This window comes from Phoca vitulina, unplaced genomic scaffold, assembly GCF_004348235.1.
Source record: "Phoca vitulina isolate PV1807 unplaced genomic scaffold, GSC_HSeal_1.0 scaffold21, whole genome shotgun sequence".
NCBI classification, from domain to species: Eukaryota; Metazoa; Chordata; class Mammalia; order Carnivora; family Phocidae; genus Phoca; species Phoca vitulina.
Genome location: NW_022589724.1, coordinates 31,642,848 through 31,711,047, shown reverse-complemented (window position 1 = coordinate 31,711,047; position 68,200 = coordinate 31,642,848). Strand labels below are relative to the sequence as shown.

Genomic DNA, 68,200 nt, shown 5'->3' with positions numbered 1-68,200 from the left:
TTCCTAGGGGCGCTTTTCTCTGTGCTGCTTCTGCCAGAGGGTTCTGGGATCCTAGAATCGACCAATTCACATCTTTTGCCAAATCTGGGATTTGTTTTTCCATCCATTATTTCTTTAAATGTGTCCCCCACGTCCTTCCCTTCTCTGCCTTGGAACTCCAGTGAAATATCAGGCCTTCAACATCGTCACACAGATTGCTGATGTGCTGCTTATCCCCCCCCCCATCTTTCTCCTCTGGTTTTTAGATTGGACAGTTCCCACAGCTCTGTCTTCCAGTTCACCGACTTCTCATGTCTCCGTGCAACCGTCCAGGGAGTTTCTAATCTGATGTGTGTACAGTGAGTTCTGGGATTTCTGTTTGTTTCCTCTTAGAGCTGTTACATCTCTCTGAGCTGAGCCTTGTTTTCATTCCTTAGGAGCGTATTTTTCCTTTATGTCCTTGGATCTTTGCCACAGTTGCTTAAATGTCTGGTCTCGTTACTCCAGCACCTGCTTTCTGAGCATGGGCTTGCCCTTCGTGTATTTGCTGCTTTGGGATTGTATCCAGGACGCCATGAATGGTGTGATTTAGATTCTGGATCCTATCTTGTTCCTCTCGAGAGTTTTCAGCCGTCAGTGTCCTTGGCTGGATTCAGACTTTGAGCACAGTGTGTTTGCTGTGACAGAAACGTCCCTTCCTTCCTCCCAGGCCTGCTGGCTGCGGTCTGTCCCGGGCACGCAGAGAGGTGCCCGGGGCGCAAGTGTGGGTTCAGAGCTCACCCTCCTTCCCGTGACGCCCCTGTCCGTGCTCGTGGCTCGGGCTGCCTCTAACGGTGTTCCCGGGTTCTTCAAGCCAGGAAGATTGGGAGTTTGTGTCCGCGTGTGGGCCACCCCGCCTCAGCTGAGTGGGGCCTGTGCTCACACAGAAAGCTGTTAAAAAAAAAAAAAAAAGAAAAGTAGAGAAGGAAAAGAGCTACATGGCACCTCATCCCGTACTATCTCTCCTTGCAATGTGGTCACTGTCCCGTGCCTTTAGATGGTTATTGGTGTCTTACCCAGACTAGTTATTACCTCTGTGTGTGGTGGGGCTGGTCCCGTTGCCGCCGCCCCACGTTACTGGAAGCAGGACACAGACTCCCATCTTAACAGGGACGCTGTAGCCGGTGGGCGGAGAGGACACACGGAGTGACCAGCCGGGATGGCGGGGGTCTGTGAGAATCCAGGCGCGAGGAGGGGCTGGCTGGCACGGGGGAGCCTCGGAGCAGGTGGTGAGAGGTGGGGTTCTGTTTTGAGGAGTCAGAGGCCTGCTGGGGGGTTGGCAGAGGGGTATGGGAGCAGGAGGCCGGAGGATGATGCTGAGCTGCCGTCCTGAGCAACTGGACGGTTGGGGTTTGGGGGAACCTGGGAGTTCCGTTCCAGATGCCTCGAGCAGAAGGGGCCTGTTGGCATCGGTGCGCGTTTGGGGCTGGCAGGTGCTCGGCACTGCTGGGTCCGTCGGCCTGGCCCCGGGTCCCAGCATCACGTCCCATGAGAGACGAGCCTCCCGTGTGGCCACTTCCTAGCAGGGAGGCCCGGGCAAGCCCCGCATGGGGCTCTGACTTTCCAAGCACCACGTCCATCTCATGGGGCTTCTGGAGAAAGAATGGAATGGACTAAAGACCAGGACAGCGCAGGGGAAAGCCAGGCCCCTGTCCCTCCCCACAGCTCGGGGGGCCCCTGACGTGGGGCTGTGGTGGCTGGAATCTACTGCTGGCCCGCGAACACCCGAGCCTGCCCCCCTCCCTCCTCCCGCCAGGAGGTGGATGCCCCCAGGTTCAGTCCATCTGGGGACAGTCATGAGGGACAGCCTCGTGTCAGGCCAAGGGGTCTGAGCAGTACAGCCGGGAGCCGGTCCTCTGAGAGGCCCTCTTCCCCCAGCATTCCCGGCAACATCTGAGCACCTGCTGGGGACAGCCACCCATCGTGGCCTCGGTGACGCTGCTCGGAAGGAGCCCGTAGCCATTTGAAAGATGCTCACGTGTCATGGGGCCTGGCTGCCAGGGGCAGAAGCCCCCTGAGAGGACCAGGGACCAGCTTGTCTGAGGACAGAAGGGAGCGGGGTGAGGTGGCAGCACTGTCCGAGTCCCCAGGCCTGTGTGGCCTGTTGTGTGGCTGCTCACGGGACCCCAAGCTCCGTTTCCTGCACCCAGGCTGGAGGCAAGGGCGCTGAGGGCAGCTCTACGCTCGTGTGTGTGTCCTGGGCCCGAGTCTGCTGGGGGGAGGGGGTGCGGACGGGGTGGGTGTGGGAGCGTCCGGCCGACCCATCCCTTGCCGGGCCCCTCGCCATGGTCTTCCCTGCCCAAGGCCATGCAGGACCGACCACAAACCGTATTTCAGTGTGGGCGCGGCCGGCCACTGGGGCGTCCTGTGGTGTGCTGAGTCTGGTGGTCCTGTCCTAGGGGCCTGAGCTCGGCCCTCCCTCCTGTCCTTCACCTCCACACGCCGTTGGTGGTCCCGACCCTGAGGGACCCTCCCACACGGTGTCCCACGACCATCGTCTGTCTTTCTCTTCTGGGCCCAGCTCTGGCTGCACCCGTCAGCCGGGCCTCAGCCTGGAAACCTCGAGGTGGCCCTCCAAGCCGGGGGTGGGGGGCCGTGATGCCACGTGCGAGACCACCCACCCGCTTTCACCAAACCCCTTGCATTAGCTTCCGGGGCCTGTGATGGGCTTGGGGCTGGGGAAATGGAGGGCAAGGAGGCCATATTCGTGCCTCTGGGACTTAGGTCTGTGGGTGAGGTAGATGGGCCGGGGTTGATGCATCTGCCCACCCTTTTCCCTGTGTCACGACCTTGATCCCTGGCCCTGCCATGCAGGGTCACTACCCCAGGACTCTTCCCACTAGCCTGGAGCTGCCTGACACCAGCTCCCTGCATGCCACGTTCATTCTGGAACGCTGAGCTCCATGCACCTTACAAAACTGAATTCAGTGGTTGCAGGTCGAGCTCAAGGAGCTAGAGACGCAGAGGCCTAGGGTGGGCCTGGGTCTCAGGGGCCGAGGGTCCTGCAAGCTGGTCTGACAGGGATCCTGACAACGTGGCCTTCCCTGCCTCCCAGAGGCTGCCCTTCTCCGCAGGCCTGGCCAAGGTCGCCCTTCGGCCCTCTGTCCAAACCCGGCCCTGTTAGGTGCTTCTGGCACTAACAGCGCGCTGGGTTCGAAGTGTCAGTCTTTAAGAACAACATGAAGGGGCCAGCTCCTGGTAGGCAGCCTCAACTCTGCCTATCCCGGATTCGGAGCATCAGCCCCCGGCCGTCCCCTGACCTTGAGGGAGGGCGGACCAGGGGATTCGCTCCTGGCTCAGAGCAGAGACTCTGCAATCGATTGTTTAGTGGGGGCATTTGTGTGCCCGCCTCCTGGCAGGTGCTGAGAATGCCGTGATGGCCAGGGAGACATGGCCTGCGGAGCTCCCGGGCCGCCCCCCTGCACCCCGACAGCCGCAGGAACCACCAGCCGCTCGAGTCGCTGGTGTGATCCTGGTCACAGTGACCTTATGGTGCAGGGGTCCTCATCCAGTTTGCAGCTGTGGAAACAGGCACGGAGAGGCCAAGGGCCGTGCCCGCGGTCACACAGCTGGGAGGTGGCGGAGTCTGGTCCAGCGTCCTGTACCTGTGGGCTGCCAGGCTGCCTGCCCTAAGTGCCAGGGGGGAAGGGAGGTGGAAGCGGCACCGAGTGCACAAGCTTCGTGGACAAGGGGAGGCAGATGGAGGAGAGGTGGTGACAAGATGAAATCAGCACGGTAAGAGGCGGGTCACAGACCAGGGGGGACCTGCTGCCCAGGGGAGCAAAGTCGGATCCGTGTGCAAAATAGAGAATTAAGAATCAGCAGGGAGAAAACCCACAGACTGAGAAAGGGGCAAGGAGTCTGAATGGGGAGCCCCCAGAGGAGGAAGAGAACCCACAGCTGCACCTTCCACCTGCTGGGCGTGAGGGAGAATGCAGACAACGAGCTCTGGTTTCTCACCCGCGGGACTGGGCCTGAGCGACCCGGGGGGTGGGGGAGGCGGTGCCTGGGCGTGCAGGGCAGAGCCGCTCAGAGTCATCTGGACATTGCAGGCTGTGTGGGGCTGCCGCACCCTTGGGGCCGGCAGTGGACGGTTTACCCTGGTGCAGCGGGGGCACCCCAAACCATCGCCACCGGAAAGACAGATGCATCCAGTGTGGCGTATTTTTTAGAGATTTATTTATTTATTAGAGAGAGTGTGCAGGGGGCGGGGCAGAGGGAGACAAGCAGACCCCCTGCTTAGCGTGCGGGGCTCGATCTCACGACCCTGAGATCACGACCTGAGCCCAAATCAGGAGTCGGTCGCTCAACCGAGGGAGCCCCCCAGGCGCCCCCAGTGTGGCGAATTAAAGCTGAAACAAGGCAAACCGCAGAGCGACGCGGAGTGAGCCAGAGCCGCGTGCACCAGCACGGACGTTCCCACGGCAGGTGCCGGGCACAGAGCACTGGCCGTGCGCGGGCCAGCAGCGGAGGAGTGGCGGCCGCGCACCAGGAGCACAGACACCTCCCTGAGGCTTGCGAACGCGGCAGGGGGTCCAGCTGTAAATGTAACGCAACGGGAGGTGGAGACCAATGTCTGCATGAGCCCCTGGGGGCCGCCGGGGGTCGGTGACGTGGTGTTCCGCCCGTTGGAGAGGCCTCCTGATCTAATACCGAGGGTAAGGAGGAAGAAAAAGCGGCACAGAGCCCCCCACGATTCGGGGTTGAGCGCCGCTGGTGAACCAGAATCACAGAACTGCCTGGGATGCGCACGGGGGCCTCGGAGAGCCTCAGGGTGACTAGGGTACCGCGTTCACCCCCAGACGAGGGATCCGGTCCGCTGTGGCCTCACCCTCCCGCTTCTGTGCTGTGTCCCCCAGGACTGTCCTGTCCCCACTTTTGGATTTCGTCCTGGCGGACGCGCTGGCTGGGCTGGGAATACGGGGGGCCGGACTCTAGTCAGCTCCTCTGAGCTTTCTCTCAGCGAGGCCTCAACCTTGGCCTCTGAAGACATGGGCAAGCACGGAGAAGCCCGCATTTCTGGGATGACCCTAGCCCCACCGAGCGCCGGCCAGCACCCGAGGCGGGCCCCGTCTGCCAGCAGCCCAGGATGGCCTGGTCACACGCACTGCGACCTCCCACCTTCAGTAAATCTCCAACTCCCTGACTCTGCCGGAGCCCCCTTGTCCCTCTCCCTGGCCTCACTCCCACCTAGGAGGCCCAGTCGCCTCTGGACGGGGAGTTCAGCCATGGTGCGCCCCCCTGGCTACTGCCTGGGAAATCTGTCCTCGCTGCTTCAGCCAGACCCTGGCTCTGGTCCACGGCCTCCCCGGGTAGAGGGGCAGAGCAGGGGGGTGGTGGTGTTAGGAGTCAATTGGGTGCTGAGGGAGTTAGGGTCAGCGTCCCCAACAAGAAAACAGGAAGCCGGGACAGCTAAGACGAAACTGCACCAGCATCCTGTTTGACAGCTTAGACGAGACCACAAGAGCATCCTGTCTAGCAGCCTCTGCGGGAGTGACTTCTGCAAAACATCCCGAAACAAAACAACGAACCATCAAACATTGTTCACTGTCACAAGTTGAGGCAGTTGAACAATAACCCGCTAGTAGCCAGGGGCGCGATCAAAGCCCTGATGGGCATACCTTAGCGGCCAGTCCCCACGGGGCCACTCTCAGACTGCTTAAGATGGTTTCTGGAAAGAGCTTCTGAAAACCCCCGAATGTGAGAACGGCAACCCTCTTGGGTCCCCTCCCTCTCCAGGAGCTTTCAGCGCTCAATAAACCTCGCCCTGCTGCCCGCCACCCTTCGTCCGGTCTACCTCTTCCTGCCTCGGAGCGGCGCGACCCAGAACTGCGGGCGCTAACGGAACAAGATCCTGTAACAGTGGCAGAGATTTGAGCACGGATGACTTTGGGAATGGTAGGGCTCCTACCCTGTACCCTCCCAGGCCACTCTCTGTAGACGGGGGACCCCCACAACCCCTGTGAGCCCCAGTGTCCTGGGCGAGGTGGCAGAGACCTCTCCCAAGGAATGAGTGAGAGGGAGGGCGAGGCAGCGGGCCGGGTGCGTGCTATCCTAGCCCAGGTCCCCACGGCCCAGCGTTTGCTCCAGCATCCGTTCCTGTCCCTGCCCGCCATGCTCAGCCGTGCCCCGTTCTTTCCGGATTGCCAAGCATCGTGCCCATAGCTCGCTGGTGGAGGATGTGATTCCAGGCTCACTTCTTGGGGATAATTGAAAAATTCCAGGTTCCGGAGGGCTTTACAAAGCACACGAGGCAGGCACAGGGCAGATGAGTGCGCACAAGGCGAAGGTCACAGACTGGTGTTCTCGCTGCGGTGGCGGCTTGGGGAGGCCTGGCCTGAGCTGCAGGTCCCCACGGGGTCTGGACGTGCACTCGCGCCATCCTGGCCCTACAGGCAGGGGAGGGTCTGCCTGCACGGTGCAGGGATGGTGGCAGGCCTGGGGTGACCCTGGTCGATGCAGGATGGGGACCTTTGTTTGGGTGAGCTGTCCCTGCCCAGCCCTCCCCCGTCCCCCAGATGGGCACCCAGTGCCACCTGCCTGATTCAGTTAACAGAACTGGCTGCTTCTTTGCCCAGCACGTGGGGTCAGGGACCTTGCCCACCTCTTGCCTTGGTGTCACTTTTTCCGAAACCTACTTTTTCCCGGACATACGTGTCTTGACCTGTGAAGTCTGAGGCCAGGCCCTTCCTCCTTGGCCCTCTTCCTCGCAGCCAGCACCTGCTGGAGAGTGTCCCACATTCAGACATAGCAGCGGTGGGGGGAGTCAATGGCAGACGGTGTGCTGGCCTCCGTTTCCAGGTTCCTGCTTCAGGGCACCATGGAGTCCCCCCCCCCCCCCAAGGGGCTTGGTGTCTGGGAAGGCAAGGACTGAGTGTTGGGTGGGCAGCCGGCCTGGCTTGGCATCTCCTCTGCGCTCAGACTCACCCAAGCTGGGAGCGGGTCCCTCTGCCAGGGGCCCCATGCCTTCCCGGCCTCTGGGGAAGTAGGAACTGAAGCAGCGGGTCCTCATTATGCATGTCAGTGATCTGGATAAAACCCACACGGGGACCGTCTTCTTTCTTCTCTCGTCTAAGGCCAAGAGAGAGGGACACGGTCTTCCGGAAAGCCAGTGAAGGGTGGGGGGCAATGAGAGATGAAAGAAGAGTGCTACGTACCTGGGAGCCTCTGTCCACCCTGTGCCCCTGAGGGCGGGGAGGGGGCAGCAGCCCTTCCTGTCCCCCCCGCCGCCAGGGCCATGCAGGAGGACCCCTCTGTTCTTAGAGAGCAGGACTCCAGAGCTGGGCCTGACCTGGGGCTTCCCACGCTCACACTGGGCCGCGGTCGGGTCCAGCGGGGATTCATGCCGCTGTGGGCCGGGGCGGGAGGGGCATGTCCTGGGGCATTGGCGCCCTGCCCCGGCTCCCTGGCCTCTCTCCCCCGGGGCCGAGGGCACGGCAGCCGGTCCCCTAGAGATGTGACAGGGGCCCCGTGGGGTGGGGGGCAGGGCTTGTCAGGGGTTAACCGATGCCCCTTCTGCTGGAAGTAAGAGCATTTCGGACCACAGCAAACATTGAGAAGTACTTTCCCACTGGGATCATACTGGCGTTTGAGGGGCGACCTTTTCTGTTTACTCTCCTGCAACAAGCTTGCTTAATTTTGATCAGGCCAGACTCACCGCTTACGTCCTAATCACTCACCCTCGCGAGGGTGGACCTCGGCTGCCCCAACACCAGCAGTGATGATGGTCTCTTGGCGGTTCCCTGGCGCCCCACCGAGCCCTGCCCCCTGCCCTGACCCCGAGTACTGCCCCCTGCTTCCCTGACTTTGCTTCTGCCGCCTCGTCCACCTGGGGGTCTCTGCGGTTGGGTGGGCTGCAGGAGCATGCTGAGGACCAGAGCCCGGCTCAGACGGCGGGGGGCCTGGGGTCTCTGCTGTCTGCCACATTCTGACCATCCCTCCTGGGAAGCCCCCGTTCTGATCCCCAAACGCCGACCTGCCGTACCCGTGGGCCCCGCTGAGGGGGCAGCTTCCCACATGTCCCTTGCCACGGCCCAGCAGGCTGGACTGAGGTTCCGGACCAGGAGCTGGAGGCCGGGCGGGCCGCGGGGGTGCGGGGTGCGGCCCAGCTCCCTGCCCGTCCTGACACGCTCTGTCCGGCGTCTGGCGCCTTTGGAAGGGGCACGAAGCTCTCCCTCTCCGGCCCGGAGCACCTCGAGCCCTGGTCCTACAGCAGCCTGACTCAGCTGTTACGAGCAGACACTGTTCCCCACAGCACCCTGGGAGTAGGGGCTGTGGGGTGGACCCCTTGAGATCTGCGGCTGGCTTTCAGTCCTGTGCTGCTGACCCCAGCCAGGGCCGTCCAGCCCATACGTCCGTCCTGGAGATTTCTGGGACGGGAGGGGTGCGCTGTGGGGAGATCTCCGGTCATGCTCCCCTGTGGAGGGAGGGCAGGGTCAGCTGGTCCTCAGACTGGGGGTGCCGAGGGGCCCAGGAGAGCCCCCTCCTCGCCCTGCCCGGCTGCCCACCCCGGAGCTGCCCAGCAGCCGGCGAAGCGTTTACCAAGCACGCCTGGGGGGCTTGGTCCCTGTTCTCGGGGGCCGTGGGGGAGGCGGAGGCAAGCCCAGGCGGGAAGCGAGGGGGCAGCGATGGTGGCGGGCCTGGGGCTGAGCCTGGGGAGGGGGAGACGGTGCGGGGTGCTGCTAGCATTTTCTGGGCTGACTTGGAAAGAAGGACACACACTCTCTTTTTAACTCTTTACTTTGAGGTAACTGTAGACTCACACGCAGCTGTGAACGAGTCAAGAGACCCCTGGTGCCCTTCACCTGTCCTCCTGATGCCACCGTCCTGCCCGCCGTCCCCCCGATGCGGGCCCTGGCGCCTCCCCCACCCCTGCCACCTAGCTCGCCTGCACTGTGGGGTGTGTGTGAGTGTGCGTCGACAGGTGTGCGCAGGCTCCCACACCCTCCACCATAGGCCAGATTCGTGGGGACCCCCCTTCAGGCCGCACCCCCTCCCCACCCCTAAGCCCTGGAAGTCACAGGTTCTCTGTTTCTGTGGTTTTCGAGACTGTTGGGCCAAGGCAATCCTAAAGTGTCGCCTTCTGGGGTTGGCAGCTATCACTCGGCACCGCCGCCTTGAGACCATCAGGCTCCTTCCTGTCCACGCCGAGCTGCGTCCCGAGGCGCGGGGACCGCTGCGTTCAGCCGTTCCCCCGCGGGGCGCGTGGGGCCGTCTCCGGGCCGGACACCGTGAGCACGGCTGCTGTGGGTGTTTGCCTATAGGTGTTCGTGGGCTCGTTTCCATATTTCTGGGATGAATATCCAAGGGGCAAGCACTTCTCACCCACGAATGGATGAACCATGGACTAGTGGGAACTCTCCCATGACCCAGCTGCTGAGGGGGATGGCGGTCACTGCCTTCCACCTCGTGCCCCTCCCGGAGGTGCCGTGAGGTCCTCGCCTCTCAGAGGAGGCCACTGTGGAGGGCCGGTCCCCGGGACGCGTGAGTGGGGGGTGAGCGTCACTGGGACATGGCTGGCCCCTGAGGAAGGAGGACAGCTCAGAGAAGGAAACTGGGGGCCGAGTGGGGTCCCCAAATATGTGCATATTCCAATCCCGGCCTCCAGAACCTGTGGGTGTGATCTTATTTGGAAAAAGGGTCTTTGCAGATGTGATTAATGTGAGAATCTTGAGGGGCACCTGGGTGGCTCAGTTGGTGAAGCGTCTGCCTTCAGCTCAGGTCATGATCCCAGGGTCCTGGGATTGAGTCCCACGTCAGGCTCCCTGCTCAGTGGGGAGCCTGCTTCTCCCTCTCCCTCTGCCTGATGCTCCCCCTGCTTGCCCTCTCTCTCTTTCTCAAATAAATAAATAAAATCTTAAAAAAAAAAGGTGAGAACTGTCAAATGAGATCATCTTGGATTATCCAGTGGCCCTAAATACAGTGACAAATGTCCTTATAAGAGGAGGAAGAGGAGAGACCCAGACAGAGCAGAAGCCGTGTGAACACAGGGGCAGAGACTGGAGGCGCACGGCCTCAGGCCCGGGGTGTGTGGAGCCTGCAGACGCTGGGAGAGTCTCCGGCAGGAGTGCAGCCCCACCACCTTGACCTCGGACTCTGGGCTCCAGAGCTGGGAGGAGTGAATTCTGTGGTGATAAAGCCCCCAGTCCGTGGCCAGTAGTTATGGTGGCCCCAGGACATTGACACGTGTGCTCAGACGCTACCGCCCCAGAAGGCAGGGGAGGGATGGGTTTGCAGAAGCGGCCCCATGCCTGCACCCAGCTTCCTCCCACGGCACTCTGTGCTGCCCCACCGGCCTCCCCCCCCCCGCCCCCCCATGAAGCTCACACACCAAAAGGCCTGGGTGGGTTCCTCTACTTCTTGTATTTGAAGCAGGTATCTGGGAAGACAGAGCTTGGCTCTCAGATGGAGCCTCACTGGGGTCTCCATCCCCCAGCCCTGAGACCCTGGGGCTCCCCGGAACACCCCTGCCCCAGGCCCTCCCGGCCCAAGGCTGCTGGTGCAGAAGGTGGTGGGGCCTACTTTGGTTGCTCAGGCTGATGATGTTCTGTGGACCCAGTCCGTACTTTCTGCAGACTTTTTCAAATCTGTTCAGGAAGCTGGGACTCAGGTTCGGCACCCGTCCTGAGGACAGAACAGCAGGGGCTGGGGTCCCTCACTGCTTGCTCGGGACGGTGTGCAGAGGAGGTCTCAGGGGGACTTGGGCAGCGCCGAGGCCGAAGGGGGGTGCCCTGAGCAGAGATGGGGCCGTGCCAGGTGGGGGTCCCCCACACTCCACGACGTGACCTGACCGTGTGTAGACAGGCAGGTGGGAGCCCCGTGTGTGGCCCAGAGGAGGGGGTCCCCGAGGGGCCTGGCCAGTCTCCCCCCCGGCAGGTGGGAGGGGTCAAGAGGTGGTACCATAGAGTGCCAGCACGTTGGTGTCTGTCCCGTTCCTGATGTTCCGGAGATGGAAGGTGATGTACAGTTTGTAATCGGTCTCCAACAGGAGCACCTTATTGTCGCCCTCATCTGTGTGGAGACTTGGCTCAGAGCGGCCCCCCGGCCCCCCCCGGCCCCTGCCGGTCCCCGGCCCCCACGGATTATGCACTGGCTTGCTGTGTGGTGGTGGGCTGGTGGCCCTTGGCAGGAGGGGGGTGCCACCGGCAGAGGTCCCTGGGCATTGTTGGTAGAACAGCGCATGCTCGGGGAGGGCGCACCTGCCTCCCTGGGGCCTGGGCCAGGCTGGTCCTCTCACGGCACGGTCAAGCTGTCACAGGGCCCCGTAAGATCCCCTAAGTCAGAGCTCACCAGGAGACGGCCAAGGCCCTGAGGAAGGGGAGCGCGCTGCCGCCAGCCGGGAAGACCCCCGTGCACTTACAGCTGACCGTGTACTCGCCGTCCTGCTCTGTCCTCTCGCAGACCATGGCCACCTGCACGCACTCCCCGTGCACCCTGAAACCAGCGGGGGTGATGTCGGGCAGCCGACCCGCACCCCGAGCCCGACCCCAGCGTGCAGCCCTGCCCTCCCGCTCTACGGGGTGGGGGCGGGGGGGACACCCGTCCTCCCCAGTCCCGGCCGAGACGGGCGGCACGCACATGAACAGGAAATGGAACCTCAGTCCGCCGTCTTGCAAGCTTTCAATATTCCGTATGAAGACCCTCAGGTCCCCATTCTCCTCGATCCGCTTCATGTCATCGGAAGCTATGGACACTGAATACCAGACCCCCGAAACCTGTAGACAAGGCCCCGATGGACAGGGAGACTGGGTGGCGGCCCTGGGACTTCTTGGTGCCTCCTTCCTGGGGCTGGGCCCCTGGGTGTATGGCTCCCAACCAGGGTCCTCCCCTCCCTGCCCTCCCAGAGTCCTCCCTGCCCCCCAGAGATCCCTGTAGCCATCACAGCTGGGGGAGGAGAAGCAAGCCCTTCCAGGAGCCGTGTCCTCCTCCCAGGCCAAAGACCCCAGATAGTGGGAGGACGGGGGCCCTGCAGCCCAGCCCCAGGGGAAGGCCCGGACTCCGGGCCGCAGACCCACCCTGGCCATGTCATAGTTCTTCCGCACAATGGCTCGGGGGTTGAGCTCCTGGGCGGAGACCAGGCTCAGCCCCAGGCTCAGCAGGAGTAGTGCCATTCCTCCTGGTGGGTGCCTCGCCCGCGGCCCCCTACACTTATACCCCTTTCTGCCCTGTGGTTTCCGCCCCCCTGCCCCCAGCACTGCCTGTCCTCCCCACCTGCACGCTAGGAACACAGCCAAAGGCCACCACTGCAGCTGCCACCTCCCACGGCTCTCGGATGTCCTGGAGCCAACGACGGGCTCACCCTGCAATCTGCTTGGACAGAGTGTCCGTCTGGGTCAGAACCGCAAGGGGAAGTCAGGTCAGGCCGGGGGCCCTGGGCCGGAATCTCCGGCTGCAGGGGCCCCGGGTGACGCTGGGGCCTTCCTGGCCTCTCTCTGCTGCTGGAGCTGGGCAGCAGACAGCCCCGAGGGCGCCCATCCCTGCCTGGGCCTGGGCGTCTGGATTCGAGAGCATGTAGTTGCCATGCAGGACACCGTGTGGGCCGTCCTGGCCTTGAGGATGTGACTGTGAATTTGGAGTGAAGGTCCACAGAGCCCTGTAAGGGATGAATCCCAGGGGAGGGGACATGAGGGGGGGCCCCAGGTGGTGGGGCCAGAAGGAGACTCTTCGGGGTTTGGGGTCTGGAGAGCACAGACGTGGATTCAGATAGATGTGGGCCTGGCCTCCACTCTGACCCCTTCCTGACCAGGGTCCAGGGCAGTGGTGGAAAGTTCCCCGTCTCCCCGTGCTGCGTGCAGGTCCAGGGCCAGCAGAGGGCCTCAGGTGGACTGACCAGGACATTGGACACCAAATCCTATTAAAAGTACCAGATCACAGCTCGTGCACTGGTTGAATACTGTTCCAGGGTTTGTGATGACAGTGAGTACCAGTTCTCAGGAAGCCCCCTTCCAGCGGCGGGGGGCAGATACCAGACAGACAGTGGGGCCGGCCTGCCCCACCCGCTGCTCTTGCCAACCACTGGCTGGCCCCTGGTAGGGAAGGACCCCCTCCCTGGCTGGCCCCTGCATGGCCCCTGCTGCCTCCAAACTTCTGTCCCGCTCAGGTGTGCCTTCCGGAACGCCGCACCTGACGTAGCCCCTCGGTCAATGTCCCATCCCCTGTTGGGCTTCCTTGTTCACTATTGGGCTCCTGTTCCGAGCTGGGCCCCCTTCTCTATCTGATTCACCAACTCACTCCCGAGGCAACAACCCTCTCCCTCCGCCTAAACCCGGCTTCCCTCTGTCACTCAGCAGGTGCAAAATAATTTAAAGGATGTGAGTCTGACTGTCCTTGTAGGAGGGGCGTGAGTTTTGCAGGGCACGGGGTCGTGGGACTTCCTGTCTGAGGGCTTGCTTCCCCAGTGTGGTCTCAGGATGCAGTGAGGACAGAGCAGGTGTATCTGTCCACTCCCTCGATTCCCTCTGACACTTGCTATTGGCACCTGTCGTGCCCCTGAAGGGGGGCCCCCGGCTGGTGGAATGTGCTGGATCCCTCTCCAGGAGCGGAGCCTCCCCTCAGCCCAGCCTCAGGCCCCTGCGGCCTCAGCCTCCCCCACTGCCCTTGTCCTGGGCCTGCCTGGGCCGCCTCCCCATCTGGACGCTCCCGCCGACGTTCTGCTCCCCGAATGCTGGACAGTCGCAGGCACGGATGTGTGCCCACCCAGCACATGCCCGTGCACACCACGCACACATGAACGCACACACCATACCCTCAAGGGCAGCCGGGTCTCTTGCTTTCCTTCACAGTCAAATTTCTCTAAACACAGAGTCCAACACCGGCTCGAATGGAAAAACAGGGAGAAAATATGAAATAATTCAAAACTGATCTTGACTTTCGGGTAAAGATGGCGTCATGGAGGTCTGTGGAGAGCCAGGAGCCGTCGGGGTGTGAGGGCGGCCGTGGCGGCTTCGAGGAGCGAGCCCGCCCAGGTCACTGTCCCCCAGGGCCGGCCATCGGGCGGGGGCTCGGGGCGGGTTGCCGCCCCACGTCTGCTCTCCCTGGGGGCTGGGCGGCCCCATGCGCGGGGTCTTCCGAGAACCACAGGCCCGCGGCGGAGGGGCACTTCCCGGGGGCGGAGCGCGCAGAGACAGGCGTGGACGGCCGGGGGCGCTGCGGGGAGGCTCGGGCACAGGGAGAAGCCTCCGCGTGGGCACAGAGGCGAGAGCCAGGCGTCTGGAAGCCGAGGAGCGCCAGGGAGGCCGCGCCCGGAGACGGGAGAGCGCGCTCTGCCCGCACCTGCTGCCCGCGCATCGGGCCCCCTCGGCCATGCGGGCGCACGGCTGTTGGTTTGAAGCCCGTCAGTCTATGGCAGTTCATTACGTAGCCTCGGGAAGCCAAGACGCCACGCATCCTGCTACGCTCTCAGTAATAAACATGAATTTGTTTTCAAAGGGGGGAGTAGGGCAAGGTGCGTGTTACGACCGCAAATCCCGATGGTGGGATCCGGCGTGCTGTGACTTCACTGTGCGTCCGTGCGCCTCCCGACGCGGGGCTCGAGCTCATGACCCTGAGATCACGACCTGAGCCGAAACCAAGAGTCAGCTGCCACCCAGGCGCCCCATCCTTTACTTTTCAAGTGGGACAAGTCCCGTCGTCCGGCAACCACGAGAAGCCCCCGCTAGCAGATGCATCATTATGACTGAGACTTCCTGACGTCTGCGTCATCAAAGGGCCCGCTGATGTCACCGCCCACAGAGCAGGGGACAGCGTCCGGCCTGTGGCTTTACGAGGACCCAACGACAGAATGCTTGGGGAGCACCCGCCTTGTCCCTTACATCGCCCCCGGCCAGGTGAAGGGATCCTTCAGGAGGGACGTGGACAAGTTTGAGTGACTATGGAGAGGAGGTCACCGGGGCGCACGTGGCATTTCCAGTGCCCTTGAATTTATTTAAGAGGGGGCCCGCCGCCCGCCACGGGGTGTGAAAGCTGTGTCCCGTGTGGCGCTGCCTAAAGCAGACGGTCCGGTACAAGTAGATGCGCGCTGCATTCGCAACGTCCGGTTTTCTCGTAGCCACATTATAAAAAGTAAAAGAAACGAGTGAATTAATTTTCACAACATATTTGTGGTTAGCTCAGTAGATCCAGGCGATTCTGATTTCAATATTTTATCAGTCTAAAATTATTAAGGAGATACGTTCATTCTTTTCTTTCATCCTACGTCTGCCTTCAAAGCCCAGTGAGTGTGTTTGGGCACTCACAGGACGTCTCAAGTGAGAGCAGCCACGTTTCGTGAGCTCGGCAGCCGCACGTGGCTGGTGGCTACTGAGCCGGGCAGTGCAGATCGGAAGCCCTTGCCCACTAACCGAGTGCTCGGGAATGAATGAAGCACCAGAGACCTCTACTTTGCTTCAACACGTAACCCTACAGACCCGTGACCAGAAATCCCAGTGTGAGCTCGGGGGGTTGGCCGGAGCCCAGAGTTCCACGTTAGAACCTAATGCCTGTGATTTAGGCTTTAATCCCTGTTTACAAGCATCGACCTTCGAGGGAGCTCAGAGCTTTTATTTAAACCACCATAGTCTTGGGACAAATGAGCCATCTTACTATCTGTGGGAGGAAAAAGAACAAAAAGGCTACTTTTGGGGCCCATCACACCTCCTAGTCCAGGAAGCCCCCTCCTCATGAGAGCCGGGTAGTGGGGAGATTGGATGCCTTTCTTCTCTGCGATCCGGGTGGAGGGGCAGATGCCCTGAGAACACTGTAGCACAGAGCTCCCCGGCCCAAGCCGCCTTCTCCTTCTAGAAGCAGGACCTTCGGTTGGTGTCCCAAGGTCTGCCAACTAGACGTCGTAAATCCACGGCTAGAAGGTGGCCAAGGTGCAACTGTTTACTATTTAAAATCTACTTCTCTCTGCTTTTCTCTCCAGGAGACCATGAATTGCAAGAGAAGGATGCTGTTATTGATCTCCTGTGTTTTATACTTCATGTTGCTCGAGTATCATTTCAGGTAAACATAAAATACTGGTGAATCTTGACCCGCCGCGATCGGCAGAGAGGATGTGAAGAGCTGGGTTCGGTGCAGACGTTACTAACACTCTCGAAAGTGACCAGACCTTCCCTTCTCTCTTTGGTACAAAGCAAAGTGTACCAACTTTAATTCGTTCCTCTGTGATTGGGTAACAATGATCTCGGAGGGAGCAGTAGGAACCCAAAGCGCCTGCTCTCGGGGAGTTTTCCACTCCAGACGGAGAAGGCAGACCATCGCAACATGGGGTGTCCGAGTTTACAAAACTAAAGGCATGAAGGAAAAGGGAAGCGAGGTGAGGGATAGCACGGGGTTGCTCTTCTGGACGAACTGGAACGGCCCCGAGCAGCCTGCTGCAGCAGCAGGTGCACCCCGGGGCGGCCCGCGGTGGGCCCGTGAGAATTCTCTCCTGTAGAAAAATTCCAGTCCTCGCCTTCTCGCCCACTCCGCACGACCTTCTAATGAGCAGGGCGGTCTTCCCAAATGCTGTTTGAAAGGCAGCCATATTGTGAGAAATAACGTCTTTACAAACGAAGCCTTCGCAAAACCCATGTCTGATAAAAGGCTTATATCCAAATATGCAAAGGACTCTTCCAGCTCAACAATAAGGAAACAACCTAATTAAAAAACGGGCAAAATCCGAGCAGACAGCTCACCGAAGATACACAGAGAGCAAACAGGCTCATGAAAAGACGCTCGGAATCATTCGTCACTAGATAATTGCCAACCAGAATAATGAGACGCCACCACATGCCCAGGAGAGTGACCCAAATCAGGAGCCCTGCCGGCAGCACGCGCGGGCAAGGACGCGGGGCACGGGACTCTCGTTCGTGCCACGCAACACAGGGCAGCCACTTTGAAGACACTTTGGCGGCTTCTTACAGAACTAAATACAGTCTTTCCGATGATCTAGCAATCGTGCTCCTATTGATCCGAGGCGTCTGAAAACGTACATCCACCAACAACCTACCCAAAGTGTTTATAGCAGCTTTCTTCATAATTGCCAAGGAATGGAAGTGACCGAGGTGCCCTCCAGTGGGTGAATGGATAAATCAAGTGTGGTGCATCCAGACAAGGGGATATCATTCAGCACGAAACGGAAATGAGCTACGGAGCCATGAAGACACGGAGGAAACTTAGATGCACATCACTGAGTGAAGGAGACCAATCTGTATCTTCTACTCCATTGAATGGGAGTCCTGAATTTTGTCTGGCAAACTTCCCTACAGAAGGGGCATCTCTGCTGGCAAGAAGCTTTGGTGTGGGAAGACCTACAGAGTGAGAGCAAAAGGGCGAGAGCTAGGGGCGTTCTGACGGTGACAGAGAAACCAGAGACCGAAAACCCTGCTGGCAGCCCGGAAATCAGCTTTCTTGCCCATCGGCTGGGAAATCTGCTGCCCACGTGCACGTCTCCATGAGACCGGCGTGTGTGTGTGTGTGTGTGTGTATGGTAGGTCCAGGGAGGGTGGTGGTGTTCAGGAACAGACAGGACATGAGAGATCAGTATCGCACAACAAGTCTTCTGTCTCCCGGAGCCCACGGGGAATCCAGGAGGGGCCCCAGGTCTGTGTGACGGTTTGCTTCTCTGGGATTAGCGGACGGCGGGTGGGTTTCGTGGGGTCCGCAGCATCGGCCTGCACTGCAAACAACTGGGCCTGTGAGCACGCGGTGTGGGGAAGGAGTAGGTGAGTGGCCAGAGCTGGGCACCCTTGACTCGCCACGGGATAGCAGTCCTCGGCGCCCCGCAGCTTAGCCCCTCACGCAGGACGAGGCTGACCCTGCTGTGGGTGGAGCACCTTCCTCTAGGGTGATGGTTTCCTTAGGTCAGGACCCCCTCTTCAACCAGCCATGTTTTCCATGCCTCTGTTGCTCCGTGGGACCCCAAGGATCCGTGACCCCAACATTCTAAAAGAAAGGCCACTTTGGGGGCACCTGGGTTGTTCAGTCAGTGAAGTGTCCGACTCCTGATCTCAGCTCAGGTCTTGATCCTGGGGGCGCGAGTCTGAACCCCGAGGTGGGCTCTGTGTTGGGTGCGAAGCCTGCTTATGAATAAATAAATAAATGGCCACTTTTTAGCACTTTGGTTTGTCATTTCATGATGTTAGTGAAGTTCGCGCGGGCCATCCGGAGTTTGACGGTCTAGCCCTGGGGGATCCAACAATGAAATCGGGGTGCTCTCTCGCCATTCTTCCCTTCCTGACCGCACATCCCAGCACGATGGAAACAAGTTGCCCGATCTCGTTGGAGCACAGCAAAACTCTAGGTGAATCACGTATTTAGATGAACATTAAAGCCGGACGCCTGAGTCTTTCTCCGTTAACCGCGGCCAAGCCGCTGGGGCGGTGAATGAGGGCGTCAGATCTGCGCTGTCTCGGTAGGCAGCCTCTAATGTGGTGCTACTGGGGGTTTTGTAGATCCTCCCAGCAACCTGCCCACAGCCCTTTCTTGCCGTCCCCCTTCTGGCTGTCACCTCGTCACCCCGCACCTCTTTCCTGACCATTGGTTCCCTTCCTGACCCGGAGAGATAGCTCCTCTCCAAGTGGCTCCCCGGCCCCCCAGCTGGGTTAATGCGCCATATGTGCAGCCAGAGCCTGTCCCTGCGGTCAGCCCCGACCTCTGGGGACCGCTGGGGACCGCTGAGGCCGCCGCCTCGGCTCCCCAAGGGCAGCGGGCAGGCTGTATGTCCACCAGCACCGGACAGCGCCTGCCCCACCGCGGGGGCTCCGTAGACCTTGGCTGAACACACGCATGACTCGTAATAACTTGGTTTTCCCTTCGCACCCAGGGACGAAGTAGAAGAACTGCGGCTCTCAGACTGGTTTAACCCTAGGTAAGAAGAGACGCGTCCGCTCACACGAACGATGGTGCTGGGTGTGGCGCGAACGGCTTTTCCGATCACCCAGGGATTGCTGCCCTGGGAGGCTTCCCGTACCTGGAGCTTTCATTTGTAAGGCTGTCCACACTGACACGCTCTCCTTGGCTTGACCTTCTTGGTTTTGTCAGTGACAGACTCTCTTTGCAGGTGGTTTGAAAACACCATGATGGCTGCTCTCGATTTCGGCCCCCCCGCCCCATCTGTATTGGCCGCGTGGTATCCGACGTTAGGTTTGCACACCATAACCGACTCAACCAGCTCCCTGCTGGTTTTAGATTGTCTGCCGTTTGGGGCTTTTGCACATAAAGCGAACCTTGTACCTAGATCTTTTCACACTGCCGCGTGAGTTGATCTGTGGGACAAATCCCCCAAATGGGGTCACTCGGTCAAAGAAGGCAGGCATTTCTAGTTTGGATGTAGGTCACTAAACTTACCTTCAATAATTGCACCGTTTTACTTTCTTAGGTACAGTGGATGAACTGAGACATCAGAAAATCGTTTATTCTAGGCAAAACTGCTAGTTTAAAATATCCCAAGTCAACTTGCAATTCTGTAATTATTCCTGTGTTTGAGCATAGTTTAGTACATTTATCATTCATTTGTATTTGAACTTCTGTGAATGTTTTCCTCACATGGGCATGTATTTTAAATGGACCTCAGCTTCTTAGATGAATCATATCCATGATTCATGACACTGTCCTCATTGGTTCCTGCAAAACCTGCTTGTATTATTTATGTGTTTGCTTGCTTTATTATTTTTAATGCAACAAAAATTATAATGTGCATCTAACTTCCTGTCCTTTCCCATCCCTTTACCCTGTCCCCTGTAACTTTATACAAAGAGGATATCATGCTTATGCACTCTTCTGGGACTTACATTTTCTCTTGACCTGCTTTACTTGCTTTTCGTTTGTTCAACAGAAAACGCCCTGATGTTGTAACGACCACAGGCTGGCTTGCTCCGGTCATATGGGAAGGCACTTTCAATAGACAGGTCCTGGAAGAACACTACGGAAGACAGAACCTCACCGTAGGCTTGGCTGTCCTTGCTACTGGCAGGTAAATGCGAATGAGCGCACGGAGACCTTCCGTCTCCAGCAGGCTGCCCGTAGGTACCCATAACCGTTGTATCCGGCTGTCCCGTACAAAAACCGTGACGTGGTTTTCTCCTTGCTTAGCTGGCTCATTCATGCCACTTGGCTCACATTTCTTTTCTTTCCAACGGGTGTTTCAAAACTTCAAAGGCTTTTCTCAGACCCCCCGGGTCACTATATCCTTTCTCACTAACCAGAGCAGTCAGACCTGTAGACCCGACCTGCCTGCATTACCCACTGGGGGTCCCATAGCATCAGTGACCCGTCAGTTAGACAACATGTTTGGTGACATGTCCCCTTCTCTTGAAAGTGTTTAGGAAGCATCTCCCTCTGTGCGTGTGTGTGTTTTGCAGAATTGCAGATCAGTACCTGGAGCTGTTCATACAATCGGCCAGTAAGCACTTCATGACCGGCTACAGAGTTATCTTTTATATCATGGTGGATGCCTTCCACAGGCTGCCTAACCTGGAGCCAGGTCCTCTGCAGACGGTCCAAGTACTCGACATCAGAGGACACGATGCGGATGACCTTCACCTCATGCGCATGAAGAACTTAGCTGTGCACATAGTAGGGCACATTCAGGACGAAGTTGACTTTCTCTTCAGCATGACTGCCAATAGGGTCTTCCAGAATGACTTTGGGGTGGAGACCCTGGGCACGTCCGTGGCTCAGCTCCATGCCTGGTGGTACTTTAAAAACACGGAGAACCTCCCTTACGAGAGGAGGCCCGGATCCGCGGCGTGCATCCCTTTGGGACAGGGGGACTTCTACTATGATGGCACGGTCATTGGTGGCACGCCCCTGGAGATTTTAAATTTCATCAAAGAATATCTGGACGGGATTATTCGCGACAAGGAAAATGGGCTGAACAGCACCTACGAAAGCCACCTGAACAAGTACTTTTTCATCCACAAGCCCACCAAGCTGCTGTCTCCAGAGTACAGCTGGGACACGGTGCTGTGGCCCCCGGCCCAGGTCTGGTTGGTCAAGGCAGCGCGGTGCTCCGAGAGGGCCTTCTGACTCACCAGCTTCTCCTGTGGACGGGCCGACCACGTAGACACGGATTCCTGAGCACAGAGGGCGTCCTAAAGCTCTCGGGTTTCCGGGGTGTAAACATTGATGCCATCCATCCGCAGGAAATGTTTCTCCTCGCAGTTGTGAACCGTCCAGTTTGGTCCATGCAGGATAAAGAATAAAAATGATTAATGTTTAATCACAGTCACGTTGGGATCTATGTATCGTAGAGAGCTGGCTTGTCATTTAGGAGGCATAAAATGATTTTTTTTAATGGAGAAAGATTGTAGTCCAGAAAAAAAGAATACACACAAAAGGGCAAAGTATTAAAGGGAAAAAAATAAATGTTCATCAGCTCACTCGCAGAATATGTGATGTGCCTCAGTCCTGGGGCTCATGAAAAAGAAGGTACGCACTGAGTTCTGTGGCGAAGGCCCTCTGCTGGGTGCAGCGAGGGGTAGGAGGTACTCATTAAAATCAGACCCGTGGCGCCGCATGGCACAGGAGACTGCTCGCACATTGCTTTTGCAGGTCAGGAGTGCGAAGAGCAAGGGGGGCGTGGGTGGTGGGGGCAGCGCGGTGGCTCCTGTGGGAGGCAACAGGCCGCCGCGGAGGAGAGCACTGGGGCCGTCTCTTTAGGGCAGGGAGGGCTTAGAGAGTCCCTATGAGGGCTGGAGGGGCCAAGGGTTTCCTTTGTGGGACAGTAACCAGCGTTGGTCAGTGTTACCCCAGCTCTAGGTGGAAGCCTTGACCCCAGCACTGCAGCTCGTGGCTGCCTGGACACGGGGTCTTCACAGAGGCGATGGTGGTGAGTGAGGTCACGCGGTGGGGCCCGATCCAGGTGGACTGGTGACCTCGTGGGACGGGAGCTCGGGACACACACACACACACACACACACACACACACCACTTCCTGGAATGGAAGCTGGGGGCAGGGACGCCACCTGTGGTCGAGCCCCGGACCCCCCCATCGTGTTACGCCACCTCCCTCACCATCTGTCTTGAAGGTGCTCTTGAAGGACGTGTTTGTCCAGCACCAGCGGGTCCTACTGTTTTTGGCAGCTGCCCCCTTTGACCGAATGATGATGCTACTTTCAGTGACCTCCATTCTTGGGCGTCACAGAGTAGCTCTCAAAAACAAAATCTGTGAACGTTTCAAAACCGAGAGAACAGCTAGTCAATGAGCCATGAGCCCTAAAGCACAAGCTTGGTGTGAGCTATCTCAGGTCAGGCCTAGAGAGAGAGGAGGGCTTCACTCAGACAAACAAAAGTGGATTTCCCCCTGATGTGACTGGTGGGCAAGCCTGGGGGACTTCCTGGAAGGGGCGCTAACGTTCTCCCTTTAACAAAATCATGGGATCAGACTGAAAGCACCGTGGGTTCCTTGGCTTCTTCGGGACGAGGACAGGTGAATGTGTTAATGTCTAGAATTTCCAGGTCCAAGAACAAGTCTGTCCAGAGGACACGAAAGCCGGGTCCCCCCAGAACGGCCCTCCATTTCCATCCCTCCGAGCAACAGCATGCTTCCCCACACAGTGGGCGCTAACTGGGCTGTAAAAAGAAATTTAATTTTGCCAACCTGATAAGTAAAAATAGCATCTCTTTTTCTGGGATTCCTTGTGATGTTGAACCTCCTCTTATGCTGTAATGATCGGCTATCTGATTTGTGATCGTACAAATGATTGGTTTCTGTGCCCTGCTCACTTTTCTCACACTGGGGTCCTTTTCATGAGCTTTGATGGGCAGCTTCAGAGAGGTGATGTGAGCCCTCTATCAAGCTTCTTGACAATACTAATTTCAGGCTTGGATTTTAATTTTGGTGAAGATATTTTTGATGCATCGAAAACATAACTACCATCTTTTCCTTTGATATTTATATCCCTTGATATTTAAGGTAGGGTCCCATCCCTGAGTTATCGATAGTGCAGAACTTTCAAGGTTTTGTGTCTATTCAGAATCAATCAGGAATTAATTTTAAGATAATGCAAAGAGTGAGATATCTAAACTTATTTTTTTCCTCCAAATCTCTTCCATTTCCCCTAATACTATTTATTGAATTAATAATGCTTTTTAAGATGGGCTGTTTGTAGGGGCACCTGGGTGGCTCAGTCGTTAAGCGTCTGCCTTCGGCTCAGGTCATGATCCCAGGCTCCTGGGATCGAGCCCCGCATCTGGCTCCTTGCTCCGCGGGAAGCCTGCTTCTCCCTCTTCCGCTCCCCTTGCCTGTGTTCCCTCTCTCGCTGTGTCTCTCTCTGTCAAAAAATAAATAAAAATCTTTAAAAAAAAAAAAAAAAGATGGGCCGTTTGTATCCTGCATTGTTATTATACTTGCTAGTGTTCATTTCTTGACTCTATTCACTGATTGTTCTTTCTGTCCCTGAGCTAATTCTACACACTTGTAATCGCTGTCGGTTCCTACTCGTTACAACAGAACAGTGTTTGTGTGACTTCTCTCTGAAACATTTCAAAACTTTTGTTCTTTCGTGTGGATTCTAGATTCAGGTTTGCGGTTAGCGGTAAAGATCCCACTGGAATATTATTTTTTAAAGATTTTATTTGTTTGATAGAGTGCGAGGGCACCAGCAGGGGAGGGGGCAGAGGAGAGGGAGAAGCAGACCCCCGCTGAGCAGGGAGCCCTACGTGGGGCTCGATCCCAGGATCCTGAGATCATGACCCGAGCCAAAGGCAGATGCTTAACGACTGAACCACCCAGGCGCCAACCCCCCACCACTGGAATATTGATTGAAATCCTTGGATGGACAAGTTAACTTGAGGATTATTAAATATTTATGATATTGAAGACTATGCAGGAATACCCCATATCCATTTATTTAAGTCATTTTTTCACTGTCCCAGAGTAAGGATTTAAAAAATTTTTTTCTCATATAAATTCTGCAGGTGTCTTACTAAATGTCTGAGCATTACTTTCTCATTGTACCATGTCCATTCTATTTCTCAAATTTGGGTTTTCTTTTTTTTTTTAAATTATGTTCAATTGGCCACCGTATAGAGCATCGTTAGTTTTTGATGTAGTGCTCCATGATTCATTAGTTCCATATAACACGCGGTTTCTGGTTCACAGGAAGGCATCGTCCTTGGAGCACCTGCTTGTCTCCGGCGTCTGAGTGAGCCGCGGGTAGACATCCGCCCCCGGGGGCCGACTGGCTTCTCACAGTGCTGACCTCACCAGGTTGGTTGGCAATGGTGGATGTTGCCTTTGCCGAGGGCGTGGGCTCCCGGGAGGCCTTGTCTTTGCTGGGGCGTTTCTGGGGCAGGATCTGGTCATACCTGTCTCTGGCAATTCCAGACGGCCCGTATGGAGGCCACTGATCCAGTTTCCGGAGAGCCTGCCCTTCAGTGGGTGGTCCCTGGCTCACCCAGGGAAGAGGGAAGTCTTCGGTCCAGGCACTGCCCTGGTAGCACCCTTGACTTTGAGGAGAGGGCACTGGGCTGTCTCAGCTCCCCTGCTGCGCAGGTGCACGGGCCCGTGTTTCCCCGGCCCTTCTGGGGGAGAGCACGGGCAGGTACTGTGCCCACTCAGTGCTCTCTGACCTGGGCAGGACGTGCGGCTTGGCTCACGGGGCCCAGCGCACCTCCCTGGAGTTGTCCCAGAGCAGGACCCAGGTGGAAGCAGGTCAGAGGAGCGCCAGCCCAGCCCCTAGCGGGGTTGTGCCCCCGAAGGACTCCCCGGGTGGCCCTCTGCCACATTGCTGTGCTGTGTTCACTGTGGCCCAGGGCTCTGGGGGTTGCCTGTCCCTTCCCGGCCACTCAGAGCATTCTCACGCCCCTGGGCCTGGCTGGGAGAGGCCAGGAAGGGGACGAGCAGGGGGCTGGGCTCAGGGTGGAGGGCTGCCTCGGGTGGCCGAGGGATTTGGGAGGCACCTGGGCAAGCAAGGCAGGGGGAGGGGAAGGAGGCGAAGGCAGGGGTCAGGGGACCGGGCAGGAAGTCTCCGGGGGCCCTGACTTAGGCTTCGGCTGGGGGGCACCGGGCTGTGGAGGGGAGAGAACAAGATGGGGATTCCAAGGCTTTGTCCATTCCCTTTGAAACCAACCAAACCCAGCGTGCAGCCGGCGTCCCTCACTGCGGAGCAGCGTGCCTTCTGCTGTCCAGCACCCACGGGCGGCCATGTCCTGCCACGGCCCCCCTGCCCTCGCTTTGACCCAGACTCCACCACCCCGCCCCTCGGTTCGCCCCCGTCGCCGCCAGGGGTTGGTGACCACACAGCACGGCCGTGCTCCCCTGCTCCGGGCTCCCTTTTCCCGGGAAAATCAGGGACGGGCCTGCAGTGACCCCGTGTAACCCATGCAAGGACTGGAGGCTGTGTCTGTCTTGTTCTCCATGCTTCCCACCCCAAACAGCCTGGCCTGGGTGTGTTGATGGACTGCATGGTGCACAGGGAAGGGGTGTGGGGGCGAGGGGCTCCACTGTGTGGCCTTGGCCTTGTTTCCAAGCCCCTCTGACCCTAGTGTCTGAATCCACAGAAGGCAGACGGATATTGTGCCCAGGTCACTGTGTTCTAGGGGATTCGTGCCGCCTGGCAGGCGAGGCTCCCAGCAGGGGCCCGACCATGTGGGGGGCCCTGGAGGGGCTGCCCGTGTTTTTAATTGCTCTGGTCTTCTGCCTATTATTGCTAGGGGTTCCAAGCCTGGCAGGCGAGGCCCCAGCGCAGCGGCCTGGGCGTGGGGGAAGTATCTGGAGGGCCGTGCCTACCATCCAGGTTGAAGACCGGGGCTTTCTGCAGCTGGAATCTGGCAACGTACCCAAGGTACTTCCCCAGCCACGTGGGGTCCCCGAGCATTCTTCTGGCTGAAATCAGAGGGGCCGAGAGTCCAGAGGCCCTGTCTTTTCTCCGAGTGCCCCCTCCTCCTGCCGGCCCGAGCCCTGCCGCTGACTGGCTGGTAGCTGCTGCCTCAGCCCTGGTCCCGCTCCCTCCTCGTCTCCCCTGAGAGCAGGCCCACCCTTGGCTGAGTGGGCACTCCCTCCTCGAAGGGGCACGTCAGGCCCCGGACCCTCTGGGGAGGACCCCCTTCACACAGCAGCCTGCGGCCTGCATGACTGGGCCAGCCCGGGACACCCCCCACCGCCTCCACGTAGTCCTCAGGACAAGGTGTCCCCACCGTCCCGGGGCTTCTGCACGTGGCACTTCCACTCTCTGAGGTCTGATGTGACTCAGTTGTTTTAGGTTCATTGACTAGCTCCCCGGCGAAGGCAGGGGAAGGTTTCTGTTCTAGCGGAGTGTCCCTGCTCCCGGGACACACACACACACACACACACACACACACACACACACACACACACACACACGAGGCTGTGCTGTAGGCGGACCAGCTGAATGAACTCCCGAGGGAGTGAGCGGGCAGGGGCAGGGGCAGGGATGCCCGACCTGAGGGGTCCCCGGGAGCAAGCGCCCACGGGGGTGCAGCTCTGAGCAGTCCTGCTGGCCCCAGCGCCCCCAGAGCAGCAGGCCCTGAGCACAGGTCTGGGGCAGCACCCGGCCAGCGTCGGGGAGAGCCGCCTCCTACCCAGCAGAGCCCACAGGCTGGTGGTCTCGCCGGCGTCCTCGAAGCGGACGTAGAGGATGAGGTTGCTGTAGTCGGTGCTGACGAAGCGGACGAGCATGCTGGCGCCTCTCTCCACTGTGGGAGACCCCGGCCCAGTAACAGGGGACGCCTCTCTCCTCCACCCACCCCCACACCCCCCGGACAGCGCAGGACGCCGGGAGGATGTCTCCCTCCAGCACTGGCACTTCCCGCACGGCCCCGGTTCGGGGCATCGAGCGTCCCCTGGCCCCCAGTCCAGCACAGCACCCGGGCCAGAGGGCTGGGCTACTCACGGGAGCCTTGGAACTGGCCTTGGAGCCCAGTTGGGTGCATGGTGATGTTCACTCCTTTGCATACCCCCTCTCCTCTGGGAAAAGAGGAGGGGGCATACGGTGGTCACGGCCTCTCCCTGTCTCCTGGCCCCCGGGGACATCGGACGTGCCCTGGATGAGGTCCCTGGTGGCTGCCTGAGTCTCTCGGCTCCCTGGGCTCCCGAGGGTCGTCTAGCTGGGGGCAGGGCTAGAGGGCAGGAGTGAGGAACCAGGGACTTCCTTGTTGCTGTAGTGCGGCCAAACCTCCCGGGAGGAGTGGGACCCAGTCTGTCCTTGGCTTGGAGCTCCAGGTCTCTGGGTGGGGGACCCTGTCCTGGTTGTCCCCAGTCACCTGGGCTCCACACATAGGCCACGCCTTTTCGGCCCCCTGCCCCTGGGTCTTCAGTTTCTCCGCTGGGGTGGGTGGGGGTTGGGCTGGGTGCCAACGGACCCTGGGACAGCACAGCCCTTGGGGTGGCTGGCAAGGCTGTGGCTCTAACTTAGGGTCCTCAAGGCCACGGGTGCTGGACTGTTCTAAGTATCACTGAGATCAGCACAGCATGTCGCCACTGTGGATGTTCATGACCAACCGACCAGTGCGAGGCGCAGCCCTGCCTGGGCGTCCCCAGCCCCCACAGTGGGAGGGACCCGGCTGTGCGTGTGTCTTTCCCCAGGCCCCTCATCGTAAAGCTTTGGGGCTTCTGAAGCTAAACCTCAGACCTCTCGGGAGGGTCTCGAGCCTGCAGCTTAGTGCCATGTGTCCCTCTGGTTCCCCCCACTGGTCACTGTCCCTCGGGAGGCCCCTGAGCGGGAGCACCCTGCGAGGAGCTGCAGAGGCCGTGCTTACGTCCAGAACAAGATGAACTCCACGTCCTCGTCCCGGGTCCAAATGGAATGGAGGCCGAGCCTCAGGGGATCGGCTGGGGAGACCAGGTGGGCACGGCTGGCAGCCAGCCGGGTGGTGAACCAGCGTCCCTCCACCTGCAGGGTGCGAGGTGCAGAGGGGGTGACGGTCCCCGGCCTCCAGTCTTGGCTCTCAGGCCCCAGCTCCGCCAGTGCTGAGCGCTTCCGGGGAGGTCAAGGGCCAGTGGGGTGTACTGGAGGGGACAGGTGGCCCGTTCCTTGTAAATGTCCTTCTCTGTCAGGCTGCCCTCTGTCTCCCCAGTGCCCTTATTGCCGCCTCTCCCTTCCCCACTTCCTTCAGCTCCTCCCGTATCTGGCCCAAGCGCTGTCCCCTGTTGGGTTCCAGACGCCCTGGCTGGGGTCTGGGGAGGGGTGAGGGCCGCCCTGGAACCATCACCGAGTCCTGGGGTTGCTCCAGCCACACTCCCCACAGTGTTGGGTGATGGGCAGGTGGGTCAGATAGGGCAGGGGGACTCTGGACCCCTCCCTGACCCCAGGGCTGGGCAGGGGTACGAAGACCGCCCGGTTCCTCCGTGAGGCTGTGCCTGGGCCCAGGACGCCCCTCGCCCCTCAGCTGGCCTCTCTCCCCGGTCCTGCTCCCAGAAGCGCCCCCTGCAGCACCCGGCACCCACCTCGCCGTCGCAGGGCTGAGCCTGGAACCTACCCAGCTCCGTTACCTTGTGGGCATTAAACCCTGGTTGTACCGGCACTTCGTCTAGAGTCTTCTGGGCACGGGCCAGGCCCAGGCTGAGGGTCAGCAGCAGGAGGGGCCCTCTCTGCAGGACCATGACGGCAGGGCCCAGAGGGAGGGGAGCCCGGGCCGCTGGGTCCCTTCTTCGTAGGCGTCCTCCAGAGGCCACTCGTCTGAAGAGCTGTCCCGGCCAACCCCGCCGTCCCTGCCGGGCTCCCTGCGCATTCAGAACTATTCCCACAGGAGGGACGTGGCCTCCCCACCCCGCCTTGTCTCTGAGGGATGGGAAGGGTGTCATCTGACCTGGGGCGGGTGCTGTCGGGGCAGTCTGGCCACATTGCTGGCTGTCCTGCAGGTGTCACTTCACCCCTGGGGGCTCTGCTCCCTCCTCCCGGCTGGTGCTCCTCCCAGGGGCGTCCGTCCTCTGACTGAGCCAGGACTGTCCTCCCCCCTCCTCCCCTTCCACCATCTTGGGCGGTGTGCTGGGGAGGGAAGGCAGGAGGGCGCACAAACTCTCAAGGTGGCACTCAAACCCTGGCACGAAACCGGGGCCCTGTATGGCTGGTTCCTATTTCCCTCAAGCATCTCTCACAGTGTCTTCAACTGTGGCCACTCAGACCAGACTCCAGCACCCCCGCTGCCTACCACCGTCCTGGGGCCCTCTGAGCTGCGCGACCCTGCTGGCCGGGGTGCAGACAGGAGCCTGGAGCAGATGCAGAGTGGGTTTACAGCACAGAGAGGGCACAGGGAGGGCAGGACAGCCATGGGGAGGGGGACAGGGAGGGCAGGACAGCCACGGGGAGGGGACAGGGAGGGCAGGACAGCCATGGGGAGGGGGGCAGGGAGGGCAGGACAGCCATGGAGGGGGACAGAGAGGGCAGGACAGCCACGGGGAGGGGGGCAGGGAGGGCAGAACAGCCATGGGGAGGGGACAGGGAGGGCAGGACAGCCATGGGGAGGGGACAGGGAGGGCAGGACAGCCATGGGGAGGGGGACAGGGAGGGCAGGACAGCCACGGGGAGGGGACAGGGAGGGCAGGACAGCCATGGGGAGGGGGGACAGAGAGGTCAGGACAGCCACGGGGAGGGGGGACAGGGAAGTCAGGACAGCCACGGGGAGGGGGGACAGAGAGGTCAGGACAGCCACGGGGGGGGGGGACGGGGGGGCAGGACAGCCAGGGGGAGGGGGGCAGGGAGGGCAGGACAGCCATGGAGGGGGACAGAGAGGTCAGGACAGCCATGGGGAGGGGACAGGGAAGGCAGGACAGCCATGGAAAGGTCAGGACACTCCAGAGTTGGGCACGAGGGGGACAAGACAGTGTCCCTGGGGTCGTACCTCTGAGGATGCTAGGAGCCAGCCCAGCGGGGAACCTCCCCTCCCTGTGCTAGGGGACACTTGGCTCCCATGTCAGGGGTCCTCGGGTGTTTTCCTCAGTCTGTCCCCTCCTCCTGGGGTCCTGCCCCTTCCCTGTGTCCTCCTGCTGGTCCCCCCAGCTGTCCACGCCAGTGGCCTGGTGAGGCGGCTCTGGACTGCTCCTCAGCCTCCCTCCCCGTGTGATCCCCGTCAGTCTGGTCTACAATGTGGAATTCTTTGATTCACTCTCCCCTTTTCCGTGAGCCATGCCCACTGGAGACAGACCCTATCTGGGTCACACCAGGAGTGAGAACCAGTCCGTCTGGGTTCGCCCAGGTGCAGCTGCGGGATCCTATCCCGTCCGCCCTCCGGGAAGCAGCAGCTGCCCAGATGGGCGCCCCACATCCCCTGGGGCTGTGAGGGGATGCCCCAGGAGTGGCAGGAAAGCTGGGGGGCCGGTCAGACCTGGGGTCTCTGAGGACGTGGCCGGGCTGAGCATGTGGCCCCTGCCCCCACCTGCGGGGGAGGGGACGTGATGCTCAGGCTGCAGTTTTCCGGGGCTTTGATGTCAGATAGGACGTATGGGTAGGAGCCTCCCGCTTCCATCCTTGGATCTGGGTCCCGGTCCCCACCCCAAGCGGCGCCGAGTTGCTTTGGGGGTTTGCACGGTGGAGAGGACCCCCCAGTCACACGGGAAAGCTGCAGACTCCTGTTCCTTCACGACGCCCCCCGAAGTATGTGAGTATGTGCTGTTGGGGGGTGGCCGGGGGTGGCGGTGTGAGGCCGGCAGTGAGTCCGGCCCCAGGCTGAGCCGGACCTGGAGGCCTGGCGACCAGAGCCGGGCCGACGGAACCAGGAAGGGGCTGCAGACAGACTTTACCCCTGAGCCCAGACGCCAAAGCCGGGGAGCAGCAGGGGGTCCTGCAGCGCAGCGGCTGTGTCCATCGGAAGGAGGAACGGGAGAGTGGTCTAAAGCCCTGACCTGAAGATGCCGGTGCAGCAGCAGACCACCGCCTGTCCCTGCTCGGGCCTCCGCCACCTGCCAGGCACCCACGGGCATGGGGAGATGGTGACGGTGAGGTCCACAGAGCCTTCCAGAACGTGTAGGCCGCCACATGAGTGACAGCCTCACATGGTGCCCACCTCGCGGAAGGGGTGACCGCTAAGCTGTGTGCTGGGGTGGGGCTGGGTGCAGGGAGGAGGGAACAGTACTCTGGAGGGTGGAACAGTGTGTGTGAGAGCCCTGAGGCAAGCGGGGGACGGCGGGCTGAGGGAGCACAGGTCTGAAGGGCGTGGGAATGTGGGCGGCATGGGGAAGGTGAGGGCGCTCCGTGAGGTCACCCAGGCCAGGTCACAGGAGCTCCTGGGTCTCATGCAGGATGTGGATTTCATCTGTGTGATGGCAGCTGGTGGAAGGGTGTGATTGGGGTGACATTTTGGCAAGACCCCTGGGCTGTGAGGCTGTTGGGGTCACTCACCCTCACCAAGGCCAGGCTGGCGGGGAGTGGGAGATGAGGCCACGTGGGAGGCCAGCCTCCGAGCAGCGGGGCAGCCGGTCATCCTGGAGGGCCGGGGTCGGAGAGACCTGGTGCTAGCAGAGCCTGGAGGTGGGGTTGTAGAAACTGCTCTGGTGGTGGGTGTCCGGAACGCTCCACAAATCAGCTGTGTCCTAGATAGCAGCTCCCAAGCCTCAGATCCTTTCCAGAAAAAGTCAAAAAACGTACACAAGCTGGAAATGAAAAGACCTCTCTGCTGGAACAGCAGGACCGGTGTGTGAGGTGGGGGGGGTGCGAGTGTGTGTGTTTGGGGCTAGACCAGAGACTGGGGGGGAAAGGGTTTTCGTCCTGCCGCTCCCAAATCTTTCCATCCTCCCTCCTTCCATCTCCCCCTACCCCCTCCACCCCAGTCATACAAGTCATTGACATCGGAGGTCAAGGCCAGAGTGTCCGCTGTGAGCTCTGGGCCTCAGACTCTGCCCTGACGGAGCCCTTTCCTGTGACCCCCACCTTCCCTGCTCTGGGAGCCCGGGGACTGTCAGCCGCCCCCACGGACAGGCTTGCTGCTCTTACCATCAGAATGCCCACCTGCGTCTGGGGGTGAGGTGCTGTCTGGCCCTGCCTTTCCAGGGTCCACCATCACCCACAGACACAGGGAGACCAGCTCCGGGCCTGAGAGGTCACTAGCGCCTTCACCAAGGGGGTGTCCCTGTGGGCATCCAGGGTGGGACCTCAGATGACAGCCCATGGCTCCTCTGGGCCTTCCTCTCCCCTGGGAGGGGTCTAGTGTCTGCGTCTTGGGGTGGGTCTGGGGGAGAGGACGGGTGTGTTGGGCAGGGGGACAGGCACGTGGGCACGGGGTCCACCTGACAGCGTGCGCACGCTGGTCACTGTGCATGCCTGGCCTTGGAGGACCCAGGACAGTCACGGCTATGTCAGAGGCAAACTCAGAAAGCTCTGGATGACATGTCCTCGCAGACTCGAGATCAAGCCCACACCATGGATGTCACTGAAGGACTCTAATGAGATCCACTTGTGGAAGTCCAAAATGGCTCTTTAAGAGAGGGGTTCTGAGTCTGGCCTACAGTTTCCTGAGTTAAGAGGCAGACCGGCAAAAGCAGGACCATCGAGGCTCTCAGGTGGAATTTCCCCGCCAGCATTTCTCTACTGTTTGGGCCATTTACTTCCCAGGGTGTGTTCATGCAGTAAGAGGACTCGGGTGCCACCAAGTGGCCATCCTAGGGACGTCAACGCCCTGCGCTGTGTGGGACCCACCAGTAACTTCTCCTTAGGTAGCAACGCTCTGCATTTGAGTTACATCTTTAGGATTCAAAGTGAGAAAACCCACAAGAACTGCTTGTTCGCTTATGGCCACTGAGGCCTGGGAAGAGGCAGCCCCTAGCTCAGGCTGTTCAGAAGCTGTAGAGCTTAAGGCACGAAGCCGACTTCTAATTTTTTAGAGATAGGCACGAGCCACAGAAAGTACCACAACAGGCCTGTCTCTGGGAGTGTGGGTCGTGGGGACTGGTGTCCTGGAGTGGAGTAGGGTTCTGCCATCAGGGCTCCCCACCCAACCGCAGGCCAGGCAGTTCAGCTGCGGGATTTCTACGGAGCAGTTTTAATAACTAGGTGGGAAGTGGACAGAAGCACAATCTCTAGGGTGCTGTGCCAGCTAGCCGAGGAGGGCTGAGCTGTGATTTGGAGAAATGAGGCTCCTTCCTATGAGGGACCCATGGAGAGCGAGGCAAGGAGAGGCCACTGTTTGCTGGGAGCCTTTTCTGGGCTTGTACACAGATTAGGAAGGATTTAGCATGGTTTTAGGGACACCCCACTCCAGGTAACTGGATGTCAGTTGGGTGTATTTGTGTGGGTCTATTTCGGGGTTCTTTACTCTGTTCCACTGATCCGTGTGTCTATGTCCCTACAAATACCACAGTCTTGATTCTTTTGGCTAAATAATAAGATTTAAAATTTGGTAGACCAATTCCTCCCATTTTATTATTTTTTTTCAAAATTATGTTAGCTGTTCTAGTACCTTTGTCTTTCCATATAAATCTTAGAATAATCTTATCTATGTCTACAAAAAGCGCTGCTGGGATTTTGGTAGGAATTGCCTTAAAGCTGTATACCAACTTGAGGAGAATTGACATCTTTTACTCTGCTGAGTCTCAGTTGATGAACACAGTGAGTGTTTTTTACTTAGATGTTCCTTGATTTCTTTTATCAGTGTTGCATTGTCTTCAGCATACAGATCCTGTGTATGTTTCATTAGATTTACATCAAAGTATTCCACTTTTTTGGGAGTGATTAAAACTGGTATTCTATTTTTAATTTCAGTGTCCATATGTCCATTGCTAGTATGTAGAACTGTAATTGATTTTTGTATGTTTATCTTATATCCTGCCACCTTGATGAACTCATTAATTCGAGGAGGTTTTTCTTTGTTTGTTTTTGTAGATTCCTTAAGATTTTCTACCTAGATAATTGTGTCATCTGCAAATGAGATACTTTTATTTCTTCCTTTCAGATTTGTATTCCTTTTATTACCTTTTCTTGCCTTATTGCCCTGGCTGGAACTTTCCACACTCTGATGAATAAGAGGATTGGGAGCAGGCATCCTTGCCATGTTCCTGATTATTCACCATCCATTCATCATTCCCCATTAAGTACAGTGTTAATTATTTTTTAAAAAGATTTATTTATTTATTTGAGAGAGAGCGAGTGTGTGTGTGTACGAGTGGGAGGGGCAGAGGGAGAGGGAGAGAGAATCTCAAGCAGACTTCCCATTGAGCGCAGAGCCAGACACTTGGGGCTCGGCCTCACAACCCTGAGATCACAACCTGAGCTGAAACCAAGAGTTGGATGCTCAACTGAATGTGCCACCCAGGAGCCCCTAAGTACAGTGTTAAGTTTTTTGTAGATGCCTTTATCAAGTTGAGGAAGCTCCCTCTATTCCTATTTTTCTGAAAATTTATCACAAATAGCTGCTGAATTTTGTCAATGTTTCTTCTACATTGATTGATATGATCATACGATTTTTCTTTGCTATCCTAATAATATGGTGGATTACACTGATTGGCTTTCAAGTGCTGAATGAGCCCTGCATCGCTGGTATAAACTCCACTTTGTTATGGGGTATAATTATTTTGTTAATATTTTGTTAAGGATTGTTGCATCTGTAATGATGAGGAACATTAGCCTATAATCCCCCCTTCCTTTTTTTTTTTTTAACTCTTTGTGTGGTTTTGGTATCAGAGTAATATTAGCTTCATAAACAAATTGGGAAATGTTCTTTCTTCTTTTATTTTCTGCAGGAGGTTGTGTGGCATTCATACTAATCCTTTAAAGATTTGGTGTAATTCTCCTGTGAAATCATCTGGGCCTGAAAATGTCTTTTTGTGGCATTTTAAAATTGGGAATTCAATTTTCTTAATAAGTGTAGGGCTATTCAGATTATCTAGTTCATACTGGATGAGTTGTGGTAGCTTGTATTTTTCGAGGAATTGGTCCATTTCATCTAAATTGTCAAATTTGTGTATATAGAGGTGTTCATAATATTTCCTTATTATCCTTTGATGTCTGTGGGGCTGTGGTGATAACTCTTCTTTCATTCCTGAGTTAATAATTTGTGTCTTCTCTCTTTTTTGCCTTGTCAGTCATGCTAGATGTTTCCTTTCCAATGTTTATGTCTTCTCTTTCTTATTATTGTCTTACTGCACTAAGACATTCAGCATGATGCTGAACAGGAATACTGACAGCGGACAACCATGCTTTGCTGTCAGTCTTAGGGGGAGAGCAGCAGTTTCTTACTATTAAGAATGATGTTAGCTGGTTACATTTGTTTGCTTGTTTTGTTTTGTTTTGTTTTTGTTTTTTTAAATTATCAGTTTAAGGATGTTCCCTTCCAGGCCTAGGTAGGATTGTATTTTATTTTCGGCTTCCTTCTCGCTGAGTGACAACTTCTGACCAATGGGTGGAGAAGAGGTGGATGGCTTGAAGTCCTCTGCATGTCTATGTTTTCCCTCTAGTGTGGTGACCAGCAAACTCCTGGGAGTGGCTGTTTGATCACCTGGATTCCCGAGTGGCCATGAGGTGCAATATCTCTACTAATCTGTAAAGGAAATTGCAATAAACAAGAAATAAATCTGATGTTTTAAGCCACTGAGATTTTAAGGTTGTTTGTTAATGCAGCATAAACCAGCTTATGTTGAATGACACTCTTGATATGTGAAAAGTTTGCCTCATGAAAGGGATAAGATATTTTTGAAATATATTTTAAAAAAATTGCCTGGGTGGCTCAGTCGGTTAAAGCGTCTGCCTTTGGCTCAGGTCATGATCTCAGGGTCCCGGGATGGAGCTCCGCATCGGGCTCCCTGCTCGGCGGGGAGTCTGCTTCTCCCTCTGCCCCTCCCCCTGCTTGTGTTCCCTCTCTCACTCTCTCAAATAAGTAAATAACACCTTCTTAAAAAAACTTAAAAACAGAAATGTCATACAACCCAGCAATTCCACTTCTAGGTATTTACTTGAAGAAAATGAGAACACTGATTTGAAAAGATATCTTCCCCCCCATGTTCACTGCAGCATCATTTTAACAACCAAGACACAGCAGCTGCCTGCATCCTTCCGTAGAATGGATAAAGATGTGATGTACATACACCCAGTGGAATACTACTCATCCACAACGAAGAGTGAAATCTCGACATCCATGACGACACGGATGGGCCTAGAGGATATCGTGAAAGACAGACGAAGACAAACATCATTTGATTTCACTTACATGTGGAATCTAAGAAACAAAACAAATGAAAAAATAAGCCACAAAGAAAAACACAGACTCATAAACACAGAGGACAAACTGGTGGTTGCCAGTGAGGGGGACAAACCAGGTGAAGGGGATGAGGGGTACAGACTTCCAGTTATTAAATAAATAAGTCACGAGGATGAGACACACCGCACAGAGAATACAGTCAATAATAGTGGTAATAACTTTGTACCATGGCAGATGGTGACCACACTTATGGGGGTGACATTTTGTAGGGTACGCAGTTGTCGAATCACTAGGCTGGACCCCTGAAACTAATATGACATTATGTGTCATCTATACCTCAGTTAAAAATTTTTAAAAAATGTTTAAAGTTTTCCTTTTAGCCCAAACTGTAATTAATATTTTTCTAGAAATGTATCTATTCCATCTATATATTTAAAACAGTAATATTACACACAAACTTACATATCTATAACATTTATATATAATTTTACATAAATAGAAATATGTGTATATATTGTTATATGTAAATCGTTCTTGTTATTTAAGAAGGCCTTCTTCTGTGGCTCTATACCCTACATTAGTAACACTAAAAGTCTGTGGAGAACAGGTCTCCTCTGACCGCTGTTCCCAGACCCCCTGACCGGGGAAACCTCTATTTGGTCCTAGCCCAGAACAGGTTGGTGCATTTTTAGGCATGTGAAGCTCGATGCCCAGGCTTCCTGGAAGCAATTATCCTCATGTTTCTGAAAGACAGCCTTGCACGTTCAGAAGAGCACAGACTTTGATTGGTGAGTAACTTATTTACGGTTTTCTATCGGTATTTATTAGATTAAGTGCCCAGCCATTTTTCACTTGTCCTTTGTGAAGTTTGCGTGGCATGCAGCGTTAACGGGCACACTGCCCCTGCGGCCCTTTTATCTCGTCCGTCAGGTTTAAAAGAGACCCCTGTCACGAGTGCTGATCCCCAGATGTCACCTGCTGTGGTGCCGAAGCCCAAACCCTGCCCGCGCCTCACCCCCCGCGCTGCGCATCCTGCACGCATCGACCAAGAAAGACCCAGACGGACTGCTGGCTGGTTGAGTTCTTTATTGCTGGAGGAGGAGTGGCTCAGAGCACAGCACCCCAGGCTGGTGCCCCGAGGACCCCGTCCCCTGGAGGAGCGGGTCCCACAGGACCTGGGGCTCGGTCCCTCCTAATTCCTCTGATGGGGGAGGGAGGGGGCGATGTTGTCTCTGGGACCTGAAACGGACGAGGGCTCCCTTGTGATTCCTGGGGAGCCTGTTGGGCCTTCGCCAGCCCCTCCCAGGTGGGGGGTGAGGGACGACCTCTCCACCTCAGGCTGAGTGGTGGTCAGCCCACGCCAGCCCCCCACGCTTGCCCACATCCTTGCCCAGAAGAGGCCATGGGGACATCTGCATGGGAGCTTGACCGGGACACAAGGAGGACATCCCAGAAAGGCCACTGGAGAGAGTGGGCCCGTGGCCAGCCTGGCCCCTGTGGTCACCAGGAGGGACACCAGGTCCCAGCCATTCCTGCAGAGGGACCAGGGCCCGACGGAGGGGAGCTGGGGTCCCCTGGGACGCCTCCCACCGTGCACGTGCCCGGGATGTGGGGGCAGGGCTGGTATGCGTTACCCCAGGAGGCAGGTCAGGCAGGAGCTCAGCTAGACGCAGCACTGCTCTGTGGGGGGAGGGAGAGCCGTGGGGGGGGTCATAAGTCGCCAGCCCTGGGGGACAGCCCTGGGCCCAGAGGGGTGTGGCAGAGGGGGTGGGGCTGGAGACCCTGCCTCAGGGGCTCTGCACCTCGCACCCCCCAAGCTGGGGGGCCTGGGGAATGGGGGCCACTGTGGGAGACGGCTGGGCCCAGCACTCGTGGCTGTCTGGTGGGTGAGCCCCACGCGGAGTGCAAGCGGGGACGTGGGGAGTGGCGGTGATCACCTTCCACCTGCGTTGGGTTGAAGAAGAGCCGGATGTGCACAGGCAGCGTCTCGAGGGCTCTGTTGAATTTCTCCATGACCTGGTTGTCGACCTTCAGGGTCCTGGCTGTGGGGGGCGGTGGGTCAGTCCCTGGGCCGCGGGGCTTTGACGACCTCAGGGAGACCCAGGGGCCCCGCCCGGGGAGCGAGTGCAGGAAGGACACACCAGCGTCCTGAGGTCAGCTCCCAGGGTGGCCTTCGGGGCTCAGCCCACCTGCCTGCAGGGTCCCTGTCCCCTCCCCTTCCTCCCGGGACAGCGCTGGGAGGAGAGGGCTCCACTCGTAGACAAACCCCCCCAATCTTCTGTCTCAGCCCCCACTGGGCCTGTTCCTCGTCCCCGAGTCCCCGCAGCGGCTCACAACCGATCACCTTTGCTAACGTGAGCCCCGGGGGCTGGGAGGCAGCTCCTCCCCCTCCCGTCCCCAGGCCCGGGGTGAGCGCCCCTGCAGGACTCCGCTACGCACCCAGGAACTGGCACATCATGCCGCTCTCAGCGGGGGGCGCGGGGGCCTCCACGCAGAAGAACAGGTAGTGGGCGTAGTCTGTGTCCAGCACGGAAACCTTTCTTTCCCCTTGATCTGGAAGAGAGGCCGGAGCAGAGGCCTGAAATCTGTCTGGGTGCCCCTCTAACCTCCCTCACGTCTCAGGCCACTTCCCTGACCCCAAGGGCACGCCCCCCCCCCCCCCAGGCCTCGCCTCCCCCCACAGACTCGGGAGAGGGCGGGTGGGCCCTGTGGCAGGGGAGGGCTGGAAGCCGTGGGGAGGCCCCAGGGGCCTGACCCAGAGGAGGCCGAGGGCAGGGCGGGAGGCCGCTAGGCCCGGGGGACAGGGCCGGTGGGGTATAGAAAGGCTGGAGGCGAGGCGGGTGAGGCCCAGAACGTTCCAGAAGCAGGTTCCAGGACCGAGAGGCAAATGCACAGTGTGTTTATGCACAGATCTGGCTTCTGTGGACATGTGTACGGAGCCACAGGCCGCTGGGCCCCGAGCAGGGAAGTTTCCGCACGCCTGCCCTCAGACGCGTCCCTGCACCGACCCCCACCCGCACGGCCACACGGATGTCGCAGCGAGACAGATGCTGTTCTGCTGTCTTCCCTTGCCAAGCAGGGGGCGCAGGGGCCAGGGGGGCTGAGCCCGCCCCAGAGGGAGTGGGGTCCCCAGGCCTCATCACCCCGGCGAGTGCCCTTTGTGGTGTAGACGCAGGAGAAGCAGGGCCTGACTCTTCCCTGCTGCTGGGATGCGGAGGGGGCACTGCTTGTCCGGAGCCGCATGGGGGGCCTGACCGGGGTGGGGGTGGGCGGCCCCGCAGGCACAGGGCGGGGGCACTTACAGTCGACCGTGAACACGGCTGGGTCCTCAGTCTTCTGGGCCATGATGTTCCCCTCAACGCATGCACTGTTTTCCCTGAAAAGCCAAAGAGTGCTGGGGTCCTCCATGAACCCCAGTGTAGGGACAGGAGCCGGCTCCAGGAAGTGTCACATGCCCTGCAGACACCCAGCCCCGTCTGGCCCTGGGCCAGCTGAGAGCAATGTCATGAGGGGTTGGCCCGAATGTGAGTGGCCCTGTGGCCCTGAACAGGTGATTCAGGTGAGTTGACAATGGGGCAGACAGAGCCAGCCGGGACACCGGCCTGGTGGTGGAGGGCATGTGCCAGCTCAAAACTGACCCTCTCTGGGAGGGGCTGGGTTACAGTACCTCCAAGGACCTCATCATGGGTCACACTCAGAGGTCCTTGAGCCCACGGCCCCCACTCCAGGGGCAGACAGGACCTGCCCAGGCCCCCGGGGCCCCAGCCCCACAGCTGACCAGCCGGCCTCCACACGGGCCTCTCTGCACACCGACCCGGGGCCGCCCTGTGTGGTCGGCCTGTTGGCCCAGAGCCCGGGGCGGGGGCTCCGAGGGCACCGGGAGCCACCCTCAGGACCCTGCCCTGCCCGCCCACCTGCCCATCCAGGAGCCAGGCCCTCGCTGGCCCCCAATCCCAGGGTGGGGGGCACACCCACCATTTGCGCAGAATGATCTCCAGGTTGTCCTCGGGGGTGGGTCTCAGCTCCTGGACGTACACCCTCAGGGGGGCGGTCTTGGCGTCCAGGAGGGAGATGTCGCTGGCCGCCATGGCCATGGAGTGCCACGTCCCAGCCACCTGCGGAGGGGGCCTTGAGCTGCCATCGGGGGCGGGAAGGGCCCCGGCCCACGGGGGGCTCGCCCTCCCCCCCCGGCCTGCTGGCTGGTCTCCTGCACACGTTTCTCAGGCAGCACGGCGAGTGGGTCAGGACTCAGCGCGTCTGAGGATCACCGACCATGTGCCGATGTCCGTGTGCGGTTCTTGCATGTTTGGAACAACCATGCTCTCTACCCCAGCGCTGCCCTGAGGAAGCTCCTACTCAGGGGTGCGTCCACGTCATAGGTGACCACCCCGGGAGCGAGAGGGAGACACGGAGGTGGCTGGAGCCAGCACTCGGGGGACGAAGACGTGCCCTAGCTCTGTGCCTCACTGATGTGTGCAGTCGGGCCCTCCTGTCCTCCGCCAGCTGCCCCTGGCCCCGGCCCCCCAGCACCCGCCCCACATGCCCGTACCTTTCTTATATCCAGGGCCCTCGTGGTCTGGGGGACGACGATGGCCTGGATGCCACACACGAGGGCCAGGCCCAGGGCGAGCAGGAGGCACTTCATGGCTGCGGCTGTGGTTGCGCTGAGCTCCCGGGAGTGAGGAAGGCCGGGCAGCGGGCTCGGGCCTTTATGTGGGGGCGGGGGCCCCGCGAGCCAGCACCATCCGGGCCCCCGGCCACGTGGTTCTCGGAATCCCCCGTGGCTCAGCCCCAGGGTCACAAGGACATTATCTTCCAGGACAGCGTGAGGCCCTCTTTCTGGGACAGTGTCACTGACTTCCCCCTGAGTCCAAACAAGAAGGTCCCTGTGTCCCCGGGGCCTGGACAGTTCCTGGCAGGCCCCAGGGGGAGGGTCTGGAGTGTGGGTCCGGGCTGGCCGCCGGCGTCAGAAACACTTCCCGGGTCGCGATCTTGGGCAACAACAGGTCAGAGTCAGCACTGAGGACAGCTGTGTCCCCGAGGCTGGGAGAGCCCCACGCAAGCCCAGGGTCTGTGGACGACGTGCCGTGGGTGGCCATCTGTCCTGCACAAGGGGCACACTTTTTCACACTCCCGGTCCCTCCCTATGGGCACCCAGTACACACAGCTGTCCTGGCGTGCACGCCCTGGGGCTGGACGTGGCTATGCGGTCTCTTGTGCTCCATGGGGACCCCCTCCTTGCCCCTGCATGGCCATCTGGGCCCACAGGTCATCATCTGGGGGCAAAGGCTGGGCTCTCAGATGTTTGGGCAGACGAGCAGCATGCAGTGCCCAGAGGACTCCAGCAGGACCCCCCACAGCCCTTGCCCTCCTTCCCTAGGCCACCGTCAGCGGGTTCTAGGTGCCCCAAAGCACGGGCAGCCTGCTTCCTTCACCCCCTTGCAGGTCTGGGGGTGGGGGTGGGGGCTGCAGCAGCGGTGGGAATGCAGGTGGGCGGACAGCAGGCCTCTGGGCCCAGCTGGACGAGCGTGTGGCTGGCAAGCTGACCAGCTCCAGAGATGGAGGCGTTGTGGGGGCGCAGGGGGTGGGGAGGGGGGCCAGGGGACCTGGGACTCAGCAGCGGGCCTGTCAATCAGGAGCCCAAACTGGAAAGAACACAGCCTTTATTTTGGGGTCTCAGATGGCAGCTCGGGGAGCACAGGGTCCGGAGTGACCAGAAGAGTGTCCGGCTCATGCAGGGAGAGCAAGGGGTTTTGATGAGAGAGAGGGAAGGAGTAATTACATGAATAGAGGAAAAAAAGAAGAGAAAAACCTGGCTAGTCTGGGGCTGACCAGCGGGGCGCTTCTGATTAGTATCTTCCTGATTATTTTTTCGGTGCTCACAAACTGCATTGATCAACTTACTGTCCTCACATGACCCGCCTGCAGGTCTCTCTAGCGACATTTTATGAGCACCTGGTTATAAAGCCGGTTCCGCGGCCGGCCCAGCTCGGGAGCTCGTTAGCCAGAGAAGACAGTGAGGGCCCTCACGTCCAAAGTGTTAGACAATCCCACAGGCCCGGGTGCTGGGGATGCCGGGGCCCCCGACGAAGGGATGGAGGGCCTGGAGGAGCTGAGGTGTGACGGTCCCTGCGGAGGATAGTGACCGGGGCCTGGGTGGATGTAGGCATTTGCAGGCCTTATGTCTTGATCTGAGAATTCCATGAATTTCTTTTTTTTTAAAGATTTTATTTGTTTATTTGTCAGAGAGAGAGAGAGAGAGAGCACAAGCAGGGGGAGCGGCAGGGAGAGGGAGAAGCAGGCTCCCCGCTGAGCAGGGAGCCCGACACGGGACTCGATCCCAGGACCCCGAGATCATGACCTGAGCTGAAGGCAGATGCTTCACTGACTGAGCCACCCAGGCGCCCCGAATTCCATGAATTTCTAGAAGTCCCAAAATCTTGACAAGAATGGGATTTTATATTACCCCGGATGCGTTGCCCTTGCAAAGTGAAAACCCAAGAAAGGAGTGATTCCTCACATGCTCTTTCAACACATGAGCCTGACAGAGGGAACGGCGTCTCTGAGGGACGAGGCCGAGACAGAATCCCCACCCTTGGCAACTGGTCGGGTGCACTCTGACCGGCCTCACAGAGCGGGCAGGACGATGCCCACTCTGCCTGCAAGGGGAGCTTGCGTGGCACTTCCGGGTCCCCTCTGCAGCGGACCACACATTGCCAGGGCCCCCTCTGTGGCAGACCTCACACCTCTGGGGCCCCCCTCTGCAGCGGACCCCATACAGGTGCAGGGGAGGGGCTCTGGCTAGTGTCCACCTGGGGCTCCGAGCTGGTGTGATGGGTGCAAGGCAGCTGATGCGGTCCGGCTGTGGAAACTGGCCCCTGGGCGGCTGAAACTTGTACCCATGGCCGTCCCTAGGCTCGCACCTCTGCGGGGTGGGCAGGACGAGCGGGGCTCCTCAAGCCCAGCACAGACACTAGGCTCAGCCTGCAGTCAGGAGGCCAGCTCCCTGCTGCTCCCCACTTGCCCGGCTTCCCATTTGTCCCCGGCTCTGGGCCGGCCTGGAGTGGGGCCCGTTTCCCTCCTGCCCGCCTCTCACGATGGCCACAGGACCTCGCCGGGCAGTGGTGCCGGGCCGTGGTGCCGGGCCATCGTCAACAAAGCGCCCTGTGCACCCATCTTGGAGTCTGTTCCAACAGCTTCCCCTTAAGGGAGACCGTTGTCACAATGGGGGGTGAAACGCACATTTACAACAACAGAGACCCGCCCCCTCATGTCCACACACACTCACCCTTGCTGGCTCATTCTTCCCTGCACTGCATGGCCCAGGGTTTGGGTGACGATGATACCCCGCCCACCCCCCCTCACCGCCGTGCAGTCTGGTTTCCACCCAGCCTCACACCCGCAGACACAAAGATGGTTTCCAGCGGTGGGCTCTCCACCAGTGCGGCCTATTGACCAGTCCTGGCTCCTCTGGGAACACCTGTCCCAACTTTGGGGTTCCTCACCCCTTGGGCTGTTTTCCTTCTCCAGCCCCCCATCTCTCCCCACGCCCAGAGTGCTCGTCCTTTGTGCTCTGCTACTGGGGTCTCATCCTCTCCCAAGGGTCTGGGCTGCCCTCTCTAGACCTCTAGCTTTCATTTCGGTTGTGAGTCTCCCGAATTCCAGGTCAGCTCCCTAGCTCCCAGGACACCTCCCAGCTCCTATCCAAAACACCTCCGAACTGGCTGTTTTCCCAGAGACCCGACTCTTCCTGCATCTCCGTGAGGGGCCCTGAGAGTCATCCTTGAATTTTCCATCCTCTTCCACTTGACATTTGCGTTTTACCTGTAAATTGTCCACGTCCTCTGTTCTGTTCTCACTGCCAGTTCTCTGTCCCTCAACTTCATGTTTCTTTAGCAAATGTGCCATTGGGCATGCCCCTTACATGGCCTCCCCACCCTCAGCCTCACCTAGTTCCAGGCACTGGAGAGGGAAAAGTCCTACGTGCCAGTGGGATTGTGTTGTTGTGATACTGAAACACAAACAAAGAAATGCAGATACCCTCCTTGCTGGGAAGTGTTCTAACCAGAACGTGCATCAGTATCACAAAAAGGTGTGTACCTGGCTTCCTTCAAGACCCAAAGGCAGAGCCTCTGGGTTTGGGGATTGAGAAGGTCTGTTTACTGGCTGCTTCTCCCCACCTCTGATTCTGATTCAAGCCGGGTTAAAGCTTCCCCAACAGGGCTCACAGTCTGCGGGGTTGTCCAGGGATCTCCTGCTCTCTCAAGATTTATAATTGCTGATTCAGTAGCCCCCTGTCTAGGGCCTAAGCTCCTGCATTCCCTTCCTTACCTTTGAATTTTGCCCCAAGTCCATATCTGCAGTTCAGGAACCCGCCCTGATACCCCCATCCCCATGCCTCTGAGCACAGCAGAGCGGCAACCTTCTGCAGCATGCCAGTGGGCAAACCCATCCTCCCTGTTCAAGACAAGGTTTAGGGACCCTTTTCTGAGAGGGACTTTCCTGAAGGTTCCAAGTATTTGGGGCCCATACTGTCAGGGCCTCGTTTCCCTGTGGCACCCTCGACACCTTGCACATATCCACATAGGCGGGTGAAGATTTACACCGTACTGAATACGAGCCTTGACAGATGCCTTGTGATCCTTCTGAAACATAGACCGCGGGAGGCCTGGGAGAAGCTGCTATGAGAGCATTTCCCACTTACCACCACATCTTCCTAGGAGGCTGCAACGAGAGAGTGTCATCTCCTCCCAGGTTCTGATGCAGTATGAGGCTGCCTCTCAGAGCAAAGCTACTTAGCTTTGCCTAGAAGGGGCTTCTCAGTAAGAGGACTTCCCACCACTATTGTTGCATTGCTATATCCAGATCCTTCTGGATCTGGTGTCATCCTGTAAAACAAGAGACATGGATGTTGGCACACTTGCTCATCTTGCTTTTGCTATCGATGTAAGTAATACAGTTTCTGAATCTAGGAAGGGCTCATTGTTTCCTTACCAGCTGAATCTGTCAGCCTTGCTTGACACATATATCTGTCATCTCACTAATAACACCATTTGATCCATATTTGTGTAGCAGAAAGAATTGTTTTGCATTTTGAAAGTTACCTGTATTCTGTGTAGTAAATCTCTGTAGCATTCATCCCAGAGTTAACTGTTCAAGGGACTCTACTGAGGCAGTGTGGAGATAGCAAAGATTGTAAAAAGGAAAAGGAATGAGGGATAGTGGATGGATAGATGGTAGATGGATGGTGGATGGATGGATGGTAGATGGATGGTGGATGGATGGATGGATGATGGATGGTGGATGGATGGATGGATGGATGGATGGTAGATGGATGGTGGATGGATGGATGATGGATGGTGGATGGATGGATGGATGGTAGATGGATGGTGGATGGATGGATGGATGATGGATGGTGGATGGATGGATGGTGGATGGTAGGTGGTTGGATGGATGGTTGGCTAGATGGATGGATGGTAGATGGATGGTTGGAGGGATGGATGGATGGTAGATGGATGTTTGGATGGTTGGATGGATGGGTGAATGGCTTCCTTAACTCATATTGGATAGGCCATTTACTTTCTCATTCTCACAATCCTTCCAACTTTCCAAGGTGCTTTCATGTCCATCGTCACCTTTTGTCCCTCCCCTCCCCCATCAGCTTCCTGTGCAGGTGTCAAGAATGAGATAGAATGTGTCAAGTCCCTGACCTATATTTACCCACAGTTAGTAAGCAAGGCTGGCCTTGAGTCCAGGGCTGTTGAGGTCAGCCAGAAGCTCATTCTGGAATAGAACATCACGTCCAGCTCCCAGGGCCCTCCTCAACCTGGTGTTGGGCCATCTTCCTGAACCCAGGGTGAGCCCAACACCTCCCAGATTGTGTAGAGTCCTCAGGCACTTCTTCACAATGGATCTTTGTGTCTCACTAGCTCAATTTTTGGCTCCATCTGGGACTTCCTAATAACCCAAATGACAGCTGGATCTGATAATTAACTGAGCGGGGCAGGAAACAGGTGAACACCATTCAGTGTTAGGGCTGCAAGTGGTAATTAGGGCACTAAGGTGGTGCTGATAAATATTTACAAGGAGAGAGTCAAAATAGGACTCGGAATCCTGAACTTGGCCCTGTTACTCGCCAGGCTTTCTCTACCTACCCAGAAACACTTGACCCAAAGGACAAACCAGGGCAGACACTTTCTGACACTTCAACTCATGTTTTAGGATGATCAAAACTGGATTTTACCCTCTTTATGAGCTAGACCAGTCTATGGTTCTTCTTACTGCAAGAATTGCAGGGCAATTCTTGAATGAAAGAGAAAATTGCAGAATATTTAGAAAATGAAAATGAACACATAGCACATCAGAATCTGAGATATCTAGGTAAAGTGGCACTCAGAGGGAAATCTGTTGTCCTAAAGATAATTTTAATAAATAAAAAGAACGAAAATAAATTAATTAGCTATACCACTCAAAAGTTAGGGGGAAAAACAACATAACCATAAGAAAGGATAAGGAAGAAACTGCCAATATAAAAGCAGAAGTTACTGAATCAGAAAATAGAAAAATGGTATATTTGGTCAAGTGGTGGTTCTTGAGAAATACCAATAAAATACGGAGCATTTGCCCTAGTCAAGGAAAAAGGGAAAAAGGGAAAAAGAGAATATACACCAAATAATAAATGCTCTTGGGAAAATAACCACAAAAAGAGAAGAAAGTAAAGAACCATTTGAAGGAAAAGGTTTACTTTACCTCATGGGATAAATAAAAAGTTGGATGAAATAGACAGTTTCTAGAAAAATATGTTACCCAACCTGACAGTGAGAGAACTATAGAGTGTTAATGGACTAATTTCCTAGAAAAAAAACTAGAAAAAGGAAAAATAAGTTATTAAGGAGGTATTTCCCCCCAAAATACCAGTTCCAAATAGACATACAGGGAAAATCTAGTATGCCTTTAAGGAAAGTTAATTTGAATGCTAAAAAAATAAGGAAACTTTCCAAATCATTTTTATCAAGTTAAGACTTTGTTTCCAAAACCTGCCAAGAAATGTACAGATCAATCTCAGTTTTGAATATCAGTGTAAAATTACTAAATAAAATATTATCAAACAGAGCACAGTAACGCTTTCAGAGGGCAATTCATAAGAGCTTCATTCCAGGATTGTGAGCATAATTCATATTAGTAAACTTATTGGTAAAATTCATCATAGTAATAGATCACAAGAGAAAAATTATGTGATCAGTTCTGGCGATACTATCAAGGCTCTGATAAAATTCAAAATTATTTTTAATAATAAATTTAACAAAAATTATACAAACTCAGTGTGAAAAAAGAATTACATTCTTGAGGATCCAACAAAGGACACAAACAAAGGAAATGCATGTCATAATTGTGGCTAGAATGTTCCATAAAGATGTCAATTCTCCCCAAGTCAACCCATAAATGTAATGCAAGTCCATAAAAATATCAGCCATATTTTGTACCAGACCATTTGATCCTAAAGTATATTTGAAGATTTAAATAAGAATAACTAACAAAATTCTGTTAAAGACAATAAGGATGATGAACTATCCACACCAGATGTTAAGATAAAATAATTAAAACACTGGGGTTTTGGACTATACTAAAATAAAAAGCTTCTGCACAATAAAAGAAACCATCAACAAAACAAAAAGGCAGCCTACTGAGTGAGAGAAGATATTTGCAAACGATAGACCTGGTAAGGAGTTGATATCCAAAATGGACTTAACAACTCAACATCAAAAAATTAAAAAATAAATAAATAAAAATAAATTTAAAAAATCCCATTTAAAAATGGACAGAGGTCCTCAATAGACATTTTCCCAAAGAAGACATCCAATGACCAACAGATAAATGAAAAGATGCTCCGCATCTCTCATCATCAGGGAAATGCAAACCAAAACCACAATGAGATACCACCCCACACCTGTTAGAAAGGTTAAAAGCAAAAACACAAGAAACAACAAGTATTGGCGAGGATGTAGAGAGAAAGGAACCCTCATGCATGCAAACTGGTACAGCCACTGTGGAAAATAGTACGGAGGTTCTTAAAGAAATTAAAAATAGAAAGATTGTATTTTCCACTACTGGGTATTTACCCAAAGAAAATGAAAACAGTAATTCAAAAAGATATATACATCCCTATGTTTGTTGCAGCATTGTTTACAATAGACAAGACATGGAAGCAGCCCAAGTGTCCATCAATAGATGAATGGATAAAGAAGGTGTGACATATATATAATGGAATATTACTTGGCCATAAAAAAGAATGAGATCTTGCCATGTGCGACAACGTAATACTGTATTATGTTAAGTGAAATATGTCAGGCAGGGCGCCTCAGTGGCTCAGTCATTAAGCGTCTGCCTTCGGCTCAGGTCATGATCTCAGGGTCCTGGGACCGAGCCCCGCATCGGGCTCCCTGCTCAGTGGGAAGCCTGCTTCTCCCTCTCCCACTCCTCCTGCTTGTGTCCCCTCTCTCGCTGCGTCTCTGTCAAATAAATAAATAAAATCTTTAAAAAAAAAAGAAAAAAAAGAAATAAGTCAGGCAGAGAAAGACAAATACCGTATGATTTCATTTATATGTGGAATCTAAAAAACAAAAGAAAACAAACAAACAAAAAGCAGAAACTGACCCATAAACACAGAGAAAAAACTAGGGTTGCCAAAGGAGAGGGGATGCACAAAATGGGTGAAGGGGAGTGGGAGGTCCAGGCTTCCAGTTATGGAATGAGTAAGTCACGGGGATGACAAGTGCAGCCCGGGGAACATAGTGATATTGCAGTAGCACGTATGGTGACATATGGTGACCACACAGCGTAACATGTAGAGATGCCAAATCACTATGTTGTACACCTGGGCCTAATAGAACATGGTGGGTCAACTGTGCTTCAAAGATAAAACAAACAAAACCAAACCACTGGGGTTCTGGCACACAGACAGCCCAATAGAATGGATGAAAAGTCTCTGACCAGACCCAAACACACATGAGAATCAGGAATGTGGGGAAACTCAGTAGTTAATAAATGGTCTCGGGAGAACGGGGTGGACATTTTGGAAAATATAGTTTAAGTCCTAACTCATGAATTAAAACAAATGAATTCCTGATGGAGCAAAAGATTGAACAATGAAAACAATAAAACAATGCAAATTCAGGAATTCAGTATCCAGAATATAAGAGGCCTTTCCAAAAATGATCAAAACTCTGCAACAGTGGTCAGAAGCTACAAAAGGAAACACTGGTGAGTTTAACCACGTAGAGGAAACACGTTGAAATGACCCCACAAACCGAGTAAGAAGAGAAATGATGAACTGAGGAAAATTATTTTTAACTGATAGCACAAATAGTATCTAATTTCCTTAATATATAAAGAGCTCCTGCAAATCGATAGAGAAACACCAAGAATTCAATAGACTAAGATACAATTTGATCCTTCTCAGAAAAGTATTTTAAATTAACTAAAAATGAGGACAAAATATATTAAAATATGTGGATGCACACTTTGAAGGGAATTTGTAGCATTGATGCTTTTATTAGGCCACATAAATATGCTCCATTGCAAAATCTAAGCCTGCAGCTTAAGTAACTAGGAGAACAGCTTGAAACCAATGCAAGCAAAAGAAAAGAAATAATGTAATAACAAAAATCGATGACATAGAAAACAGAAAACCTATAGAAAAAATCAATCAAAAACAGTTTTGAGGGACACCTGCGTGGCTCAGTTGGCTAAGCACCTGCCTTCGGCTCAGGTCATAATCCCAGGGTCCTAGGATTGAGCCCCACATCAGGCTTCCCGCTCATGCTCTCTCTCTCACTCTCTCTCTTTAATAAATAAATAAAATCTTGAAAAAAAGAGGGGTGCCTGGGTGGCTTGGTTGGTTAACCATCTGCCTCAGGCTCAGGTCAGGATCCCGGGGTCCTGGGATCGAGGCCTGCATCGGGCTCTCTGCTCAGCGGGGAGCCTGCTTCTCTCTGTCTGCTGCTCCCCCTGCTTGTGTGCTCTCTCGCTGTCTGTCAAATAAGTAAATAAAATCTTTTTTAAAAAAACTTTTGATCTTTGAAAAGGTCAGGAAAATGGATAAACCTCTAGTCAGACTAACCAGGAAAACCCAGGTAGTTGACACATATCACTATTAGGGATGAAGAATGTGACACCAGTACAGATCTTATGGAAACTAAAAGGATATTAAAAGTGGTGCCTGGGTGGGCTCAGTCTGTTAAGTGTCCAATCCTTGGTTTCGGCTCAGGTCATGATCTCAGGGTCGTGAGATTGAGCCCCTGCTTGAGATTCTCGCTCTCCTTCTCCCCCTGCCCCCTCCCCACTCATGTGCTCTCTCTCTCCCTCTCTCTCAAAAAAAAGAGGATATTAAGGGAACATTTTAGATGGAAATAATTCTCATAACTCGGACAAAATGCATAAACTCCTAGAAAGATACAAAGTATCAAAGCTTATTATAGAAGCAGTGGATAGCCAGAATCGACATAGATCTATTGCAGAAATTGAATTTGTGGATGAAAATCTCCCCTCCCCTGCCAAAATCTCAAACCCCAGTTAGCCTCACTATTAAATTCTATCCGACATTTAAGAAAGCAGTAACATGAATCTTGCAGAAATTGCAAGCTGAGGGGTGACTCCCAATTCATGTTGTGAGACACACACGACACTGATTTCAGTGGGCTATGTGCTGTTTATTAAATAAGACTTACTTCTTTGAATTGAAATGTTATCCCCTTCATCCACTAAATTTCTACACAAATTTCTTGCCACTCTATTTTGCTCCACTGATCTTTTGGTTTATTCCAATGACAACGTGAATCCTTCTCTGTCCCTTCTATTGACTGTGCGTGGTAGCCCCAGCCCCCTCCCTCCTTCCCTGGGGACAGATCCTTCTTTTTTTTTTTTTTTTAAGATTTTATTTATTCATTTGAGACACAGAGATACAGACAGAAAGAGAGAGCATGAGCAGGGGGAGAGGCAGAGGGAGAGGGAGAAGCAGGCTCCCCGCTGAGCCAGGAGCCTGATGTGGGGCTTGATCCCAGGACCCCGGGATCATGACCTGAGCCGAAGGCAGACGCTTAACCATCTGAGCCACCCAGGCGCCCCAGGGACAGATCCTTCTAAACGAGTCCTCCTTCAAAGCCCCTTCTCAAGTTCCATCTGTTTCAGTTTGGACTCTGACTGATAACACCAATATTGTCACCAACACGAATGCTACTACTAGGTTGATGTTAAGATTTCTTTTTCTCTAGAATATGGTCCACAAAAGATCAAAGTGTGAGTAGGTGGGGCACTGTCACAGGGGCAAGACCCCAGGGTGGGCGTAGGCAACACAGTGAACAGGGTGTGACCAGAGTGCCCAGCATCTGACCAAGATTTCTCGATGAGGCTGCTCATTCCACCCCTGTCTACGTCCCCTCATACTGGAACTGACCACGCTTCATGATGGATCGATTGCCATGGGCCACTAAAGCATGTCACTGGAAAAAAATTAAAAAGTCAACATTTTTTTTTTCTCTGAAATGGTCAGTTTTACAGAAGTTAGGTTCATTTGTTTCTGTGTGTTTATCATTTTATGGCTTGCTGCCTTTAGTTTTTATTTTATTTTATTTTTTAAGATTTTATTTATTTATTTATTTATTTGAGAGAGAGAGTGCACGAGAGAGAAAGCACAGCAGGGGGGTGGGAGAGGGAGAAGCAGGCTCCCCGCTGAGCAGGGAGCTCGACGCAGGACTCCATCCCAGGACCCCGAGATCGTAACCTGAGCAGAAGACAGATGCTTAACCGACTGAGCCACCCAGGTGCCCCTTGGTTTTTATTTTAGTTTACATCTAAAATATATAAGATGTGAACTCGTCCAAAACTTAAAATTGCATGAAAATTTGTGCCCGCGACTTTCTCCGCCTGCGCACCCACCTTCCTCCCTGTAGACAACTAACTCACTGATGTCTGCTCATCCTTCCTGCCTATCTTCTTCCACCTTCCTGCGCATAGGCTTACTTCCATTCTTTCTGACCCGAAAGTTAGCCATGACAGCGCATCCTGGAAACTGCCCACATCCATTTAGAGAATTTACAGGAAGGAGTTTCAGCCGACGTCACCATCTACAGAGAAATCATTCTTCCTCTTTTATTCTCTGAACATAGTTCATTTGAAATTAGTTTGAGATTCACACAGATGCTCTCCTGTTGGAATCCAGGGGCGACTGTGCCATTCAGGGGCTTTTGCCCCCTGGTGGGTGTCCTGGCGGGAAAGGCGGGAGGTGGGTGGGTGTGCGCATCGACGCCGGGCCGCTGCCTGCACCCCATGCCCCCCATCGGGCAGGTGGAGCACGTTGTACCTCCCTGAGAACAGTAGGGGTACCTGTGCATGCCCCCTGCATGGTCATGGGGATGAAGGGACCGCCTGTATGGGAAGCGCAGGGAACACTGTTCTCATTATGGCCTCCTTCCACCGTGACGTCTGTCAGGTGTAAGGGAATGCCAAGGGGTTGCCTGCCCCCCAGGCCTGGAGCTGCTCACTCCTGACCACCTGTTCCTAAAGGACCTGTCTGCCCCCTCCTGATGCTGTGGCGGGGCTGGGGGCAGGCGGGGGGAGGCTCTGCACCTGTGTGTCCGTCTGCCTTGATAAGGGACCTGTCTACTTTTTCTCTGGTCTTCTTGGGTTTGTTGGGATGCTTACATTTGCTATGAAAATCTTCTATTTGGGGGCTTTTAAGTCTATTAGGTTAGAGCCAAACAGTTGAATCCCTTATGAAGTTTTAATTAAATTTCTCTCTATCTGTGGTCATTGATAGTTCTGGAAATTTCATATTTGTATTTTTTTTCCCAGCTCTTTCTCACAGGTGAGCTAAGCCCATCCCTGCCCTCACCTTGGGGGCACAGGCACCTTATTTTCCTTATTTTAATGCTTCTTTTCTAACCTGAATTGATTGTAGATTCATTTATTTTATTTTTTATTTTTTTATTTTTTTTTAAGATTTTATTTATTTATCTGAGAGAGAATGAGAGAGAGAGAGAGAGAGCACATGAGAGGGGGGAGGGTCAGAGGGAGAAACAGACTCCCCGCTGAGCAGGGAGCCTGATTCGGGACTTGATCCTGGGACTCCAGGATCATGACCTGAGCCGAAGGCAGTTGCTTAACCAACTGAGCCACCCAGGCACCCCATAGATTCATTTATTTTAGTTTCCTTTAGCTAACTAATTTAAGGATTAAGGGCTATGAGTTTTCCTCCTAGCTCATTGATTCTGATAGTTTCTAGATAGTTTACAAATTTTGTGCAAGTGGATTCTCCTGTTCTGTGGACAAGAAACCAGAGGAAATTTACCCCCAGGAGTTGGTCCCCTCCGGAACCCCCCGAAAACGCCAGCAGAGCCCAAGGCACCATAACCCACAGGACCCCAAACAACACACTTCACAGAGGGGAAGGTCATGCGGCTTTATTTAGAGTCTTCAGAGAGTAGGCTCCCAGCCTGAGCACACAGACCCAGGAAGGAGGAAGGGGACAGGACCGGGTGGCAGGCTTCTTCTTCGAAAGGACAAGGAAACGTCTGCCTTCTGGGGTGGGCGGGCAGGGTCTGGTTTCTCCTGTGGGGGAGGCAAGCAATCGGGTTTTGCAGGTCACTAAAACAGACAAAGGCAGAGAGCACACTGTTGGGGGAGAGGGGACAGGGGTGGGGGTGGCGAGGACATCTCCCCTTAATAATGTGGCCCCTGGCCTGCACATTCTCGGCTTTCTCTGCCACCCAACCATCACCCAACCCCCCTCCCCATCCTGTTTCCCCTCCACCTCCTTAAAACAACAACCTGAACCCCAAAAGAAAGCACGGGGTCCCACAGGAGGGCACATGCTTGGACCTAAGTGGTTCTAGGACAGAGCCAAGCACTTGACTGGCATTGCCAGCCTGGCCCCGGTGGTTGCCAGGAGGGACACCAGGTCCCAGCCATTCCTGCAGAGGGACCAGGGCCCGACAGAGGGGAGTTGGGGTCCCCTGGGACGCCTCCCACCGTGCATGTCCCAGGACGCGGGGGCAGGGCTGGTACGTTACCCCAGGAGGCGGATCAGGCAGGAGCTCACCTAGACGAGGCACTGCTCTGTTGGGGGGAGGGAGAGCCGTGAGGGGGAGTCACAAGTCGCCAGGACAGCCCTGGGCCCAGAGGGGTGTGGCAGAGGGGTGGGGCTGGAGACCCTGCCTCAGGGGCTCTCCACCTCCCACCCCCCAAGCTGGGGGGTCTGGGGAATGGGGGCCACCAGTGAAGGAAGATGCTGCCCTGATGTCTCTAGAACCCTGACGGGAGCCAGAGCTGGGACAGCACGTGGGGGGGGGGGGTGGCTGCTGCGGGCTAGAGCTCACCCTTGCCCTGGGTCAGGTCCAGGATGATCCGCATGTGCACGGGCAGAGTCTCGAGGGCTCTGTTGAATTTCTCCATGACCTGGTTGTCGACCTTCAGGGTCCTGGCTGTGGGGGGCGGTGGGTCAGTCCCTGGGTTCCAGGGTCCCTGTCCCCTCCCCTTCCTCCCAGGACGGCGTGTGGACAGGAGGAGAGGGCCCAGCACCCTAGGCTGTCGGGTCTCACCCAGCATAGCTGATGTGCTGACCGAGGATGTGTGTATATAACCCCCCAGAAAGGGCTTCATTTGGGCAAACCAGGAGTGTCTCTGCCTTGTGCTACCGGTTTCACTGGCTTGCATTTCATTAAGAACATTACCACCAACAAAAGCTTCTAATTAGTATTAATCTTTTGACCAAGCCAGTAACACTAAGTCCAGCCCCTTGGCCCAGCAGCCATCCTTCTGGCCCCTTTCTCCCCGATTTCTGAGGCAATGTGAGTGGACTTAGCCACCCCTAGGGAAAGACTGGCCACCCCCGGGCCCTGAGGCCACTAGGATGTTGCACAGTCTGCTCCCTGGGTGCCCACGGTGCCGGCCAGGGGTCCTTAGCCGCCGTCCCACTCAGGGTGACCCCGCGCATCGTCAGTGCACACCCAGGAGCTGGCACGTCAGTCTCTGCTCGGGCGCGTCCGTGTTCTCCACGCAGAAGAACAGGTAGTTCTCGTAGTCCGTGTCGAGCACGAAGACCTTGTTCTCCTCCAGATCTGGGGAGAGAAGAGAAGGACCAAAGTGAGGATGGAGTCCTGTCCCCAGGAGCGTCCCTCACGGGTGCTGGTGGGCATTCCTACAGTCACCTGGACCCCTGTCCTGCAGCCCCCACGGGGCGGCACCAGGTGCAGGCATGGCCAGAGGCAGCAGGAGAGGAAAGGGAGAGGAGAGGCAGGGTGGAGGAGCACAAAGACCCGCTGCAGGTGAGAGGTCTGGTGTGTGGCCGGCCAGGTGTGTAGCTATCAGGTGGCGGGGAGGGGGGGGAGACGGCAGAGGGGAGGAGGCGAGGCGTGGAGCAGGAGAGCTGCAGCTAAGCCTTCCCGCGTGGCAGGGAGGAGTTGGAGGTAAGGGGGAGGTGAAGGGCAGGCATGATGAGCACAGGAAGGAGAGGCCTGGGAGCAAAGGGGCAGAAGATCCAGGCCCTGGTGCGTGACGGGTTCTGAAGAGGAGAAGGAGGGTCAGGGTGGCCCAGAGCAAGTCTTTTTTTTTTTTTTTTTTTTTTAAGATTTTATTTATCTATTTGACAGAGAGAGACACAGTGAGAGCAGGATCACAAGCAGGGGGAGAGGGAGAGGGAGAAGCAGGCTTCCCGCTGAGCCAGGAGCCCGATGTGGGGCTCGATCCCAGGACCCTGGGAACATGACCTGAGCTGAAGGCAGACGCTTAACGACTGAGCCACCCAGGTGCCCCCCAGAGCAAGTTTTAAGTGTGAGAAACAAATAGAATTTGCTGGGGAAACACCCAGAAGAAATTTCTATGCATCCTTTGTTTCAATTTTACCACTAAGTTCTCCATTTGTGTTTTTTATAATTCACAACCACCCCCCCCCCCCCCCAAATGTTGCAATTTGTGACAGAGAATACAGTAGAAGAAGGTGCTCTGTGTCCCCCTTGTGCAGCAGAGTCCAGGAGCTCAGCACGAGGTGTGAGTCGCAGCCGTCCAGAGAGAGCAGGAGGTGGCCCTGCTCCGTGTGGGCCCGAAGAGACTCCGAGAACAATCGTGGGGGAGGAAGCTCTCGTCGACCACACACACACACACACACACGCGCGCGTGCACACACACACACACGCGCGCACACACACACACACACACACACACACACACACACACGAGAGGCTCAGGGCCCAGGGCTTGGGCAGAGCGCTCCCCGAGTCAGAGCCAGGCAGCCCCGAGCACTCTCCCACTCACGCTCCCACCGGCGAGGACAGCAGCCTCCCGGGGACAGCTGGGGGGTGTGCCGCTCAGAGCCAGCCCACGGGGCTGGGGACACTCACAGTTGATGTTGAACTTGGCTGCATGCTCAGTTTTCTCTGCAAAGACCTTCTTCTCAACACACCCGTTGTCTTCCCTGAAAGGTGGTGATAGCATTGGGGGGTGACACTGAACTTGAGCTGTCCTTGCTATGGTCCCTCATAGCAGACAGGGCTCGTGGCAGGACCTGCCCAGGCCCCCGGGGCCGCAGCCCCACAGCTGACCAGCCGGCCTCCACACGGGCCTCTCTGTGCACTGACCCGGCGCCGCCCTGTGTGGTCGGCCTGTTGGCCTAGAGCCCGGGGCGGGGGCTCCGAGGGCACCGGGAACCACCCACAGGGCGCCAGCTCCCATCAGGACCCTGCCCTGCCCGCCCACCTGCCCACCCACCTGCCCACCCACCTGCCCGTCCAGGAACCAGGCCCTCGCTGGCCCCCAACCCCAGGGTGGGGGGCACACCCACCATTTGCGCAGAATGATCTCCAGGTTGTCCTCGGGGGTGGGTCTCAGCTCCTGGACGTACACCCTCAGGGGGGCGGTCTTGGCGTCCAGGAGGGTAATGTCGCTGGCCGCCATGGCCGTGGAGTGCCACGTCCCAGCCACCTGCGGAGGGGGCCTTGAGCTGCCATCGGGGGCGGGAAGGAGCCCCAGCCCCACGGGGAGCTCGCCCTCACACCCCGGCCGGCGGCCCAGTCTAACTGGGGTGGCCGTCAGTGAGCTCTGGACGACCCTCGGCCATCGACCAGACAGTGGGCTGCACGATTTTCACACTTGAATTAACATGCCTGTGTTCCCCAGGTGGGTCTGAATACACATCATATGAGTTCCCTAGAACCTTCTGGGTCTTGGGAAACCAGGAGACAAGCCGCCCTGAAGACGGAGAGCCGGGTGGGGGTTTCCCGACGTCGTGGGTTCTGCTCGTGCCCGTGTTCCCTGCTGAGGCCCCACTGCCCTGCCCACCCTGCAGCTCACCCCCACCCCAGCCGTCCTCCCACCTTCTGGAGGTCCAGGTTCTCCATGGTCTGGGGGATGACGATGGCCTGGATGCCACACACGAGGGCCAGGCCCAGGGCGAGCAGGAGGCACTTCATGGCTGCGGCTGTGGTTGTGCTGAGCTCCCGGGAGTGAGCAAGGCCGGGCAGCGGGCTCGGGCCCTTATATGGGGCGGGGGACCCCGCGAGCCAGTACCATCCGGGCCCCCGGCCACGCGGTTCCCCGAATCCCCCGTGGCTCAGCCCCAGACCCTCAGGGGGCTTCCCCCACCGGGACAATAGGAGGCCTTCTTCCTCTAAGTGGGAACAGGAAGGTCCCTGTGTCCCCGGGGCCTGGACAGTTCCTGGCAGGCCCCAGAGGGGAGGCTCTGGGGCCCAGTGGGTGCGGGCTGGCCGCCGGCGTCAGGAACACTTCCTCTGAGGGAGCTGCACCTGCTCATCTCCCCACAGCCCCGCCTCCTCTGGGTTCCCCAGCTCTGTGCCATCTGGCAGCAGGGGCCCAGGCAGCACCCCATTGGGAAACCTGGGTCACCAAAGTGTGTCCAAACGTACTTGATAACTTCACCTTCACCCAGGAATGATCTCTTAAATCACCTTCTCTTTATGTTCCCAGCAGCATCTCCGTACTTGTGGACCACACGGAGTTTCGTCTAGTGGGCAAAACGATTAGGACTGGTCTCCCTTTCCCACTGCCGCCACCCACTCAGCTACTGGATAGAAGATGCAAATGCAGATGTGATCCCCTTCACCTTCTCTGTGAACCAAAAGGGAGGAATCTTGATGGTCCCCATTATTTAGGAAACTTGAGGGTTCACCGAAATCTCCTGGAGAACTTTTCAGACCCGCTGAGGCAGGGACGGACCCACCATGCTCGGGTGAAATGTTTTTTGAAAATTGTTTATTGTGGGAAAATACACACGACATAAAATTTACCCTCTTACCCTCTTTTAAATGCACAGCTCAGGGGCGTCCGTGCGTTCACACTGTTGTGCACCGTCCCTCTGTCCGTCCCCAGAACGTGGTCATCTTCCCACACTGGACTCTGTCCCCTAAGCCCTATTCCCAGCCCCCGGGACCCCACTCCTGCTCCCCGTGTCTGTGGATCCGACTCCTCTAGGGCCTCCTGGGAGTGGATCCTTCACTTGGTCCTTCTGGAGACCTGGGTGGGGGAGGGGCTGCCCCGGGGAAGCCTCATGTTTTCCAGGAGAAAGGTCAAGGTGTCACTGTCCCGCTGGGTGTCAGCTTTGGAAACCTCTGCAGTGGCCAATGTCTCCACGCCCCACAGCCATGGCGTAGCCCCGAGGAGCCTGGCGTTGGCTGCAGGAGGATGGGAGCTGGTGGCCGGTGGGTGGCATCCTGGGGGGTCTCTGCTGAGTGCTCGCTGGAACACAGACACCTGCACAGAAAGACAGCCCCGCGGGCGTACGCCTGGCAGAGAGCTCCCGGGTTGACCCCTGGTTCCAGGATGGGAGAGGGGAGCAGGACCGTGCTCATTACCAAGGAGATCCGTCCGCTTGATCTCTTTGCTCCCCACAAGCTCCTGGAAGGTTCTCAGGGCCTCCGGGTTCTCATCCAGGGTGCGGGCCAGATGGTAAAGGTGGGTCTTCGAAGTTAAGGCAGGCCAGCCAGCCCACGTTGGGGGCCCTCTCTTAGGCAGGGGCCTCCAGATTGTCCTCAGGGTCACGCCCAGGGCTGGGGCATCCCGCACCCAGACATCCTGAGAGGGAGGCCAGCAGGGAACATGTGAAATGCTGCCTAAAGCTGGGGGCAGAGAGGTGACGAGAGGACTCGTGGGAGGGGTCTGTGGTCATCACGTGGGCACCCAGTGGGGGTCTCTCTGTTGTATCTCCCTGCTCCAGCCCAGGCCCTAACTAGCTTGGGACTTGTGGGCACAGAGCCTGGCTCGGGGCTGAGGGTGGGTACACCCGGTGTCGGTGGACGTGCGCAGTGGGCAGGGGCTGCTGACAGGACAGGGGCCGTGGAGGTGGTCCATGGTGCATTCTGGAGTGGAAGCGCTGGGGAACTTTGGGAGAATTTTTTTTTAAAGATTTTATTTATTTATTTGAGAGAGAGCACGAGTGGGGGAGGGGCAGAGGGAGAAGCAGACTCCCCACTGAGTGGGGAGCACGACACAGGGCTCCATCCCAGGACCCCGGGTTCATGACCTGAGCCGAAGGCAGATGCTTCACCGACTGAGCTGCCCAGGTGCCCCAGCTTTGGGAGAAATTTAAAAGCAAGTTTGTGTGAGCGTCATAGTCTCAAAATCAAGATGCAGCTCTGATGGGGCTTCTGGTTTGATAAGCTTTCCAGCAGGGGTCCTCAACCCAGGCAGGAGGACATTTGGCGGTGAAGCCCATCCTGTGCTCTGCAGGACGCTGAGGGATATCCCTGGCCTCCACATCTGCCTCCCTCATCATGACAGCCACGGTGTCTCCAGACATTGCCCAGTGTCCCCTGGGGGCCCTGTTCAGAGTCCCTAGGCCAGGGCACAGCCACACCAGGGGCTGACTGCAGGAGGAAAGGGCAGAGGGTCTCCGAAGTGGGGGGCTGGGCACGCCCCTGAGTGGACATGGCGCTGGGCAGCAGGAATGGTAATTGCAGATGGTGGACAAAATCCCCCCAGGCAGGGCTCCGAGCAGGGGGCTGGGGACTGGCAGGAGGCTGGCACCCCCAGAGGCTATGCCCGGCCTCCAGCTCTTGGCTGGCCCCGCAGACTCCGACAGAGCCGGACGCTCCGATGAGCATCGCCATCTGTGAGTGCGTTCTGTCCATCCTGCTCCCGGAGTACGTGATGGGTGCAGCTTCCCTGGCAGGAAGCTGATGAGGATTCCGTGTCCCTCAGCTGCAGGTGACACGAAGCTCAGGACCACACCGCCATCTGCTTAGAGAGAGAATGTGCACGGGCCGCTCACCGGGGCTGAGGGTGCCGGGAAAGCCCTTCGTCGGGAGCAGTTTGTACTGTGCGTATCCGACAGGCTTCCTGGAGTATGAACAGTGGGCCTGTGCCCCCAACACAAGCCCAGACCTTCCCCACTCCACCCTCAGGGTGCCCCCTCGTTCCGGGACGGCCCCTCCCTCCCCTGCTCCCATCCATGCCCTTCAACCCTGCCTGCCCGGCCCCTGGAGGCCTGTCCCAGAGCCCAGGCCCTGGAGCCAGGGGGCCGCCACAAGTTTGCATGGGATGGAGGGGTCAGGCAGGTAAAGTTGACAGGTGGAGGGGGCTGGTCAGGATCTGATGTCCTGAACTGGACCCCACACAGCCCAGCCTGGGGTCTCTGCCAGCCCCTAGAACATCTCTGAACTCCTGGCCCATCCTCCCCATTGCTGGCCAGACAAGGCTCCCAGGACCCGGCCTCCAATGGACCCCACAAGCCCCCTTCCTGTGTGCCCTGGTGGCACCAGCCGGAAGAGGGGCCGGGCAGGAGGACCTGGGGCCATTTCCCGCTGATGAGCTTCATGCACTTCTCTTCCTGGTGCTCTCAAGGCCCTGGGACAGGCCCTGGCGAGGTGGGGTCTCCAATCTTCGTGTTCTTCAAATGGGTCTCCTGAATCTATAAACCTCTCAAACCTCCATCTGCTTGGCTCCCACCTGGCTCACCCACTGACCCCCCAGCCGTGAGCAAAATCCTTCTCTGTTCCTACATGGAAATGATAAGCCACTGGCCTTCCCAGGAGCACCAGCCCTGAGGGGGCGGGAGTGAGGCCACCGGGAGCCATCGGGAGCCTTGAAGCAGAGCCACTGACCGGGGCCGGGGTGGGGGGCGGGGAAGCCCGCACTGAGGCACCCTGGAGGCCCATCCAGAATCCCAGCTTGCCCAGATGGCAGATCACCGACACGAAGGGGTGCAGCTGGCGGCTCCTCTCCTCGGGGATCGGCATGTTCCCTGCCCTGCACTTTATGTACCAGTTTCCTAAAGGCTGGAGGAGGGGGTACGTAGCTCTCAGCGGGAGATGAACACGGGGTAGAGTCCCCCATCCCTGAGGGCAGGAGGATGCCCCACCCTGCCACAGGGAGTGAGCCCACACTCGCATCCCTCCTCTGCCCGGGAGTCGCCCGAGACACAAGAGCGGGGACTCTGGTCACAGGCCACTGGGTGATCAAAGACCACTGGGGGCTGGGAGCATGGGACACACACGTGCTCCACCCCACCGGGCTCTCGCCTCTTCTGGGTGGGCAGGAGTCCGCACAGCATGAGGAGCAGGCTCAGCCCCGCGGCCAGCAGGGCCAGCGGCATGCCCGGGGACCCCCCTTCTGCTCCTGGCCCTCCGGCTGCCTGTGCACCCCTGGCTCTGGGCCGACCTGGAGATAGGGTCCTGCCCTCCGTCACCTTCACAAAGGCCCCTGGGCTTTGCAGTTTAGGTGGTGATTAAATCGTTTTGTTTGGATCCTGTGAATGGATGCTCTTCATTATGTATAATTAGCCCTTGGGGTTGGCTCCTTCCGAGAAGCCCTGTCTGGAAGGGAGAGTGTTACCAGAGCGGGAAGTGGCACATCTCTGAGTTAGGAGCCTGGGAGATGAGAGGGTGGCCTCCTGTGTGCCCTCCCAGCCTCTCACAGCGCCCGCCCCGGGAGCCCCGGACCGGCCCTGGCCCCCCTCACTCTCACCTTGGGGCGATGTTCCCCCCGGACCTCCTGGACTCCAGGCAAAGCGTCCAGCCTGCTCCAACGCCCCTCCGAGCTGCCTGCAGCGCCCACTGCGGCTCCCTCACCCCTCACAGGCTGGACTGATCTCCCCCTCAAGTGTACCCTGGCTCCTGCTTCCGTGGTCCCATCAGTGCTCCTGGTGAGACCCTGGGAGACCCCACTGACCCTCTGTGCCCCTTCGTCTGCTACCCACACAGCCCGGGCAGCTTGCCCCACCCCGGACGTCCCACAGCCACGTCCTCCCTCTGGTGCTGCCGTCCCTTCCCTCGTTCCAGGGGAAGAGTCCCCTGACTGAAACCCCCGAAGCGTCCCTGCGTTCCCTGTCCCTCGTTCCTTCTCCATTCTGCTCCCAGAACTTTCCACCGAAGTGCAAGTGGCATCGTCCTGCTCTGGTGCATGTGTCTGTGCATGTGTGCCTTTCTGTGCGTCTGTGCGCACGTGTGTCTGCGTACTCATGTGCACGCGTGTACATGGATGTGCACCTGTGTGCACGTGTGTCCGTGTGCTCACGTGCACGTGTGTACGTGGATGTGCGTCTGTGCACACGTGTGTCTGTGTACTCATGTGCACGCGTGTACATGGATGTGCACCTGTGCGCACGTGTGTCCGTGTGCTCACGTGCACGTGTGTACATGGATGTGCGTCTGTGCACACGTGTGTCTGTGTACTCATGTGCACGCGTGTACATGGATGTGCACCTGTGCGCACGTGTCTGCTCATGCGCACGTGTGCACATGGATGTGCACCTGTGTGCACGTGTGTCCGTGTGCTCACGTGCACGCGTGTACGTGGATGTGCGTCTGTGCACACGTGTGTCTGCGTGCTCACGCGCATGTGTGTACATGGATGTGCACCTGTGCGCACATGTGTCAGCGTGCTCACGTGCACGTGTGTATGTGGATGTGTGCCTGTGCGCCCATGTGTCTGCATGCTCGAGTGCACACGTGTGTATGGATGTGCGCACGTGTGTCTGTGTGCTCACACGCACGTGTGTACATGGATGTGCGTCTGTGCGCACGTGTGTCTGTGTGCTCACGCGCACGCGTGTACATGGATGTGTGCCTGTGTGCACGTGCGTCTGTGTGCTCACGTGCACGCGTGTACATGGATGTGCGCATGTGTGTCTGTGCTCACGTACACGCGTGTACATGGATGTGAGCAGTGTGTCTGCGTGCTCGCGTGCACGCGTGTGCATGGAGGTGCGTCTGTGTGTGCACAGGCATCTGTGCGTGTGTCTGCACGTGTGCATGTGCATCTATGCATCTTTCTGTGTGCACGTATGTGTGTCTGTGCACACACGTGTATCTGTATGTGCAGAGGCCTGCATACATACGTGTGTATATCCATCTGTGTGCATGCATGTGTGTCTGTGTATATGTGTGTGCGTGCACGTGTGTGTATCTGTGTGAGAGCGTGTGTGTGTGCTTGCGCATGTGGGGAGAGGCTCCAGAACATTCCTGCGGCTACTCATTTCTTACTTCAAAGTCTGGGTGATTCTACCTCCTCTAGGCCCCAGAACCTTCTTTGAACACTTGATCCTTGGGCCTCCTTCCCCTTTCTGGGGGAGTGTCCACCCATGTGGTCACAACCAGCTCAGAGCTTCCTTCTCTGGGAGGTCTTCCCTCTGCTCCTGAGGAGGGCCAGCGTTCTGTGTGTCCCCTTTCGTGGCTCCTCACATGCCAATGACCCCTCCATCACTGTTATGTGGCAGGAAGAGGGTTTTGCTGCCGTGGAATCTGCCCTGCGTGTGCACTGCCCACGGTCGGACGCTTCCTGTCACTGGTACTAACAACGCTGCGTGTGATGCCCTTCGCGTCCATCAAGGACCAGCACCTGTCCATGTGTGCGGTTCCTGGCAGAGAGACGTGAATGGATGAGGGCCAGTCAGGCCCCCCACCCCCCGAGTGGGAGCCGCTCCTGCCCATCCAGGTGGGCCCAGTGTGCGCACAGTCCTGTAAGTGGATGCGGGAGGCAGACGTGAGGATGCGGGGACAGCAGCGGGGGCTGCACGACGAGGACTCCCCCAGACACGGCTGGCCTAGCTGATGGAGGAAGGGCTGCGAGCCAGGGGACGCGGCGGGCGGCCCCGGGATGTGAGTCCCCAGAGGGAGCTGGTATGAATGGTCTGCTGGGATCAGTGCTTTCAGCAGCATGCTCAGCTCTTGCAGGGGGGGCCCCGCCGTGCACCAAACAAGGAGGCGAGGGAGGCCCGCCATGGCGTGGGCAGAAGTCGGGAGGCCCACCACGGCATGGGGGGGCCTCAGAAACAGAACAGCGCGCTAAGTGAGAGAAGCCAGACACAGGAGGTGCCCAGGGCATGATTCCTCGCCTATGAACGTCAGGAACTGGCAAATCGGCAGGCAGAGCGCAGATCGGGGCTGGGGGAAGAGGGATGGGGTCTCCTTTGGGGGGATGAACACATTTCATGACCAGAGAGAGGTGGTTCCTGCACAACATTGTGAACGGTCCAGGTGCCACTGAATTGTTCACTTTAAATGGTTCATTTTCTGTTACGTGAATTTCACCTCAACAAAAGATTGAGAAGAGAATCCGGATTGTCTGGCTGGACTCGAGAGATGGAGCTCACGGCAGCAATGGAGAATTTTCCAGAGCACGGACGTCAGTGCTCAGGCTGGGCCTAAGTGGCAGACTCTGCTCTGACCAGCCCTTTCAGAGGTCAAGCAGAAGCGGCCCCAGCGTGCAGAGTGTCTGCTGGGGGCCGGGGGGCAGGTTTTTCTGGGCCTCCATGAGATGTGGATTCTGTGAAGACCCCGCTGGTTCCCGCCCCATCTGGCCAGTGACTGTCCTCCCTGGGACTCCAGGACCTCCTGGGTCCAGGCCTCCCCGCAAGCCGCTGTCCAGCACAGAGCTGACATCCGGACAGCCTTCAGGCAGGGCTGGGGTCATTAAGAAGAGACAGTCCTGGGGCAGGGCCTGGGCTGTGGTTTTCAGACAGGAAGGCGACTACCAGGGTCTCTGCTGCCTCCCCACTGGGGAGCTGGACCCCGAAAACAGGCTCTGTAGAAGCCCAGGAAGACCCCCGTCCGGCTCTGCCTGCTCACCCTCCAGCTGGAGGGAGGCCTCCTGGGGCAGATCTGCCTAGGATTGTCACCTGTCTGATCCTAGCATCCCCACCCTGAGTCTCAGCCTCAGACCGTTAGGATCCTGAGCCCTGGCTCCGGCTGCCTGGAGCCCCTTCTCTGGCTCTGTGAGAAGGGACCAGCTACTTAGGGGCAGGTCAGCACCAGGTAGACAAATGGTGCAAGGCCCTGGCATCCCAGGACAGGGAACCATGGATGGGGTGGCCTCTGTGGGGCCTCCCCTGGGGGGTACCCGGCTGGATGGCCTCACGCCTTTGTAGGGAAGTGGGGTAAAGAGCGTTGTCCTTACTGAAAACCAGACATGCAATGCCAAGGCTGGCGAGGCCAGGCCCTCAGGCACCGCCCCTCCTCGCCCCCCGGACCGGCAGGGGTCTTGCTCTGCAGCAGGGACCCCCTGCCCGGTGTTTCCTGCCTTTGGGGCTAGCTGTGTCTGGGAAAGGCCCGGGGACACCCGTGACCTGGGACGCCACACTGACCCTGCATGGAGGGAGCTCCCTGTACCTCTTGCCTGCAGGGGGGCTGGCCCTGCTCACCCCTCCCACCACAGGGGAGACCCCTGCTGGCTGTGGGTCAGGCTACTCACTGCAGTGCTGTAGGGTGATTTCGGGAAACTGCAGTGTTCGCACCAGAATATGAAAGCAAGTTCCTCTTGCAGTGGCCCCTCCCCAGGTGTGGAGGGAGGGGGCAGGAGCCGAGACGCACCCCAGCTGGGGTCCCAGTGTCCTGCTGCCCTCATTCTGGGGGTCCCGGGGAAGCCTGGCCTCCTGCCTGCGCCCTCACTCCTGCCATGCTTGTAGCCAGTGGGGAACTGGGAGCCCAGGTGATCCCCACCTGTATGTGTCCCCACCTCTGGTCTGAACCTGCCATCCACAAACCCCTCTCCCCCAAACACAGGACTACCCAGAACCTGAGCTTCGTGGGCCTCAGTCCCGCAGAAATCCCCCCATAGGACCCCTGGGCAGAGTCGCAGGAGCCCCCCCACCGCACCCTCAAGCTCATTGGACTGCCAGGATATCAGTGGGTCCTCACATCTTTCCTGCCCTGGCCTGCCCACCCGAGGGACCCCACAGACAGGCAGAGTCACCAGGGATTGCAGAAACCCTTTATGTGGAAATAGGAGAGGGGTGGAGGGCCGGGGGGTGGGAGAGCGGGGGTGGCAGGAGGGGTGGAGCGGGCCCGGGCCCTCGGGGCGGGGGTTCCTTCCACGTCCTGCAGGATGGAGGGTCCTGGGGCTGCTGCCCCGGGGCTGCCGTGGATGTGCCTCCTGCCCTGGGAAGGAGGGGGTGTCAGTGAGGCCAGGGGGGCCTGGGGGCTGCAGCATGGGGTGCCGGTGCGGGCTCGAGGGGGGCTCCAGCCCTTGGACCTGAGCAGTCAGAAGGGGAAGGTTCCCCCAAGGCTCTCTACCAGGGTGAGAGCGTGTGACAAGGTGACTTCCATCGGGGTGGGGGGCGGAGGAGGCGCAGGGATGCAGTTCTCGATTCTGGCTCTGCCCACACCTGGGCAGGGTCCCCGAAACTCCAGTTTCCAAAATGACACACAGCCAGTGACGGACCCAGGAGATCTGAAGTATGGTCACCATATTTCTGAATCTTTTAAGCAACTCATTGGGTAAACAGAGTCACAATGACCATCTCGGGGCGAGGATGGATTTCACACATTGGGGCCTATCGGGAGGTCCGTTGCCCCCTTGCACACCAGCCCATGGCGTGCTCACTCAGAAAGTGTTTTCTAGCTGCCCGGGGGCTGCTCTAGGAGACCGAATCTGCTGGCGATGCTCCCAGTGCTGGGGTGGCTGTCCCTGCCTGGCCCAGGTGGGGGGCAGACCCCATGGCCTCTTGAAATCCCACTAACTCCAAGGTGATTTTCGCACATGTCCTCTGCAACTGTCCACTTACCCTAATCTCCTCTTGGAGAGCACGTTTCTGTGGGAAAAAGGAAACACACATGATTCAGGAGATCCCAGGGAATCAGTCATGGCCCCAGGGCCCTCACTGGTCAACGTTTCAGCTAGCCCCAGAAAGAGCAAAGCCCAAATCAGATGCAGTGTGTTCTCCTAAAATGTCACTCTGCTGACAGTTCCACTGGGGGGGGCAACTGGGCAGGGCCGGGCAAAGGCATCCTTCCTACCTGTCTGTGTGGGTTCCAAGATCTTCTGGTCGAATCCCTTGGCTCTTGTGAACTCCTGAAAATTCTCCAAGGCCTCCTGGTTCCTCTCGGGGTCCCTTCCTGTCGGGGAAACCAGGAGACACAAGGCTGAGGGGTATGACCGGGAGGCCTCTCTACCCCAGCCTGGGCGGAAGCCCGTGCACCCGCCTGGGGGCTGGACCACAGGGCCCTGGGCCGGGAGGAGAGGCGCTGGAAAGGCAGGCCAGGCAGCTGTGGGCATCTAGCAGGAGCCCATGCGGCAGACCCAGGAGGAACACACCTGGGCACCTCCGGGGAGTGGGGAGCAGCTGCGGGACCAGCCCCACCACAGAGGCATTCCCTTCCCAGGGGACCCCAGGGAGGAGTGGAGCTGCCCCCGGGTGCAGCGTGGCCGGCTCCCTGACATTTGAGTCCCTGCGCCCACAGTAGCCCTCTGCTCTTACTGGGTTTCCACCGCAGGGACCTGGGCTGGGCACCCCGATCCCGAACCCTGGGAATGCGCGCTTCCCATCAGGAAAAGCAGCCAGAAGGAGGCTGCCACCTGGAGAAGGACGGAGGGGAGGGAGAGGGTCTGCAGGCGCTGGGACGTGACCCTCACCCACGAGCTTTGCCATTCGGACGTGCTTCCCCTGGAACTCGCTGTCACGGTAAAGAATGTAGCAGTCCTACACGGGCGATGGCCTGTGTACACCACCCACTTGCCATTATCTGTGGGAGGGCGCAGCACACGTCCTGGAAAAGCCACGTGATTCTCCAGAAAGAACCCGCGCTCCCCCAAACCCAGCTTGGCAGACCGCCCAGCGTCCGCGCACTCCCAGGCTCCCCACACAGGCCTGAGCCCCGCACCCCGCACGCTGGGTCACAGAGAGGTTTCAGGTGTGCGGTTT

At 57.1% G+C, this 68,200-nt stretch overlaps 5 protein-coding genes across 5 annotated transcripts in view; 1 reads left to right on the top strand and 4 right to left on the bottom strand.

Annotated features, from left to right (window-relative positions):
- LOC116641370 overlaps positions 1-21,224 on the top strand; it is a 50,707-nt gene extending 29,483 nt beyond the window's left edge. Inside the window, exons 7-8 of the mRNA XM_032419028.1 lie at positions 19,814-19,951; positions 20,340-21,224. Coding sequence (XP_032274919.1) covers positions 19,814-19,951; positions 20,340-21,006 — 805 coding nt within the window. The 3' untranslated portion in view covers positions 21,007-21,224. The remainder of the gene's footprint in view (positions 1-19,813; positions 19,952-20,339) is intronic.
- On the bottom strand, positions 10,371-12,128 carry LCN9 (lipocalin 9). The gene is made up of 6 exons (XM_032418970.1): positions 12,033-12,128; positions 11,596-11,732; positions 11,378-11,451; positions 10,918-11,028; positions 10,540-10,641; positions 10,371-10,396 (listed from the first exon to the last, which is right to left on the bottom strand). The coding sequence occupies exons 1-6, from the start codon at positions 12,126-12,128 to the stop codon at positions 10,371-10,373; spliced, it is 546 nt and encodes a 181-aa protein (XP_032274861.1).
- Positions 21,225-25,631: 4,407 nt separating the features above from the next.
- LOC116641368 (lipocalin) lies at positions 25,632-28,543 on the bottom strand. Its single transcript, XM_032419027.1, has 5 exons — positions 28,433-28,543; positions 27,700-27,833; positions 26,831-26,908; positions 26,524-26,630; positions 25,632-25,807 (listed from the first exon to the last, which is right to left on the bottom strand). Exons 1-5 carry the CDS (start codon positions 28,541-28,543, stop codon positions 25,632-25,634), a joined length of 606 nt encoding a protein of 201 aa, XP_032274918.1.
- Positions 28,544-37,705: 9,162 nt separating this feature from the next.
- On the bottom strand, positions 37,706-57,521 carry PAEP (progestagen associated endometrial protein). The gene is made up of 6 exons (XM_032418723.1): positions 57,426-57,521; positions 56,894-57,033; positions 56,454-56,527; positions 55,065-55,175; positions 38,001-38,105; positions 37,706-37,743 (listed from the first exon to the last, which is right to left on the bottom strand). Exons 1-6 carry the CDS (start codon positions 57,519-57,521, stop codon positions 37,727-37,729), a joined length of 543 nt encoding a protein of 180 aa, XP_032274614.1. The 3' UTR covers positions 37,706-37,726.
- A 9,543-nt stretch (positions 57,522-67,064) lies between these two features.
- Positions 67,065-68,200, bottom strand: part of LOC116641367 (major allergen Can f 1-like) — a 2,492-nt gene continuing 1,356 nt past the window's right edge. The window contains 4 exon segments of the mRNA XM_032419026.1: positions 67,065-67,090; positions 67,296-67,394; positions 67,912-67,998; positions 68,001-68,021. Of these exon segments, the coding sequence (XP_032274917.1) occupies positions 67,065-67,090; positions 67,296-67,394; positions 67,912-67,998; positions 68,001-68,021 (233 nt within the window).

What these genes read in the sequence shown, in the direction of transcription:
- LCN9 (XM_032418970.1), bottom strand. Translation starts at nt 12,128, where the DNA reads ATGGCACTACTCCTGCTGAGCCTGGGGCTGAGCCTGGTCTCCGCCCAG. An exon ending in CGGCGAGTACACGGTCAGCT is followed by an intron (nt 11,029 to 11,377) that starts GTAAGTGCACGG and finishes GTCTCCACACAG; the next exon opens with ATGAGGGCGACAATAAGGTG. An exon ending in CATCAGCCTGAGCAACCAAA is followed by an intron (nt 10,397 to 10,539) that starts GTAGGCCCCACC and finishes CTGTCTTCCCAG; the next exon opens with ATACCTGCTTCAAATACAAG.
- LOC116641368 (XM_032419027.1), bottom strand. Translation starts at nt 28,543, where the DNA reads ATGGTCCTGCAGAGAGGGCCCCTCCTGCTGCTGACCCTCAGCCTGGGC. An exon ending in GAGTTCATCTTGTTCTGGAC is followed by an intron (nt 26,909 to 27,699) that starts GTAAGCACGGCC and finishes CTCTTTTCCCAG; the next exon opens with AGGAGAGGGGGTATGCAAAG. An exon ending in CAGTTCCAAGGCTCCCGTGA is followed by an intron (nt 26,631 to 26,830) that starts GTAGCCCAGCCC and finishes CACAGTGGAGAG; the next exon opens with AGGCGCCAGCATGCTCGTCC.
- PAEP (XM_032418723.1), bottom strand. Translation starts at nt 57,521, where the DNA reads ATGAAGTGCCTCCTGCTCGCCCTGGGCCTGGCCCTCGTGTGTGGCATC. An exon ending in AGAACCTGGACCTCCAGAAG is followed by an intron (nt 57,034 to 57,425) that starts GTGGGAGGACGG and finishes CCCCCTCCGCAG; the next exon opens with GTGGCTGGGACGTGGCACTC. An exon ending in ACTGACGTGCCAGCTCCTGG is followed by an intron (nt 38,106 to 55,064) that starts GTGTGCACTGAC and finishes CGCCCCCCACAG; the next exon opens with CCAGGACCCTGAAGGTCGAC.